General features: G+C 39.7%; 5 protein-coding genes and 1 long non-coding RNA gene across 11 annotated transcripts; 3 read left to right on the top strand and 3 right to left on the bottom strand.

Annotated features, from left to right (window-relative positions):
• Positions 1-1,546: 1,546 nt before the first annotated feature.
• Positions 1,547-9,669, bottom strand: LOC131223051 (uncharacterized). The gene is made up of 3 exons (XM_058218333.1): positions 9,306-9,669; positions 2,860-3,247; positions 1,547-2,546 (listed from the first exon to the last, which is right to left on the bottom strand). The coding sequence occupies exons 1-3, from the start codon at positions 9,613-9,615 to the stop codon at positions 1,886-1,888; spliced, it is 1,359 nt and encodes a 452-aa protein (XP_058074316.1). The 5' UTR covers positions 9,616-9,669; the 3' UTR covers positions 1,547-1,885.
• A 1,553-nt stretch (positions 9,670-11,222) lies between these two features.
• LOC131223050 (probable plastidic glucose transporter 2) lies at positions 11,223-26,173 on the top strand. Of its 6 annotated transcripts, none has more exons than XR_009160274.1 (15): positions 11,226-11,415; positions 11,895-12,006; positions 12,103-12,170; positions 12,277-12,409; positions 15,682-15,781; positions 15,886-15,998; positions 16,134-16,227; positions 17,107-17,260; positions 17,363-17,506; positions 17,722-17,795; positions 17,904-17,992; positions 19,770-19,884; positions 20,781-20,965; positions 25,294-25,425; positions 25,715-26,173. XR_009160274.1 is itself a non-coding variant. In XM_058218330.1 (14 exons), the coding sequence occupies exons 1-13, from the start codon at positions 11,319-11,321 to the stop codon at positions 20,961-20,963; spliced, it is 1,476 nt and encodes a 491-aa protein (XP_058074313.1). In that variant the 5' UTR covers positions 11,226-11,318; the 3' UTR covers positions 20,964-20,965; positions 25,294-25,631. The 6 variants fall into 6 exon arrangements, 3 of the variants coding, with proteins under 3 accessions (XP_058074315.1, XP_058074313.1, XP_058074314.1); XR_009160272.1 differs by having other exon boundaries at positions 25,691-26,173; XR_009160273.1 differs by having other exon boundaries at positions 25,642-26,173.
• A 4,034-nt stretch (positions 26,174-30,207) lies between these two features.
• LOC131223048 (DEAD-box ATP-dependent RNA helicase 35-like) lies at positions 30,208-33,893 on the top strand. Its single transcript, XM_058218329.1, has 2 exons — positions 30,208-31,204; positions 33,007-33,893. Exons 1-2 carry the CDS (start codon positions 30,216-30,218, stop codon positions 33,869-33,871), a joined length of 1,854 nt encoding a protein of 617 aa, XP_058074312.1. The 5' UTR covers positions 30,208-30,215; the 3' UTR covers positions 33,872-33,893.
• Positions 33,894-35,300: 1,407 nt separating this feature from the next.
• LOC131224052 (uncharacterized) lies at positions 35,301-35,957 on the top strand. The gene is made up of 2 exons (XR_009160809.1): positions 35,301-35,542; positions 35,668-35,957. It is a non-coding gene; the product is annotated as an uncharacterized LOC131224052 (long non-coding RNA).
• A 2,931-nt stretch (positions 35,958-38,888) lies between these two features.
• LOC131223047 (cyclin-dependent kinase F-1-like) lies at positions 38,889-45,579 on the bottom strand. Its single transcript, XM_058218328.1, has 2 exons — positions 45,033-45,579; positions 38,889-39,888 (listed from the first exon to the last, which is right to left on the bottom strand). The coding sequence occupies exons 1-2, from the start codon at positions 45,531-45,533 to the stop codon at positions 38,935-38,937; spliced, it is 1,455 nt and encodes a 484-aa protein (XP_058074311.1). The 5' UTR covers positions 45,534-45,579; the 3' UTR covers positions 38,889-38,934.
• A 9,675-nt stretch (positions 45,580-55,254) lies between these two features.
• Positions 55,255-68,217, bottom strand: LOC131223046 (rac-like GTP-binding protein ARAC7). The gene is made up of 8 exons (XM_058218327.1): positions 67,896-68,217; positions 67,467-67,554; positions 67,238-67,347; positions 66,371-66,434; positions 66,162-66,226; positions 66,008-66,073; positions 65,784-65,890; positions 55,255-55,633 (listed from the first exon to the last, which is right to left on the bottom strand). Exons 1-8 carry the CDS (start codon positions 67,992-67,994, stop codon positions 55,600-55,602), a joined length of 633 nt encoding a protein of 210 aa, XP_058074310.1. The 5' UTR covers positions 67,995-68,217; the 3' UTR covers positions 55,255-55,599.
• Positions 68,218-71,397: the final 3,180 nt, after the last annotated feature.

Here is a 71,397-nt window from a genome sequence, read left to right as displayed (position 1 = left end):
TGAGGGTTGCCTGCAACCCTTGCATGGTCAACCGACTTTGCCAATGGAAAGCTTCCATTCTTTTCGAAAGATAAGGAATCCTTGGATCGCCGTCTATAGGATTTTTGTTCATACCTTCGTTGTTTGTCATCGGCCCGAGGGGAGTCCTCACTCTGATACCAATTGACGCAAGGTTGAACGTGATAAGGTCGACCACCGTCTTCCTTAAGGATAACTACTCCGAATCCACAGAGCTTCTCTAAACTCCTCACAGAGACTTCTCGAATCCATAAGGAAAAGAAATAAAAATAATTTTAAGATATATGAAAGAAATTTCTTAAATGATTGATAGATGAAATAAACGAGTCTACAACTCTTTAAATAGGGATACCAAGACTAGGAAGAAGTTTAAGAATTAAACTATAACTAAAACTCCCTAAAATTCGTAACTTACTATAAATAGTAAATTTTTTATTTATAGTAAGTATTCTACGTGGATTAACCACATTATTCTCCTTTTCTAAACACTTTTCATGTTGGTGCAACTCCTAAAGTGCAACGGATGAAGAGTTATAATTAAACTAAAACTTGCTAAAAATAGTAAAAACGAAAATAAACATGGAATTGGACAGTCGATATGATGGAATCTCACAAATTTGGTGTGGGCAACCTGGCTATGCCGGGTTGGCTGGCTAAAGTAGCTCGTCCTACTCCAAAATCATATATAGTACGTCAAGTAACTCATTCTGGTTTGCCAGATATGCCTATTTTAAGGTGCCTATTTTAAGGTTGTAACGGTTCCTGGTCCATCTTGGACATGAAAGTGTCTGCGACCAGCTCTACATCACAATCATCCACAACCAATAAAGGGTCCTATGATGCCTGTATTGGGCTGATTGGGCCAATATGGTCATACCATTCATGAAGGATACCGATATTTATCGCTGCCAGCATCTGTCGATACGTCAAACCTTGAACAGAACAGACCCAAATTCATAGAAAATCCGAAAGAGAAAATGAGGGGCTAGGAGCATTGAAATGCATCTGGCCAAAACATTTGCTTCTCCAAAAAGGTAGTTTCATTGCATTTCTATTTCCAAAAAAACAAAGATGGCGCTTGCATTTCCACGAAAAAACTAGGGCCTGTTTGGCTTCCATCCTTTAATTAATCATAATCGTGTATTAGAGATCATGATTGCTGGTTATCAAGACTATTTATTCCTTATAAAAAAGAAATCCCTCATAAAAAACACACACACACAAAAATTAACTAAGGGTGCATTTGGTTGCGCCAAATATTGCAATTTTTCCTAATCAATCAGTCTAATTTGCTGCAACATCTCATGATATTTCATGAAATTTAGAGCAACCAAACACACCCTAAATAAAATAAAATAAAATAAAATGATATGAACTCATATTTAAGTGGCACCCAACAGCCAGTGTTATGAGAGCTATCTCATCAAATTTTACAGATTTCTAGAAACCTTGAAAACATAACAGAGCTTTGATGTTAAGAAAATCATAACGACATCAGATTTTACAAGGAAATGGAAAAGCTCAGCCATTACAGATAACTAAAAAGTACTCCATATAAAGGGCCCAAGATGAATATTCTTGGCAAATTATCAAAATAAGCAAATTCTTCCAAACGAAAAAGGAAAGGAAATGAAAAGAGAAGAAAGGTAGAATTCTATTTCTAGTACATGTTCTTGTTTCCCCCAAAACACTCAAAAGACACTGATGTGCTAAAGTATACTACAAATATTCTGCCAAAAGATTCATCTCTATTAAGCAAACGCAACAAAGAACTCATTTGAATAGAAAGATAAGACGGATCTGCCAAACACACGGGCACTCAACCATCCATTGCTCTTGCAGGCACCACCATTCACCCATTTCTTTCTCAGTACCCACCGTGGATCCTCCTCCCTCGCCCCATGCCCCGTCGATAATCTCGTCCTCTGCCCATGTAAGAATCCCGATGGTAATCCCTCAGCCCACATCTCATTGGGGACCGGCTCCTCTCCCTCCTGTCATGTCCCCATGGGCCCCGTTGAGGTGGAGACAATGGCAATGGTGGCGAAGGCGTCTGCTGGTCATTCGCAGCATACCCTCTCCTCTCGTGGAAGAACTTGCCCCTCCCGCGGCCTCGGTGGCCCCACTGAGGCGGCATTGGCATTTCAAACTTACCTCGTCCCTTGTACCCATCTTCGTCATGATAATCTGGCCTCTCCCTTGGTAGATGGTGATCTGGAAATCTTTCCACATGCCGAAGAGACGGTGGGCCCATTCTGAATTCTCTGGGACTGTCTCTGCCCCAACCACGAGGAGATTCTCTGGCGCCACCTCTTCCCCAACCGTGAGGAGATCCATAACCATTCACACCCCTTCCTCGGCCACGTTCCATGGGTGGGGCAGGGAAGCGTGGTGACAGTCCATGTGGTGATGGTGGGCGCAGATAGCTCCTTCGAGGGCTACCGCCAGGTCCACCACTCCGAGGCTCGAACCGAAGCTTGTTGCAGTTGTTGCAGTAGGCTCGCCGTGCAAAGTTCAAATTCCCACATCTGAAACATAGAATGCACGAGGATTTGAGAAAGAAAACCACCACCATCTAAAGGAATAAACTCAATTTTCAAAAAAATCACCACTTGAAGAAAGAACAGAGCGGACAAGTTTTAGCGATGCTGAAAGCACTGATCCAAGATCCCAACCTTTTTTCCAAAATCACTGAGCTATTATCAACTCAATCAAGTCAAACTCAAACAACATGAAGGATTTCCAGGTGTATTCCACATGCTTAAACATTACTGACAACAGAATGTTGGGAGTAAAAGAGTTCATGCTGTGACCCCATGTAAAATAAAAGCAACGCCTTACGATGGCTCTGAGCAAATCCAGTCTCCTTCTCTTGGAGAAACATTTGGATTGTTTCTACCCATGAATTCATCTTTGAATGGAGAAGGATGGAGTCCAGGCACTTCAAAGGATTCAAAATCTCTCCCAAATGATCTATCACCCCTGCCTCGCCCACAAGGGCGTGAAAATTCACGGAATCTACCACGACCCCTCCCACCTGTATATCCAGGACCATGACGTGGGCCACCTGGATGATTGAAATCAGAACCATAGCGATGATCTGCTTTCCTCTGGCGCAATGGCGAAACAGAACCTGCACGCGCCCTCTGGCGCAGAGGTGAAACAGAGCCTGCACACATCCTCTGGTTCAGAGGCGAAATAGATCCTGCACACATCCCATTCCCATATCCTGAAAATGACAGTAAGACTTCAAGAATAAGAAATGACCATTCCAGCATAAAGAAAAAGCCAAAAGACAATGGTTATGAAAGCATATGGTTCTTGACCTTGCTAGCACACTGAATGCCAGTGGCCAAATAAGTTTGAAACAAGGGGCTACCTGCATTAATGGTCTCTCTTCCATGGGCGCATGTGTGTCACAAATTCAAGAATGTTAATGGAGGACTAATAAGCTCACAACAAGCCTGCTGTAGTCATTGATCTCACAAGCCGCAGATCAAAGTTATGAGCTACTTTACCAGACTTGCAGCTATGAGCTGATAACCATGATCAAATAACAACCCCAGTCATCTGCAGTATGCAAAGGATTGCACTAGTCCAATGGCTTACATATTGAAATTAAATCCATCTATGTCATAGATACAGCATTAAGCCCTAGGCTTCGGCTAATATAAACCAAACTGATGATCCAAAGCAAGAAACAATCAGATGCTTCACCGGATTCCTCAGGATTGTGCTAATTCAAATTGGCATTTCATCTGTATCTGTCACTAAACAGATAAACAGGAAAACAAGAAAAGATAGATTTTCACAGGCTTCCTAATAGCGAAGAAGAACCCAATGCCAAAACCATGATCCCAGCTGTAATCCATGTGAAGGTCTTGATTCAGCAGACCATCCAACTATCAATGGCATCAAGAGCAAAAACCCAGATGAGAGCACCCCATCAGAGCAAGAGGAATCACTACAAAATCAATAACTGACAGCCTATGTTACAGCACAGCCACTTGTTTCAGATACCACACGATGAATAAGCTCAATTCAGCAACGAAAATATTGGCTCTCCCATAAAAGCAATTAAAAAAAATTCCACCCAAGACCTACCATAAGTTCATATGCCAGAGACATTTCCAGAAGAGCTGGCAAGAACCATAGATCTGCACCAATCCCAAATAGTAAGTGTTTACTTGTGCATGCCCTTACAACCATTTAAAGGGGGAAGCAAACTGCATCTCTAATGACAAAACTTACCAAGATTTTTCATAGGCTTCCTAAATGTCACTAAATAATGCTTAACAACATGCATGATCCTCTGCAAGACTGACTACCAGGGGCACCTACAGTATGAACCCAATGGGAACACTCCACAAGCAGGAGGAATCACTACATCACTAATATGACCCAATTCAACCATGACAAAACATGTTCTGTCTGGTGTTTCTCCTTGAAGGTCAAAGAATCTTGTTTGAAGTAGCTCAATACAATAACTTGAAAGTTTATTCCCCAATAAAAGCTGTTGAGAGAATCCCCATCCCATACTAGAATCATTTCCAGAATCACCGGAATCATTTCCACCCACTTTATCAAGCCCAAAACAATAGTTGTCTGCCTCTTTGTCAAGTTCGATTTACCTCTGTGTCAACTTCCATTATCAAGCCAAACCTCATCTTTTACGATGTTGAAAAGAATATGGCAAACCACCAAGAGTCCGTGAAATCAAAATTTATAGCCCTAATGATAAACCAAAATCGGCACAAAATCAAATCTGCTAAATTACAAGACAGAAGACCATCTTCACAAACAAAAGACCTTCATTTGGCATGGATCCCGCCTTCTGAGATTAAGCCCTTTCAGTTGAACAGTTGAACTACCATGATACCACACAACAACAAACTCCAAATAAATGAATCCTACTGTTAGTAACACTCAAAAGCAACATAGGAAAAAAAAAATAGAAAGCTCTCTCATTAATCATTCAACGAAGACATGATAGTTTTCCTTCCTAAATCTAGTCCTTTGAACGCCTCTAAATTCCTGAGCATGTGCCACATCCATCAGACAGAGCCAATTAGTACTCCAGCTTCAGATTGAAACCCAGCGACTGCCACTTTAACTGCATCATTCTAAACCAAAAAGAACCCACCAATGATTCAACCAACCGACTGAAACAGGTTCACCTACTGCACCCCTTGAGTTCTTATGTGAAATGCAGATATCCATCTTCCGACTTTACAAACCATCACACACATTCTGGGTCATACTGCAATTCGGAAACAATTCTCAGTCAAGCATGAGAACAAATAACCCTTGCCCAATACCAACAGTCTTGCACCCGCACCAAGCAACTTCAAAAGCTGTAACAATCAACAGCAAAGTTCATTCTCAATTGACAATTCTGTAGCGAGCCAACATACCCAACATACAGTACAATCCATAGAGCATAGGTGTTCCACACAAAACGGTAGCAGGTGATATAAGCAGCATAAATTCATCAAAAGGGATATGTTATGCCCTAATTTTTTATACAACTTCTCATCATGGAAAGTTGTTCCATACAAAGCAAGATTTTCTTTAAAGAACATTTTCTTAGGTAGGAGCTACAAATGATATAATATTTAGCAAAGAAAATTATCAAAAATTGAGGTGCCTGATACCAATTTTCTATTGTATCAAATAAGGAGTTTATCCCAGATAGGCAAAATGTAATAGGCAAACATCCAAGTGGGGAACTCCAACCCATTCGTGTTTATCTTTTTAGTACACAACACAAAGTATACTATAGCTGACATGCATGTTGTGCTTCTAAAAACAGTATAATAGAAAACTAATCCCACCCAAGTCTAGGATATTTTTTCAGCTGCTGGCTAGGCCCACAAAGGGGTCCCTGTCAGAAACCATGGTCTCAAATATCATCAAATAATGAGTTGCCACCAACGCGAATCAACCCCAAGAACTTATGCTTTCTGTGGAAAGAGATCAACCTATCTACGCCATTTCTTTTTAATGCCTAGTTTTAACATATGATGTTTATAAAGTGCGTGGAATTAAAAGAAAATAAGATCAAGGGCACTTCCTAATGCAACATTTTCACACCGGGCTCAAGTGGGGTGGCCTGTGGGATGTAGGGGCACACTCGGGGTGGGTGGCCTGTGTGAGGCGGGTGACTCATGTGAAGCGAAACCCATGTGAAGTGGGGCCCACGAGGGGGGTTTGGCCGAGGTCCCAACCCATGAGATGTGGAGCCTGGGCTATGAGATAAAGGGATTGATTCACAATGTTCTATCAGTTCGAGCTTTTAGAGCAAGTGGTTAATTGTCCCACATCAAAGTGGTATTAAAGCGGGAGGTATCGTGTTCGAGACTTCTCACCGGGGGTGATTAATGTAGGGACATTTTCACACCCGGCTCGAGTGGGGTGACCTATGGGATGCAGAGGCACACTTGGGATGGGTGGCTCGTGTGAAGTGAGGCCCACGAGGGAGGTTCGGCTAAGGTCTTAACACATGAGATATGGGGCCTGGGCTATGGGATGAAGGAATTGATTCACCATGCTCTATCATTTCAAGCTTTTAGAGCAAGTGGTTTTTTGTCCGGCATCACTTCCGATATCCAGATTTTGGCAAGAACATGCAAAGACAAACCTAGCATTTATTATAATCAAATCACTTCTCACCACATCCATCCTTCACATCAAATATTTGCAAAATAAAGAAAAGGTAACGACATAATTTTGTAGTGGATCCTCTTTAGCACTGTGGGGCTGTAGCAGATGAAATGACGCATCACTACAAATGAAATGGCGAGAGGGTCACAAATAGTCACTGTCCCTGTATTCTGCTTTCTTTTGCCATCATTCAGCGAGTGGGGGGAAGAGATAACGGATGAAATGGCAAGAGGATCACTCATGGATTCTGTCCCTGTATTCTGTTGTCTTTTCTTATCATTCAGAGGTTGAGAAAAAGATGACATGACAAGCCTTGCATTTTAAGGGTGTGTTTGGACGCACTATTCAACATGGTTTTAAAAAAATAACCCAATAAGACATGAGTTCGTCTGTGTTGTACCGGTTTCAGTCTGAAACAAAATGGGTCACCAGACCAAAACGGGACTTAAACAGACCAAAACAGAACTGTATGGATTGATACGGACCGATATGGGGCAAGTCATATTGATTTCAGTCCCCAAGTGGGTCACACTCTTAAATCTAACTGCCTTTTAATAAAATTCATTACTTATCCAAAAAAAAAAAACTCTAAAACCACCACTTAAATCCATACTATCCAAGATAGCATGCAGTTGTTAGCATAATAAGGCAGCAACAACCAATTTGCAATTTCCTTCATTTTTTTTAAGGATAAAAAAATGGAAAAAGAAAAAGGAATGTGACAGCATTTTGAAGACTGCTTCCTCATTATGAGTAAGGGTGCCAAGTGTCAACGGGTGGGGCTCGAGTTGGGTACAAGGGGACCGATTAGGCAATACTCATACCCGTTGATGGGCAATGTAGCTGTACCCATGTCAGGCTTGAAATGGGATCCATACCCACTAATGGGTAATGTACCCATGTCGGGCTTGAAATGGGACCCATACCCACTAATGGGTAATGTACCCATGTTGGGCTTGAAATACCTATGCACACACCCACAAATGAGTAATGTAACCATACCCATACCCATGTCAGGCCTGAAATGGGACCCATACCCACTAATGGATAATGTACCCATGTTGGGCTTAAAATACCCATGCACACACACCCACTGACGAGTAATGTACCCATACCCATACCCATTGGGGTGCTAGGTACCCATTTACAATTTTGAAATTTTTCAAAAAGAGAAAGAAAAGAAAATCCCAGCATTAACTTAAAAGATTAGATTTTATAGCATAAAAACTATAGTTTTAAGGATCTAACCACAGTTAGGTTTCTAACTAGGATTAGAAACCTAACCAAACTCAAGTAGATTGTGAGGATTTTCTTGGCCCAAATGTATTTCCACATGTGGCCACGCATGCTAACTTGCACAGTTTGTGAGATGTCCAACAGTTCATCATGCCAATTCCATGTTTTGAAAAAGCAAGCTCTGCAAACTCATATTTAGGCAGAAAATTTGTGAAAACAGTTGGTTTAGAAAAGTTCCAATGGCTTAATCTCAACATACGCATGAGCTGCCCAAGAAGTCATTGATCACCACTAACTGATTGATAAGGATTACTGATTATGTTCTCTTTTTTATGCATGCTCATGTGTTTCTTGACTGAGAGTACGAGTGGAGCACATAGTAGTTTGATCCAGACCACTGATGATTCGGTTGCCCCAAAAATCCCCCATGATGAGAATTGTCATATATACATAGTCGTCTTCGTGCATGGGCAGGGATATACCCATGCACAGCATGGTTTATTAATCATAATTGAAAAAAATACCAAACCAACCATACCCACTCACCTACACCCATACCAGGTTCATTTCGGGCCAGGCTCAGGTACCCAGCCCAGCAACACCACTAATCACAAATACCAGTAAATATCATTTTCTACTTTTTTTTGCCTTTATATATTTTCTTATTGATTAAACTGAATCATCCCAAATTTCAACACAACCTAATAACCAGACCATTCCCTTTTCTTTTCCATCTTTTTTCATATATAAGAGAGAGAAATCCAATGAACCATCCCCATCGTGGAAATTGCCCCCAAAAACATCAATCCTCAAACCCTAAAGTAAAGAATAGGGCTGTCAATGGGCCAAGCTTGGGCCGGGCAAAAGCAAAATTTCCAATAGGCCCAGGCCCAACAGTTTAAAATCCAGGCCGAACAGTGCTAAAGAGCAAACCATTCACGATAAATAATTTTTTTAAAAGATAACATGACTGTTTTCCGGACTGTAAAAAACTAAAATAGATTTCAAGTGATATTAGCAAAACAACCCAAACTGAAAGAAGAAAATGATTTTTTTCTAGGGTTTTGCCAGACAAGCAGACAAACCACTTCTGTTCGATTCTAATCTGGCAGCAATGATCGAAAATGACCAAAATGCAACTGAAAAAGAACCACTCTAATCTCTGCATCTGATTTTCACAAACGTAAAAGAAAAATAAATAAAAAGAACATTAAAAAAAAAAAAAAAAAAAAGAATGTCAGATTAGAAGATAAACCCTATCTTCTCAAACCCTAACTTCCAAAATCTAAACCCTAATCTTGTATACACGAACCGAATCGTATAGGGTAATTTGCCTACTTAATTTCTAGGGTTTGTGTTTTGTGATTTAGAAAGAGGAAAAAACGAACCTTGGAATTTGTCTTGGAATTTGTCAGGGAATCGAAGGGAACGAGAATGGCGAGGTGAACGAGAGTAAAGAGGTTGGCGATCGTTGTGGTTGTTATTGCGGTTGTTGTGGTTGTTGTTGAGGTTGCCATTGCGGTTGTTGTGGTTGTGGTTGATGTTGCTGTGGTTGTTTTTTTCTCGCCGGACCTCGCCGGGCTCGTAATCGCTTCCTCCACCGCCTCCTTCGCTCTCTGATGGCCGTACGATGAGGCTGCCGAGATTGTTCCCGATCGTCACATGGCGCGTCTGCTGCTCACGCTCTCCAGAAACCATCTCTCTCTCTCTCTCTCTCTCTCTCTCTCACGGACGAAGAGAAAATACCTAGCCTTATGATTATCGGCGATTACAATTATTATATGGAGGTGCAGTCAGATACCGGTACCTCCAGAGCTGGCGGTGGACCGGTCTTTTATTGTGTCCACTTCAACATTTAGTTCGATCCGAACCGTCCATCCTGTTTTATCCTCTTATCATCACCGTAAAAACTAAATTTTAGGTTGATAAAAATTTATATGGGTAAGATTACGAGAAACAATATAAAATCATTCTAAGACCTTTGAATTCACGTGGTGTGCCCCACATGAGCCGAATTATTTTAGGTATGTCCCTTATTAATATTTCATAATGTCTTATTAATGGATTAGATGGAATGTATAAAACACGGTGGGCCCTAAAAACAGTGTGGAAGTTTTTATTGGTTGATCGTCCCTCCAACTCCTCCCTGTAGTGTGGTCCCCCAGAGATTTATTTTGGATTTATTTTTGTCTCGATGCCTTTAAATCAAATAGTCCGTATAATGGACAGAATAGATCAAATTTGTATTTTATGTGGGGCCCACAGTACCATATAAGCGCACCTCGCTTATATGGTACCAGTACTACCACAACTTGAGTTATTGGATAGTCTGGAAGCATATGATGTGCAGGCACCCAGTTTTTGTACACGTGGCATACATTCACTTCAAACATGCAGTTGGTAAGTGATCTTTATTAATAAGTGACTGCGTACCATCCATCACATCTACCAGAGTATCAAAGATTTTTTAAATATACGACACGTGGTCTGTATCATTGTAAAGTGTACGCGCCTTTTAGATTTGGCATGTGGAGCCAATAATTCAGTAATCCAGACTATTGATCTATTGTAATCCACCGTGAACACATTATTCCCCATAAAAATTAACAAATAAAATTTTAAAATTCATGATTATGATGGCGTAAACATTGACGGTCAAGATCAGAAACATAACAACGGTTCAAACTTCACTGAAAAAGCTGCTAGCTTCAATCTTGAATACAATTAGTAGCATTCAAGGTGGTATTCAACAGAACAATGGCCTGGATTAGCGAATAAATCATTTCTACATGTTGGAATTGAAACTCGTGTGTACCGTACGAAGTTGCGGACCATGTATTATATAACTAACTCCTTGATTTGAGGTGCATTGACTCGGAGTCTTCTTTCGTCACGTGTGGCGCGTCACCAACAGAAGATCTCATCCGCTACTCGGCGAACGTGGTAGTAAACCTGGCCATCCGCTATGCATGCACTCTTGAGAGATCTGTAATCTTTCTCCTTTTTCATTTCAGAAATTTCAACAGAAAACTGACGAATTGGTTTTCAATTCTCGTGCTTCTGTGATTTTAGATCACTGAATTTCATTTATAACTGCATAATCTGTAAAGGGATGGGATTTCAGTCATTGATTTGCGAAAAAGCTTCTGTTTTTAGCTCCAATTCTTAGGGAGAATTTCATTCGGGCAGTTGAATTTGCCAATTTCGAGACCTTGTATGAAATTCAATTCCTCAATGTGTCCTTTTTTTTGTTTTTTGTTTTTTTTTTGTAATTGGCGGTGATTAGCTTATAGAATTGATGCTATGGTGGTTGCAGTCGGAATTATCTTTTATCTGTAATTCGATTCTCTAACTCTGGGTTTTTTTTTTTTGGTTAGTGGAAAGGCTAATATTGTTAGGGCATGTGGGGACGCCCAATTCTGCGTGATTCTTCTTCCATGCACAAACGGTTGTCATCGAGGGAGGGCATGGATCTACTAGACAGAGAAGGTAATTCAGGCGGTTGGATGATCTTAACCCCTTCTCGAAAATAGATTTTTTTCTTCATGTTTTAGGATATTTATTAATTATTATTTTTAATCATTGATTGATTATTTGATTTTTGTAATGTTGCGTTTGGAGTGGTAATTATTGAATTATATTTTCATGTCATTTGACTGACCCGTTTTATTGGGATAAAGATCAAACACCCTGCATTATCAAGTAATGGGCTCAATAAAGCTGTGGAACCAATGTATTTCCGTCTCTTGTCGTGATTGGAAACGTTTCTTATCCAAGCAGAAACTTTTTATGTCACGGTAATGGCAGGATTCTGCCTTATTGATATGCATCCAAACACTACCTTGGGATAAGAGTTTTTATTGTATTTGGGGTGTACCCATTTTTGGATTCATGTTTGAAACTGATCTTAGTTTTTATAAGAATCAAACTAAACAGCTTCTGGTTGTTTTCTAATTAAATCCTCTTGTGGGTTTCAGAACGTTCACAGAATGGTATGGGGCAAGAAGGTACACAACCTTCTTCGAGACTCTCTTTGCCGCATGTCTGTGTAGCTACCATTTCTTCATTCTTATTTGGTTACCACACTGGGTATGTATCTTTGAAACTCATCATCTTGTTACGAGATGTATCTCCAGAGCATATATAACATGGAAACAGAAAATTGATTTGTGGTCTTTGATGCAGAGTTGTTAACGAACCACTTGAAAGCATTGCTTTAGATCTTGGGTTTGGTGGGAATACTTTGGCTGAAGGTACTTGTTTTTTATTATGGGATTTTCTGTCACATCTATTTATTAATTTGTATCTTGCATTTGGGTTGCTGTTTTTATAGAGCTGTATATCTTATGGTGGACATAGGTCTTGTTGTTAGTATTTGTTTGGGTGGTGCCTTTGTTGGATGTCTTCTTAGTGGTTGGATTTCTGATGGGATTGGACGTCGTAGGGCTTTCCAGTTGAGTGCTTTGCCAATGATTATTGGGGCTTCTCTCAGGTAACGTAACTAAACTTACTCCTGGCTTTTATAGTGATGTTTTATGTTGGTACTATATCTAGTTTGGTTGGTACCCTTCAAAATATGCACATTTTCATAGTGGAAAGTTGCTCTCATGTGTGCTTTTTCACCTAGAAGGCTTTGTTTCTTGATAATACCAATCATCCTTGCTGTTTTTAACCGTTTTGTTGAATGCAAGTTTGCAATATGCTGCATACCCTTCAAAGAAAAAACAAAATGATAATGAAAAATGCCATTAAGCAATATTTTGTCTTCACTGGTAATTGGAGCTGGAATCTGATCATCTTATTGGTTAGTGTCACCTCAGAATCCGATGCCTCCCATTTGTATGGAGCCTAGGTTCATGTGTTTAGTCATTCAAGGGAGAAATCACGTGGCAGCTTTTTCTTGTTAAGAATGTAAATATAAACAAACCACATCTAGGCTGCATTGCAGAAAATTATGTTAACTCCATGTTCTAGAGATTCAGTTCTAATCTGTTTTCAGGAATTATGTGTCAGTTCTGTATTAGGTGGCACATGATTTGGCATCTGTTTTGATTTGATGGTTATCGTTTTTTTTTTGTTATTTATTTATTTATTTTATTTTAATAAAATTTTTATATTGTTTTTTGAAAGGTGATGCTTTATTGAAAAGGAAGAGCTGAAGCAAAACAGAAAAGTAAACAAAAAACCAAACCAGAAGAGAAGAAAAAACCTAGGACTAAAAAGGACCTAAGAGCACCAAAAAAGAAAGAAGCCTAAGAATACTAAAATACAAGAACAAAACCAGTGCCACCAGTGGGAGTCCCCTCTAACATCACGGAGCCCCATCTCGCAGGAATCGGGTAATCCTAAAAAAAACCCCAGCCTCAGAACTTCTTCTGTTGAGGAAACAACAGTTGTTCCTTTCAACCCAAATTGTCCACTGCACCCCTAGAAGAGCCATATGCCATTTCCTCCTCCTAAGACTTACTTCCTTCCTCAGCGTGCCGAGTGATTACGAGATCCCTGATGACCCCTGGCATGACCCAGCTAACCGACACAAGAGAGAGAATCTGATTCCAAATTCCTGACGAGAAAGGGCAATGGAGGAGGTGGTGGTCAACTGTCTCTGCTTGATTGAAACACAAAAGGCAGATATTTGGGAGGATCATGCCACGTCTTTGGAGATTGTCTATAGTGAGGATTCTGCTCCTCCTTGCTAGCCAACCAAAAGCTGCTAGTTTAGGGGGAGCACCATATTTCCATATCTCCGACGTGGGAGCAATGAGAGTGTGGTCTCCCACCTTCACGAGATCAGCATATAGAGAGCGAACTGAGAAAACTCCTGAGGCTGCCTTCTTCCAACGCATAGTGTCTTGCAATTACTTATCAATCTTGGTTTCCTGCAAGAGAGAAAGAAGAGAGATTAGGGACTGTCTCTCAAATTCCCTCAAATCGCTCCTCAAAGGAGGAAACCGGGTTTTCATTCTTGTTACAATCAAATCTCCCTAAAAGATGAGTCATGCATTTTTCGATTTCAATAGAATCTCGATCTTATGAATAGCAAAGAGTGGAGAATTAAGTGGGGAAGGGCGACTTAGTTCTCTTGGAAAAATGTAAGACTTTGGTACGAGAGAAGATAACTCATAACCTTCAATTTGTCTTTGCGCAAAGGAGCAAAGGTTGTGAGAGGAACAGTGATCTGAAATGTCTTGACTGATCGTAATCTCAGTTACAAGCAGGTGGGAGCTTTCAGTAGGCTTATGGGAATTCTCTACAATTCTAAGATTTGTCCTCTTGAAGAAGATTAGGGACGTAGATTTGGTAGAACGATGGCAAATCCTCATCTAAATCTCTTTACCATTGGCCATGGTGTGGAAGTCTTTCATCCCTCCGAGAGTGCAAACCTTTGCATGGATTGCCATGGCTAACAAGATTCTTACAATTGATGAACTTAATAGGAGGAATATCCTGATTCCGAACAGGCATGCTATGCGTGTTTGGGCAGAAGATTCCCTCAACCATCTCTTCTTGCATTGCGATAATGCTAGAAATGTTTGGAATCATTTCTTCAACCTATTTGATGCTCAACAATTCCATTCCAGCCTTGCTAGTCGGGTGGGGGCAGGGGCCCTTTTCCTTCTGAAGGGAAGATTCTCCGGAAAATGCTTCCTTATGCTATATTATGCGGCATTTCGAAAGAGATATATGGGGATTTTTGAAGACAAAATTACCCCTTTGTTCCTTCTCACTAGCCATGGTTTTGGAATGGGCAGCGTTGAGGGGAGAGCTTTCAGCTGGGTCTTTCTTCTTGGGAGTCTTTTGTGTCTGTGGGGATTTCTGTTATTTAGGGCTGCCTCATTTTGTTTTTTGGGAGGCCTTTTGTTTTGGTTTGAGATGATTTCTCCTCATCTCCATGGTCTTCTTGTTCATCTTTTGATCCTTTTGCAATAATATTTTCAGTTGCCATTAAAAAAAGTATCTCATCATCTCCATGGTCTGTTTTATGTTTCATTTCTTTTGCAATAATATTTTCAGTTGCCGTTCGAAATAAAAAAAAAAAAAAAACAAAAAAACAAAACAAAAAAAAGTATGTCATGACCCTCTTTTCTGCCTTAAGATTTATTTGTTTCCACTTTTGCCCCAGTAAGTAGCTTATCTTTTTAAGGGAAAATGCTTGTAAAAAGGGATGCAGGTGAAGTTAACCTACCACTGGTTGTCGTGATCAGTCAGTCCTCACGAAAGAGAACTAATGAACTAAAAAATTGGAATGACTATAGAGAAAATAATGATGTCCAAAATAGTTTGAAATACTGTAGTGCCAATCATTTGCACGTCCATATTTACTTTTGTTGCTTTTGGCAGCTACGTTACAACTTGAAATTTACAAAGTAAAACCTGTGGTTCATCGTCTTTCCCTACCTGACTGTACTCTCAAGTGGTAAAAGGTGCTACCAAACCTTAAACCAAGTTAATTAACTGGAATTAACTTGTTTTCTGAAATAGTATGCAAACAATGTTAGTTTTGATTTTTGATTTTTAAAAATTTGTTCCCATCCTCTTTTTATCTTGTTAGAATTTAATTATGGCCCAAACAATTAACTGTCGTCTTTCTTAGGACCTCCTTTTGCTTCACACCTTCTTCAATAGATCAGATTTCTTGTTTATTATTCTTTTGGTGCTGTTAACAATTTCACATGAGGCTTTCTTCAATAGATAAAATCTGTTGTTTTTTGTTTTAATGCTGTTACCATATGAGCCTTACTAAGAGAAAACATGCATCTACAGTGCAACAACAAAAAATTTGGAAGGTATGCTACTTGGGAGGTTGTTTGTTGGAATAGGAATGGGCCTTGGACCACCTGTTGCATCTCTTTATGTGACAGAGGTATAAAAAAGATAGTTGTTTTATTTCTTCTATGATTCTTGAGTTTTATCTCTTGGTTCTATGTTTGGTACTTATTCACAAGCTTCCCTTTTGTTGACAAGCAGGTTTCACCTTCTTTCGTGAGGGGTACTTATGGAAGCTTTATTCAAATTGCAACATGTCTGGGAATTATAGGGGCTCTTTTTATTGGAATCCTGACAAAGGAGATTTTGGGTTGGTAGGAAATATGCAGAGCATACTATAGTTAATTGAATTTGAATGATCATGTGTGCATTTCTTTTCTTTCAGTGCTTGGAGCTAATTATTGTTAATTGTTAGCCTCCAAATATCTCTTAACCCAATATTCTAACAGGTGGCGTGTGTGTTTCTGGGTTTCTGCCATTCCTGCTGCAATACTTGCTGTTGGCATGGAGTTCTGCGCAGAGAGTCCTCACTGGCTTTATAAGGTCATTTCCTTTCACGCCTAAGTTTCTTCTGATAAGGAGATTCATTTATTTTGTTGACATTTGTTTTTGCATCTCTCTCTCTCTCTCTCTCTCTCTCTCTCTCCACACCACACCCGTGCATGCACACGACACACTTCCTTTTTTTGGAGGATTCATTTAGCCGACCCCAATTAATTGGGATAAGGCTTAGGTGGTGGTGTTGATTATTATGATAGTATCTATCGATCTTTATCATGTGCCAATGCCAACTGATGACTTAAAGAGAACGAACCCCACCCGAAACCAAAAAAGAAGAAGATAAAAGATTATAGGTAGTTCTGTTTAGATCATGGCTCAGGCGCACTAGTATTGCTAAGAAGGGAAAAGAGTATGTTCTACCACTTTCTTGGAGAAGAGCAGTCTTACCGTCGAAAGACACTTCCAGGTTCCAATAAGTCACATTCTTCACATTAGGAGAGGATGTAGACATGGCAAATATCACCATTTGGTGATCTTAGGTTCAGTTTATAATGGCAATTAGTAGGCCCTTTTCATGTTATGAATTGACTAGTTGTGGTAGTGTTTATTGGGTCATTCATCCAGCAAAGATGCTGCAATATGTTAATTTTTTTTGGTTGTCAATTCAAGGTTTAGTCTAATCCTTTTTCCTAGTGCATTTTGTATTTTTAGCAAACTTTTACTGTGTGAGAAGTTTTTGGACCCTTAGTTTTTGTTTTTATTTTGTTTTACTTAATGTAACTATAAAGATGAGGTCCCTTGATGCTTGGACATTCATGTTCATGTGTGACACTGTTGGAAGCAGCAACACATGCTGTATCAACTAGTGCTTGAATACCTAAAATAACAGACTGTTTATTATCTGTTATTGTCATCTAACAGCAAGGAAAATGCGTTGAAGCTGAAGCTGAATTTGAGAGGCTCTTGGGAGGATCACATGTCAAATCTGCGATGGCGGAGCTATATCGGTCAGACAGAGGGGATGACATGGAAAGTGTACGGTTTTCAGATCTAATTTATGGTCGCAATTTCAGAGGTACCTATTCTGCTTCTTTATGCATTTTTAAAAAAACTTTTACACACTCTTCCATTTTCCCCAAAAAAGTGCCGCTCCATAATTCACTGTTCCATTTTGCAGTTGTTTTTATTGGATCAACACTATTTGCTTTACAGCAGTTATCTGGTATAAATGCTGTATTCTATTTCTCTTCGGCCGTCTTTAAAAGTGCCGGAGTACCTCCAGATGTGGCAAACATGTGTGTAGGATTTGCAAATTTATTGGGTATGGATACTTGCTTCTTACATAATTTGCATGAATGGTTTAAAAGTAAAACTTCAACTTGCAATTTGCTCAAGCTTTTCTTCTACTGGTTTGGTTTGTTTTTGACTACTCAGTTGACTTTTTTGTATGTTTTCCTTACTTCGGACTCACTCAAACTGTTCTGTAAGCTTGCTTTAAGTTGGATTTTTTATTCTCATTTTCCACTTTGTTTTCAGGATCATTTGTTGCGATGCTTTTGATGGATAAACTAGGAAGGAGGGTACTTCTTCTGGGGAGCTTCATGGGCATGGTAAATTTTACTGAAAGTAATTACTTGATTTTCAGAGATTAGCTGTTTTCATATTCTATAATGTGCTAGATGATCTAACTTTTGGTTTCATGTATCTGACTTATGCAGGCGGTATCAATGGGCCTGCAGGTCACTGCAGCAACTCTTCATAATCAAGCCTCTGAAGCTTTGTATCTGTCTGTTGGTGGAATGTTATTGTGAGTATTAAACACCTTGGCTGGGGTATTTGATAACTGTAAGAGCTGAGAACTACAATCATCTACCAGAAAGACAGACGCTGGCATCTAATTGTTGAATCAAAGACCAGAAGCTCCTGATATCCACAGAAGACTGTTAAAATCCTCCATTGTCTTTTGTAGAACAACTAAAGTTCCCTTCCAACTCCTGAAAATTACTGAAGACCTTATAAAGCCAAATGCAAAGTTGACCACCTTTCCTTCCATATTTTGTTACTAGTTGAATGAGCATCTTTATTAATATTCGGAAACTTGGACTGCTTGAAATATTTCTTTGAATTTCCAAGTTAACTTGACCATGTCACTGAAAACCCCTCTGGTTGTATAGAACCTGGAGTTTGGGCTTGGTAACCAGAGCCTAAGTATGAGTCAACTTGGCTGAGTCTCAAGTCGATCAGAAAGCTTTTAATTTATTATTATTATTATTATTTTTAAATGGGAAAAGTTGTGCCACTTTTTGTCAGAACTTGGGGTTCAAGACAGTTTGAATTTGATGCTGTTACTTATTATACTGAAGTCTCCTTGTAGGAAAATGTCCTATGCCACTCCGAGCCTTGAAATGGATAGACGGTCTTAATAGATGATAGGCTTTGAAGATATATATATATATATATATATATATATATATATATATATATATATATATATATATATATATATATATATATATATATATATATATATATATTGGCTTTGAAGGATTTCACTTATGTGCCTCTGCCTTGCTACTGATAATTTATTATTTTGAAGGAAAATTTTTATTCCTAAAACTCATTTTGATTTTGGGTGGCAAGTTTTAATTTTTAGGGCATGCTCAGGTGCCACTTGAAAAATATTTTCATCTCATTTTAGTTAATATTAATTTTGTATCAGAGGACACACACACACCTTGGTTATATTTTAGGCCCTGTTTGGTAGGCGCCTGAAAAAGAGTTCATCTCATTTTAGTTAACAGTAATTATGCATCTTGATCTCTAATGTGTAATAACTGTAAAAATGAACTCATTACTATCTCAGAGATCAAGTTCTCTGATGCATAATTACCATTAAGCAAAATGAGATTAACTGATTTTTAGGCGTCTACCGAACAGGGCCTCAATCTCTACCAAAAAATTGATTGCTAACACAAGCTTACATTTAAATAAAAAGAGACGAAATCATTTTTAAGTGGCACCGAAATGGGTCCTTACAATTCACTTTAGTTCATCAACTTCAAATAGTCATGTCTGACACTTTTTTTTTTTTGGTTGTTGTTGTTGAAATGAAGTCCCATTGGTACTATCAATTGTAGTAGACGCAAATGATTATATTCTCTTAGATAGCGGAACTCAAAAATCATAACCAGATTTGTTATGATATTTCATGAAAATCATTGTTCATACGCTGGGATTTGATTGGGAAAATGATCTTTGGGTTCTGCAAGTTCAAGTCATCATATGTTGAAAAAAAATCTACTTCTTGGCTGAGTGGATGAAAACTCCGTGAAAAATGAGATCTCAAGCAGTAGTTATCAGTTCAAGGATGTATATTTTTCACATGGAGCCGTGGACACTTTGTCAGGGTTTGGCCGTCAAAACTGTTCGATAGAGTTTATCAATTTTTTCTTCATTTGCAGATATTTTACTGTACTTTGTGGGAGCGAAAATAGAATACTGCTTTAGAATCTTCTCTATGTGACTCTGTTTGGGATCCTGTTGTCCCTTTGTTAGGGAGGCTAAATATGAACTTCTTTATGCAGGTTTGTCCTGACATTTGCACTGGGAGCTGGTCCAGTCCCTGGCCTTCTCTTACCAGAAATTTTTCCCAGCCGGATTCGAGCGAAAGCTATGGCAATCTGCATGTGCGTGCATTGGGTAATATTCTTCTACCTGCTTTTCATTTTTAATAGCGGAACTGTGGAAAGGGACAAACTCTTATCTTTTTGGATTTGCTTGATCCTTGGCCCAAGGATCTGTGTAGGATCTCTGAGACCTTGAGTTTGTACAGGTTGTGCCCATGTTCATTAATTCAGAAAGATGATCTGATGAGGCCCATTGGATGGATCATGCCCAGAACATTCCTGGTGAGACCCTTCACTTGGTTGGAAAAAGATGGTTAAGAAAAAAAAAAAAGAAAAGAAAAGAAAAGAAAGAAAAATACTGCAATGATCTACCCATGCTCGTTGGGTGAGAAATTGGATGGCTAGGTTCTCTAGCATGGGAGTCTTTTTTGTAGACCATCAATGGACTGGTTCACTGAGCAATGGCTCTCATTTATACAAACACAGGGCCTGGGGATAATATCCATTTTCGTGGGCGAGGTATCGTTTACTTCTCCCTTCTAGAATGATAAATTGGGAATTGAACCCAAATTCTATGTTTGTGAAACATTGCTCCAAGTTTGATTATGGCTGGCAGCCTTTGAAAAAAAAAACAGATAAATAATAAACAATAGTAGAAAAAGAAGTATTGACTTGGAGAAAAGGATGAATAAGTAAACAATAATACGAGAAAAGAATTATTGATGCCCAATACAATGTTCAGGAGACCATATTTATGTATTTCAAAATCATTGAATTTTCATTCCTGGGAGCCGATTACAATCATTTTTCCGTTGTTCTGGTTGTTGTTCTTTTGTTTTCTGTTTCTGAAAGATTATACAAATACCGTCATCTAAGCAGGTGCTTCTTGTAGTTTCCATTATATTCATGAAGAACTTAAGATGCCTTCTTTCTTATCAACCATTGGATCTGTTTACTTGTGACCTTCAGGTGGTGAATTTCTTTGTTGGTTTGCTGTTCTTGCGCTTGCTGGAACAACTCGGACCGCAGATCTTGTACTCGATATTTTCTTCCTTTTGCTTGATGGCAGTGTTCTTTGTGAAAAGGAACATTGTTGAAACCAAAGGAAAGTCTCTCCAGGAAATTGAGATTGCACTTCTACCGTCAGAATAGAGGTAACCTTGTGTTCTTTCCATTCTCGTGATCATATTTCTGTTCTTAATAGAGCAATCTTCCTCTTTGAAAAGCAACATAAAAGGTTCAAAAGTTTCAGCTGAAATCTCATTTTATTTCAGATTAGAAAATCCATTCAATGCTTCACAAGATGGATGAAATTTCAAATTACTATTGTTATTATTTTTTGAAATTTCATATGAAAATTTGATCAGGAAACATGATTTTATCTGAAAAATTCTGATGAGTATTTTAATAAAGTTCCAGTTATTGCTCAAAAAAAAAAAAAGAAGCAAAAAGACAAAAAAGAAAAGGAAAAAAAAAGAAGCGTATGGATCCCTTGTGTGGCAATGGATTGATTGTGTATAGGAGGGAATTTTAATGTCCCCAGATTTTCTTTTGAGAAATCCTTGGGTGGGGGAATAACGGTGAGTGTGGCTGGTTTCTCAAAGAAGGGAAATCGATTGTTTGTGAGGCCATTGTGTCCTTTTATATGGATTTACTCTCTAATCCTAATATATCTCGACCTCAGATAATTTGTGGTTCGAGGTTTTATGCGTAGAACAGGCCGCGTCATTGGAAAGGGGTTATTTCGGAGGAGGTGAAGAAAGCTATTTAGGAATTGGGGAGAGACAAAGTACCAGGTCCGGATGAGTTTCTGATTCTTTCAGATTTTTGGGATATGCTTAAAAAAGATGTTATGGGTTTCATTGTTGACTTTTCAAAAATAGCAACTAGCATCGGTGATGGGTGCAACATTCATAGCTTTGTTTTCAAAAAGGGAAGGTGCTTATTGTCTAAAAGATTTCCTCCCAATCAGTCTCAAAAGTGCTCCGTACAAGATCCTGGCCAAGGTTCTTTCTTCTAGGTTCCCCGCCATTCTGGGTTGTATTATTTCTAAGGTGCAGGGGGCCAATGTGGAAGGCTGGCAAATTTTGGATAGTTCGTTGATTGTAAATGAGATATCAATTTGCACCACATAGAGAGGGGAAAAGGGGAGTGGTTCGCAAGCTGTATTTGGAGAAAGCTTATTATTATTATTTTTATTTGAAAGATGAAACCTTTATTGAAAGGAATAAGAAAAACAAGGCAAGGAAACAAAAAAACAAAGAGAAACAAAATGCAAGAGAAAAACAAAAATACGAAAGCTGGGGGGGGGGGGGGGGTGGTGTTGGAAACCCAAGTAAAGAGTAGGGAGAAGACATGCCTTGCAACCAAAGGATTACAAACCTCATAATCTAAGTTGATACCAAAGAACTTAGTCTTGGATAAATTGATTTTCATACCTGAAAAAAGCTTGAAACCAACAAAATGTCATACTCAAAAGAGCAACCTTAGATTCATCAACTTCGAAAAAAAAGAAGCAAAGCGTCGTCTGCAAACTGCAACTGACTGATTGGGAGGTGAAAATTCTCCACACAGAAGCCTTTAAATCCATAACCAACACAAAGAGAAAAGGAGACAAGGGATCTCTCCGATGATGACCCCTTGTAGCCCTAAACACTTCGAACGGAGAGCTGTTAAGAATAGAAAATTTAGGAGACATTATGCACGATTTGGAGAAAGCTTATGACCATATTGATTGGGGGTTCCTGGATTATATGTTATGTCGAATGGGATATGAGGTTAAACGGAGAAGCAGGAACTCAGAATTCATTGGCTCAGCTAGATTTTCAGTCCTAGTCAATGGATCTTCCAGAGGTTTCTTCAAGTCGGCTAGGGGTCCTAGGCAAGGGGATCCCCTCTCACCGTTCTTGTTTGTTGTTGTGGCGGAAGTTGGGTTTAATATTATCCAAAGGGGTTAGTGAGGTTTATTTGCAGGCTTCAAGGTGGATGGAGGGGATTTCCAAGTGTCCCATCTTCAGTTTGCGGACGAAACCGTCCTCTTCTATGATCCAAAGGTCTCTCACATTGATAATCTTTGGATAACTATTGCTTGGTTTGAAGTGGTGTTGAGCTTATCGGTAAATTTCCACTTGATTTTGGGTATATGGTAGTCTAAAGAGGAAGTGGGGAGAATGTTTGGATGTAGGGAGGGGTCCTTTCCTACAACCTATGTAGGCCTTCGGGAAAGTGAAGAAGTAGATTTGGGATTTGGTCATCGAAAATTCAAAAGTTATTAGTTTGGAAAAGTAGGCTCTTATCCTTGGGAGGTAGAATTATGCTCATAAATGCAACACTTTTGAACCCCCCTCTATATTTTGTCTTTTTTCAAACGTTCGAAGGGGGTGCTCAAGAAGTTGTAGAAACATAGAGGGGATTTTCTATGGCAAGGTGGGGAGGCGAAAAATAAATTCCATCTGATGAAGTGGGTCGATGTTTGTATACCAAAAGAGGAAGGGGGTGTGGGGATTCACAATTTGGCCTTAATGAATGAGGCCCTTTTGAGGATATGGATTTGGAGTGTGGGGTGGAGTGGGAAGGTTGGTGGCCCAAAAAGGTCTCTCCGCGCAGTAGTTCAGGAATGTAGAGGTCTATTATGGTCTTAAAAGATGTGGTTGTAAGAGGGATGGGTTTTTGGGTGGGTGATGGTTCTAGGGTAAGGTTTTTTAAGGATGTGTGGCTTGGTGATCACAAGCTTCAAGATCTTTTCCTGGGGCTTGCTTAAGTGGCTGTGGACCCTAATATTTCAGTTAATCATTGTTTCTCATCCCATACGGATCGAGGGTTTGGACTCCCTTATGTAAAAGGGACCTCTGGAGTCTGAATTTGAAGAGTTTGTGGCCTGCTTAAATCAGCTATCAGGGGTTTCTCTTTTGGAAGGGGTTGATGTGGTGCTGTGGTTAGAGGCGAAGTCGGAGAAGTTTTCAGTCAAATCTCTTTTCTCTATGCTATCTGATTCAATGGCTCTTGTATAGGTGATAAAGCACATGTTTTTTCTTTGGTCCTATGGTCCCCCACTAAGGTGGAGGCGTTTGCTTGGCTAGTTGGATGGAATAGGGTGTTGACAATTGATAATCAAGGAAGAGGGGCCTCGTCATAACCCGCCCTTTGTGTTGGCAAGACGAGGAGTCAGTGAGTCATTTTTTTCTGCATTGTCCGTTCTTTAGGGAGGTGTGGGATGGTTTCTTCGGACTCTTTGCTGTTTCTTGGGTTATGCCAAGGTTGATCAAAGGCTTCTTCATATGGTGGCATGTAGGCGGTCATGGTAATTTGGTTTTGTGGTTTGTAGGCGGTCATGGTAAATTTGGTTTTGTGGTTTGTAGGCTCTCTCGCCTAGACGGGCTTTGGGCTGTTTGGAAAGAGTGGAACAATGGATGCTTTCGGGACGTGATAATCCAAGAGGAGTTTTTCTTTGAGCAAAATCAAGTGTTTTTGAATGGTCGCCGGCTTTGTTGAGAGTTGAGGCCTCTAGTTTGAGTGGGTTGTAGCGCGTGTTGTGAGTTTCAGGTCTTTTTGTTTTGTTTTCTTTTTTCCTTGTATTCTTTCTGCTTTGCCGTCTTGTTAAATAAATTGACATCTTTTAAAAAAAGTGTTATGTTTTAACTGTTTATTTTGAGCCTCTAGTGAGAGACGAAGGTTGATGTCGAGTGGGCAACTGATTGTGGAACTTTTGTCCTTCTACCATTTAAAATTTGACCCAAATTGCTGGGAGGAAGTCTAAGATGATGATGATGATTATCATCCAAGTCTTATCAAAATTAATTGGGGTCAGCTACATGAATCCTATTCCGCCATTCTACTCTATCAAGGTCCAGACCTTCATTTAGACCATAGGTCAAGTCTTTTCTTACCATCTCCAGCCACATTCTTTTGGGCCTTCCCCCTTGCCCATTTAGAGCCTTCAAATTGTACCAAATCACTCCTAATTGGTGTGGTTCGTGGTCTCTGTTGCACATGACCAAGCCATCCAAGTCTACTTCCCTTCATCCAAGTTCCCACTCTTTTAGTTCCCTAATGCAATCATTTTTAATCCTGCCCTGCATCTTGCTACTCATCAATCTTAACATCCTCATGTCAGCTACACTCATCTTATGAACATGTTGTTCTTTAACAGAAAGGTTAAGATGATGATTATGATGGCAGTGATAATGTTGATAATGTTGTTGATAGTAGTGGTGGTGTTGATGATGGTGGTAGTGTTGGTGCCTGTAAATACTAATCTCGAAAGGTGGTATATAAATGTTTGTGTCTGAAATTGTTATCTGCAGTTACCCTGGTTCATAAATACACCCCCTTTTTCTGTTTTTGGTACTAAACTATTCTACAACTTCATATATTTGTGTCAACAGAGAAGAAACAGTGGGGTTTATCCATCCATCATAAATGGTTGTGTTTACCATCTCCTATCTACTAAATAACTGACCCATTGTTTCCATGCATGTTTCAGTTTTTTACCCCCCTCATGGACAGCTTCAAGTGTTCAGGTTATATGCAGCATCTGGGGATTCTACGGAACTACAGATCATCTGTCCATCTGTCTGGAGCTGATGGGGCCAAACTAAATATCTTGCCTGTTGTAGTAAGCATCTCTCTCCTATGCCTCCTTTGGCGTGGATGAGTTGAGTAGGTAATTCAAGTACTAAATTAGAGTAATATACGAGTGGCATGTGTCGTTGCTTCCGCCTTGTTCAAAATAAAAGTGAGAAGGGGGAGGGGAGGTAGATGGCAAAATGGAAACACTTGTGTTTGCCCGTTGTGTACCCATATGGGAGATATTCCACTTTAGTGTTTTTAGTGTGAGAATTGAAGTGTTATGTTGATTAGGCATTTGTTATCTGATGCAGCCCACTTGCATCCTTTTCCATCAGACTATCCTTTCACACCAGACTCGGGGTGCAGCTTGGGCGGATTGGGTCGGGTTGAAGGTTGACCCAAGCTCAACCTAACCACAAGAGGAAGGAATAATGACTTCTCAACCCAAACAAAATTCTGGTTGGGGTGGGTTAATGCATAAAATTAAACATCTAACCATCAAAAACACCATTAAAATAGCACTTGCAACCAAGACCATAATGACCCCCACCCCCCACCATTACTTGTATTAGAAGGGCTGTAATGGCCGTTACGTTCTCTTTTCTTTATTGAAAAAAATCTGAAAAATCTGTATTGGCCTTGTAATGGACCATTATGGCTGCTACAACAGTGTAATGTGTAATGGTTGCCACCCTTACCTTTATGTAAGGGCGTTTATGGCCTGTAACTGCTGTTACAGCACACTCTACCTGTAACAACCTATCGTAAATCTATTTTTCCATTCTGATTGTGAACCCTGCATTGCAAGACCACGGCGAGCAGGATTCCCATTTAACCTGATTTTCCGTGCAAGGCATGGTGTTTCACCTGTCTCATGCATTTTAATGCGGCTCATATGCACTTCAATTAAGGTCAGATTTGGGTTCGGTCAGGTTGCCAGAATCCTGAAACCAAGCCCAACATTATCTGGGGCCTGGTCCAGGATTTTCAGTGGGAGGCCAGCCCAACTTCAACCCGGCCAAACCCACTAGCTACCAAAAGTTTGGGTTGGGCCAGTTGGGTTCGGGTTGAGCCCAAACCTTGTTCTACCCCTACATCAATTGGAACTTCCAACTTGTGCTTGGCTTCTGTTTTACTGAACCCGGTGAGTGGGACCACCCAGGGCCAGGGGGCCATGCCCCGCCAGATCTATGCTGTTCAGCAGTCAGGGCCGAACTGCGCAATGAAGTGATGGATGGTTATAAAGGCAAATGACCCGTATTCAGTGCGTATATGGGGCCCCGCCCGATGGTTAGACATCTAGACGGGGCAGAGTTTTGGGCCAGAGCATTGTGGGTTGACATGTGGTGTACTTGGAAGTCCCTCTTGTTTTGCAGGAAAATTTTCTTTTTGGAGATAATTCAAGATTTGTACTATTCTCCGAGGGGGGGCTTCAGCTGACCTCTGGTGATCGCTCCCCACCATTATTTTAAGTGTATTTGGGACCCATCCTAAACGTGGTACATGAAACCCAGATTGCGAGCCCACTGTAGATGGAGGAAATGCTAAAATGGCACTGATTGGACAACACTGGACATATGATTTTCATTTTGCACGTTGAATTTGTATAAGTGGCTATGAATCTGTGGCCAACATCACTACCACCAGGCAGGTTGTCTGATCTTTGTGATTTTTGGGCTTCACCCAACATCAGTTCTGGCATATGGGTCACATCGCTTCTGTTCCAGGCGGTTTTAGGCTGATCCTGCTGTATCGGTCATGGATGATATCGGGCAATATGTACAACCTATATGTCATCCTCCTAACTCTACTTAAATCAATCAAACTAAACTTAGATGAATAAGTAATTGATTTCTTGGAGTCTTGTGGTGCGATTCATTTTTGAGACTATGCTGTGAAATGATTAAAAAGAAACAAATGAATGACATAGATATACAATCCATATATCTAGGTGGGTCTCACGGTCAGGGTCCACCACATTGCCGGTTCTAGCACCGGACTGGGTGCTGCCCTCACCAGCACCTAGCTAGAGACCGATGGTTATTTTCAGGGGTATGTGGGGCTCACGGTGATATATATGTTTTATGCACTCCTCCAACTTATTTTTGAAAGATGGGACCTTACTCTTGCTCCGGTGGTAGACTCTTAAGAGTTTCAACACCTGGTAAAGGGTTTTGAGTACCCATAGGCGGGGAAATCCCACGGCCTGAGTGTGTGAAAAAAAAAGATTTTTTTTTTTTTTTTTCTCGAAAGATCATTTTATGGTATAACCTAAAAAGGTAGCCACATCAAAGGCTCAAGTGGACCACCAGTTGGGGATTGAGTTCCTACCATCCAACCTCTTCATAAGGTTACATAAACCTGCATGGAAGGAAAACATAAATATCAGGTCTATCTAAAACTTTTGTAGACTCCAAGAAATTTTCAGCAGCAAGCAATTAATCCCCACTGTTTCCTATGGTGCAGTTCACTTGAGCATTCAATGTCACCTTTTTGAGACCGTGCCCTAAAATAATAATTCAAAATGGATGGACAATGTGGATAATACACATGCATCTTGGTAGGCTATACAAAGCCCCTAACAGGCCGTTCCATCTCTAACCAGAATGGGTGCATTGTAAGGGCCATGTATCTGTTTATTCACATGATTCATCCCATTTCCCCGTATCATTTTAAGTTATGATCCCAAAATGAGGTTGGTATAAGGTTGGAGCAGATCACACCAAATAATAATAGTAATCTCGGGTTGCATTGAAATGATATGAGAAACATGATGGGTGGCATGGATAAATAGATACATGTAGGATGCAATCTGGTTGGCTATTGATGCTAGTAGGCCTATAATGTTGTATGTGTTTTATCCACTAATTTCAAATCATTTTAGTACGTGATATTAAAAATGAGGCATATCCAAATCTCAAGTGACAAGAAAATAGTAGTAACTACTAACTAAGCACTCATCATTTAAAACTTCCAAATGCTTATTGGAATGTTTATTTGTCATATTTTTGTGGCTCGTGTTTTTTTATTTTTTTTTAAAGAGATTTTAAATGATGTGATGTGGTCTACATGAGATTCGGACTTGCCTCATTGTTTTGAGTCATGGTAAATTGAAAAAAAAAAAAACAAAAGGCCTATTTGGGACCATGGATTTGAAATCCCCTGGATTGGGAACCCCTGGATTTGAAATCCCCTCTCCTTTGGTTGTGTTTGGCATCAAAAGTAGTTATTTATAGTATATTTGCAGGAGTTTGAATTTAATTGCTAAATTAACTTTAATATCTTTAATTAGTGAACTTATGTAAATTTTGATACAATATTTGTAATAAGCCCGTTAAAATATATACTTTGCTAAAAAATGATGAAATATCAAGTCTTAGATGGGCTACAAGTACAAAATCACGTCCGAGTGATTAACCAATAATTTTTAACCATTGATTTACATGAACAATGTTTGGACGATGCTAATTATTAAAGTAAAGTAATTATGGTGGTGCAATTGATAATTTAATTATTTTAGAATATTATTAATGCGCCATGTGTCTAAAGGATTAATAGTCTAGTGATGCACATGTTACATGTACAACAAATGACAATGATTTTAAATGTAATCCAACGTGTCACCTTGGATTTCAAACCCCGAAGGGATTTGAAACGGACGGGGAGTTCCTGCGAAAGCATCTCGCGGGAAATTCCTGCTTCCTGCGCTGGGATACTGGGTGGGGCCCACCTTGATGTTTGTCATAAATCTGCTCCATTCATCTGTTTTCTGAGATCATTTTAGACATTCTAGAGAAAATTAGATGGATAGAAAACTCGAGTGGGCCGCACAAGAGGAAACAGGTGATTCAGTCACCACCGTTGAAACATTTTTAAGGCCATAAAAGTTTCTTATCATGCTAATTTTTTCATGTTTTCACTTCATCCCAGTGGGAATGACCTTATAAATCGTTTGGATGGCATATAAAAATCAAGGTGGAGCCCAGGAAGGTTTCAACGGTAGAAAACTCTTTCCCCAGTTATCCTTCTCGTATGGCCCACTTGAGTTTTGAATCCATATAATTTTATGTAGGATAACGGATGGACGGAATGGATTTATCACAAACATCACCGTGGACCCCACCCAGCATCCCATGCCAAAGGCTTTCGCAGGAAATCCGCGTCCTTTGAAACTCCACGAAACGGATTGGCTATTCCCCTGCCACCAGCCAATGGCTGTGGTTGGTGCTCTGTGGGCCCCGCCATGATGTATGTGTTTCATCCATGCCATCCATCTATTTTTTCAGATCATTTTATGGATTGAGAAAAAAAATTAGGTAAATCTCAATCTAAGGTGGACAACACTAAGGGAAACAGTGGTGAATGAGAGTTGACCATTAAAAACTTTTTGGGGGACATTAAAGTTTAGGATCAAGTTGATCATTGTTTTTTCCCTGAATATGGGCCTGTATGACCTAATCAACAGATTGGATGTCAAATAAACAGTACAATAGGCCTTAGGAGGATTTTAATGGTGGATATCCAATCACTATTATTTTCCAGTCCCTCTGAAACACATACATCATGGTGGGGCCCACAAAGCACCGACCATCAGCCACGTGGCCGGTGGCAGGGGAGTAGCCAATCCGTTTCCAGATTTGAAACCCCAATTACTTTAGGCAGGGACATTCGGGATTTAAAATCCCCTCACATCATGGTGCCAAACGACCCCTAATGAAAGTTTGAAATGTCCATTTTATAACTCCTCTCTGTCAAATAATTCCCTTCTATAGCTCCGGGCGGTGAACTATCTTCGTCTCTCTCTCATACCAGAAACTCCAAACCCTAACCCTAGTCATGGAAACCCTAAATCCATCCAAACCCTCGAACATCGGCATCGAAGGGGAAGATGACGATGGCTACGTTGAATACGTCCCCGTCAAGAAACGCCGTGCCATGGAAGTCCAGAAGATTCTCCATCGCAAGGGCGTCAAGTCCTCCAACCCCACTTCGGTCGACCCTACCACCTCCTCCGATCCCACTGCCGATCTCTCCTCCGATCCTGACCGTCCCAAGCCCCCCGAATCCAAGCCCAGTCTCCTCATCAAGGCCTCCCAGCTCAAGCGCGACCTCCCCGAGATCACCCCCACCGAGCAGCTCGTCCAGCAGGAGATTGAGATGATCGAGCACCTCTCCGACCGCAAGACCCTGATGTCCGTGCGCGAGCTAGCCAAGGGCATCACCTACACCGAACCCCTCGCCACGGGCTGGAAACCCCCCTCCGCCATACGCCACATGTCCCCCAAGGAGGCCGATACTGTTCGTCGCCAGTGGCATATCCTTGTTGAGGGCGACGACGTGCCGCCGCCCATCAAGAACTTCAAGGACATGCGCTTGCCAGAGCCCATCTTGAAGAAGCTCAAGGAGAAGGGAATCGTGCAGCCGACACCGATCCAGGTCCAAGGCCTGCCTGTCATCCTGTCGGGCGACATGATCGGGATTGCCTTCACTGGGTCTGGTAAGACACTGGTTTTCGTGCTGCCGCTGATCATGGTGGCACTACAGGAGGAGGTGATGATGCCGATCATGCCCGGGGAGGGGCCATTTGGGCTCGTGGTCTGCCCATCCAGGGAGTTGGCGAGGCAGACGTATGAGGTGGTCGAGCAGTTCTTGGTCCCGTTGAAGGAGAATGGGTACCCGGAGCTGAGACCGTTGCTCTGCATTGGCGGGGTGGATATGCGGTCGCAGCTGGAGGTCGTGAAGAAGGGAGTGCATATTGTGGTGGCAACACCGGGTAGGTTGAAGGATTTATTGGCAAAGAAGAAGATGAGTCTTGATAATTGCAGGTATGGAAAGATGAAATCCATGATACATAGTGACTTGAATCTTTGCATGCTTAGTCCATGATACATGGTGACTTAAATCTTTGCATGCTTAGCTGCATTTTAGTTGTCTGCTTTTGTTCAAAGAGGAGACAGACCATGTTCGATCAAGCAGTTCAGCCCAACTCACAAAATGCACACACGGGTTCTACCATTTGCTGAATTACACTATTTACATGGTGGGCCACCCCTTGTGAATGTGGGATGCCCCAGCAATATTGTCTACTATCAGATGTCCTACTTGTCTAATTGGGCTGTAAATGGGCACAGCCCGACCTGTTCCATGCAAAATCAAAATTTTGAATAGGCTGACACAAACAGCCTGGCTTAATCAGTTCAATCTGGGTCTTAACAAACCCCAGGCCTGTTGACAGCCCTAATTGAATGTGGGCTTTTGGATATAATTGTCCATTTGCAAGCCACCAATTGGATAATCTGATAGGTGAGTTATTAGTGCATGTCCCACCATTTGTTGGCTACCTAGATAAAATGTCTTAGATATCCAAAAAGGTGGGCCCTACCTGTACTGTTGATGGGTCAGGTAAAATCCCTTATTATTTCAATCAAGCATCGCATATTAACAAGGCACTCAGCTGTATGATTAATCTTTTTGAACAGCAATGAAAATAAGTTTTATTTAAGAAGCAAAAATGAAACATAGAATGAATTTACACTCATTACATTCTAAAAGGTAGAATCACCCCAAAAAATGAATGCGCACGTTTATAAAATGGGGACTGTTCAATACTTTGGGTCAGCATGGAATGGAACCATGACCTTGTGTTGAGAAATATGTATATGGTGTGCTTCAAGAGTATATATGATGATAGGGTTCTAATAGCATGGAACCTTTGAAGAAACTGACATTTGGATGATATTGGATATCTTGCACTGAAATATTGACCTACTTTGATATCTATAGTTACATGTGGAGCTCATAATCTTATATGTTTGCAGGTTTGAATGCATAGAAACCTTCACCTAAGGGTGTCCATTGATAGTAAAGGTTTCCATCATTGGAGGCCTTAAGCATGGTGGAAAAGGGCTTCCACTGGTCAGCTAAAGGGACTCCATGAAAGTTGAATTTCTAGGATTCCAGCCCAAAAGCGGGAATGTTGTCCATGGGAGAAGGAACCCTAAAAAATTGCGCCGTACTCGTATCCCTATGCAATCCTTCCCCATCGAATGTAATCCAATCAGACAGCCCTGATTTCATGAGAGTGTGTGTTTACATTTTAGGACCGACTCGGTACATGGACTGTGTCTTCCGCTCGTGACCTCATGTGCTATAGAGTCACTTCAATTATGCTCCTGCAGTACACTTTTGAATTGTCAATCATGATCATGATTTCTAGCTGTCATCTGTACACAAAATCTCAACAGCCATGGAATTCTGGATGTCGGCATTCAAACAAAACGTTAACATCCATTGAGCCCCTTAACCTGGAGACCCGGACATGGACATCCCCTTGAGAAGCTTGTTCCTCATGTCTAAAATACCCTCTACAATCCTTCTCTTTTGTGCCCATCCTCTACGGGTCATAATTAGAAGCTCCTTCAAACAGGCACATGCAGTCAATGTTGTCCTGTTGCTGCACTTCATCCAGCTCTCGAGTGTGCATCAGTGTTAAATTCATGTTTACTTCTGAAGTTTTTAATCATGTAGGTTTGAGGCTGCTATGCTATTTCCAGTCTATTTCTTCGAAACAAAGCCGACCTTTAGAGGGTTGATTTTATTCCTGATCTGACAACGGTTTCTGTTGCAGGTACTTGACATTGGATGAGGCGGATAGGTTGGTTGACTTGGGATTTGAGGATGATATCAGGGAAGTCTTTGATCACTTCAAAGCCCAAAGGCAAACTCTTCTTTTCTCTGCCACCATGCCTAAAAAGATCCAAAACTTTGCAAGAAGTGCTTTGGTGAAGGCCGTGACTGTCAATGTGGGAAGAGCAGGAGCAGCCAATCTCGATGTTATCCAAGAAGTTGAGTATGTGAAGCAAGAAGCGAAGATCGTCTATCTTCTTGAATGCCTGCAAAAGACACCCCCTCCTGTCCTGATATTTTGTGAGAACAAAGCCGATGTGGACGACATCCATGAATATCTGCTGCTGAAAGGTGTTGAGGCAGTAGCTATACATGGAGGTAAGGATCAAGAGGAGAGAGAATATGCCATTTCCTCCTTCAAAGCTGGGAAGAAGGACGTCTTGGTTGCGACTGATGTTGCTTCAAAAGGCCTGGATTTTCCTGATATTCAGCATGTTATCAACTATGACATGCCTGCTGAGATTGAGAACTACGTGCACAGGATTGGTCGAACCGGAAGGTGCGGGAAGACTGGCATAGCAACAACATTTATAAACAAGAACCAAAGCGAGACAACATTACTAGATCTAAAGCACCTCCTGCAAGAAGCAAAGCAAAGAATCCCACCTGTGCTAGGGGAACTCAACGATCCAATGGAAGATGTGGATGCCATTACCAATGCCAGTGGAGTAAAGGGTTGTGCTTATTGTGGTGGGCTTGGTCACCGTATCCGCGACTGCCCCAAGTTGGAACATCAGAAGAGCATGGCGATTGCTGGTTCAAGAAGGGATTATTTTGGATCTGGAGGCTATCGAGGGGAGATATGAACTCTCTCTTGTTTATGTAACCAAATCTTTCATGTACAGTATGAATGGTGTTTGCTTTCAGAGATTGGGCATTTTGCCATTCTGACTTGTAGCTACATTTTACCATCTGTAAGCTTTGTTTCCCTTTTTTTTTCCTTTTTATACAAACAAAACTATTAAAATGAGGTCCGTGATCCGGTGGACATTATCATTTTTTATGGATGAAATTAGGGATTTAGGTTCTAATCTCAATGTTGTGATTGTATTTATCATGTTTCAAGGAAACAGGCATACTTGTACGGGGAGGGTCCTAGGCCCCTGCTCTTGGTATCAGAAACTTAATACACTATATTGATGAACGATTGTTCTTTGTTTCTTTCTTTTCTTTCTTTTTTTTTTTAAAAAAAAATTTGAAAAAGAAGAACATCTTGCACAAGCAATTCATGGTCATGTGAGATGGGTGAAAAATGTGTGCTCGTGGAGCATGAAAGTGGGACTTTTAAACCAGTATTTTTTTTTCCCTGTTACTTGCAGGAGGAAAGCACAGGAAAAAGAGACATGCTTCTGCGTCCGTGGCTGTGCATGATGCCACTAGTATCTGTAACAGGCTATCAACTTTTATTTATATAATTGTGATAATGAGCTGTTTATGATTGGTCATTGGCACATTACAGTGATGACTAATGAAGAAAAGTTTAAACCGGATCTTAAAGGCTCTTGGATAACACAAAAATATATAGTTTTTGGTGTTAGCTTAAAGAGGGAAGCATGGTGTCCCCTTTGTAGAAGGAGCCTATCAGACTCGGGAGTGTGAAAACTGCGTTAGATTATTACACTGCCTTCGGCATTTCTATCTCAGTCCAGATCTGAGAGACTTGTTAGTGTGGTCTGCATCCCCCTCTGGTTCCTTCATGGCTAGATCTTTTTATAACATGATCTGACATCATGGTGCCTCCTTTGAAACCACCTTCTTTTGCATTGTCCTATCGCATATCAGCTATGGAACCACATTGTCAATCTCTTCAAGGTGAATTGGATTATGCACAATCAGTTCCGCAGATGCTTGGGGCTAGGCAAGGAGTCCCCATGGCGAAAGGCAGGTTATCTGTTTGGCGGAAACTTCTTTTGGCTGGCCTCTGGAACCTTTGGAAGGAATGTGATTCTCGGTGTTTCAATAACAAACGCTCATCTATGGAGCAAATCGTGAGGAGGGTGAAAAGGGATGTAGTTGAATAGGCTACTGGGCGCCTTTTAGTAGACTTGAATGTAGTCTGTTCTTTTTTGGGAATTGTAGTCTACCTATAGCTGTATTTTTTGTCTTGGCTTCTTGTCAAGCTGTTTTTAATAAAGATTATTCATAACCTTAAAAAAAAAAAAAAACAAAATGAAACGAAACAAAACAAAACAAATATATATAGTTTTCAACATCTGGTCCATGATCACCATTTAAGAGGTATGTATGCTGATGATTCATGTATGGACTTGCTATGGTTATCTTTACTTTTAAATGCTTCAATGGATTTCCTCAGAGGTGCCATTTTATTGGTTTTTTCTTTTTCCTTTTCTTTTTGCAGTTGTTTTCATTGGACCTTTACAACGTTTAGCTTTTATGAATGCTGTTTCCTATATCTTTCCGTCTGCCTTTAAAGGCATGGGAGATTGGTGAAGATGGGAGTATTCAAAACCATTGAGGTCTCTGTACACCTAATGTCTTCTGGTTGACGTGAAGTTCATGACACTTTATTCCTCTAGTTTCATGTATTGGTTAGGTCTTCATCGTTACTGGATTCTGCCACCGATTACAGCAATTTTTGCAGAGGCTTACTGGTGGGAAGTGATGCCTTCTCCTAAAGCTCATGGGAAGTGAAGACACAAAGCAGTCTTGCCTACACAGATGAAATGACTCCAGACCACATGGTTCCGATTCTCTAGTTGGGATTCAGGTAAAAATCATGGATCAGTTTCAGTCTGTTGTGCAAAGAAAAGGCTGGCATCTGCTTCAGATTGTATATTACAACCTGAGCAATCTTGGAGGTGGTGCATCGCGTAGGCAATGTGAACTTGTGATCAGCGATGATGGTGAAATGGACCCTTTGTTTGTCAAATAGCATCAGGACCGAGAGCTGTATGCTGTTCACAGAAATGGAGCTGAAATTAGAATAACCGAAAGCAGGAATGTGTATATTGTGTCTGGAGGTCTAAAACATATATAGATGCATTTCCCATGGACGGGCATATTATGCGCACCTCATCTATGGCGGATGGTGAAGCTCACTGCTATGAGGGGATTGCTGAACTCTTTTTTAATTTTGAGGGTTAAACATGGATCAAGAAATGATGGGCCATCATTTGCAGGAGTCTTCAATGAGGTTTCTCAAACTCATTTGAAATGAAGTAATCTTATATGCGGTATATGTTTGTTGGAGATGCCATACCTACAGGTGAAATGCAAGCTGGACGTTGAACCAGGTAATTCTCATGTGGGTTGTTGTGCATTTTGCAGGAATGCTCTCTATGTTCTCCATGGGCAACTAGGCGTGCAAGGAGAGGGGAGGGTGTGTGTTAGCATGACTATAGGATCCTCCAGCCAGGGGTATGTCTCAGTAGTATCTTTGGCCTTCAGGTTGGACTTGAGGACTCAGCTTGGTGATCTAGATGGCTGAATCTTATGGGATCCAACAAGGATAAATCATGCCCAAAAATCTCCCAAGTGGAAGCTTGAATTCATTCAGTCGTTGATCCTGCGATATGAACCTTTGTAGTCTGTCTGTCCATAGCCGGATCCCTGGATCCATCAAATCTGGATCACCGACCTAAGGGATCTCATTTGATGCTTTGCACTTGAGGGTTTTAAAATTGGTTTTCTAGAGGGATTTTGGTGGTCATGGAATTTTGGGGTGAAATGGATACAATTTTGGTTTTTGAAGACACGATTACAATGGAGATTTGGTGCAGGAGACTGCAAGTTCTGATTTGGGTTTGACAGTGCTAGTAGCAAGGGTTCTCATTTTGCTGGTATGGGGAGGATTCTTCTTGATGGTTGGGTAGACTGTAGCAGCCTTCTCAGGTCCTTTTAAGGTGGATAGCGCGGTTTGGGGAGCGGCTGCTCTCAGAGAGAGAGAGAGAGAGAGAGAGAGAGAGAGAGAGAGAGAGAGAGAGAGAGAGAGAGAGAGAGAGAGAGAGAGGCTAATTTGAATCCACTTCCACAGGATCCTTGCTCTTGCTCAGGTGGTAGACTCTCGGGAGTTTCAACGCCTGGTCAAGGGTTGGAGTATCCATAGGTGGTGAAAGCCCACTACGGCGTGAGTGTGTAGGGGTGTGTGTGCGTGTGTTAAAATTTCAAAAAAGAAAAGAAAAAAGAATCCACTTCCACAGTAAAGAAATTGTGGTGGAAGTGGCGAATCCTTGAGTGTTTTAACTGGATAGTGGGAGAGGAACTTGTTCCTTTTGGTTGGTTTGGCCCTTTTTCAGGAGACTAGATCTTTGTCAACATGTATAAGCGTTTCATTTTCCTTGCCTGATGAGGCTGCTGCTGCTGCTGCTGCTGTGTTGAGGAATGTTGTGTCGGTTTCTTTGTTGAGGTGAAACCAAGTGCGGCAGTAGCAGGGGTGCCCACCATCCGGTAATCTAGGCCGTTGGCTTGCTGCATCCCGCTGTCTATGGTGCAAAGCTAAAAAGTTGCCTTGATGGAGCATTCTTGACTTTTCAATTTGTGGTCTACAGATTGACGGTTAGAATTTAGAAGGACATCATGTCCAAGGGTTACATTTTTTTTTTTTTTCCACGATGGAGGTAATTTTTGTTGTGTTTGCCAATACATCCTAACATGGACAATTCAATAGGTAAAATAAGATAATTACCGTTGTTATCAGATCTGCTATTATACTTCACCCATGATAGGATCAGTGGTTTGGACAGTCGGATGGGCTGTTGAACTTTGCTGTTTATGGTGGATGAATCACCACCACCAGAAAATGGGAGTGGGCTGTTGAACTTTGCTGTTTATGGTGGATGAATCACCACCATCAGAAAATGGGAGTGGAGCTATCAAAGGTGCCTAGCCTTGTATCGTATAGCACTTGAAGAGTATAAGAGCTCCAACACAAATGGTGCGGGAGCCATATTTCACCCTCCGCATGCTGCTTTATCCACGAGCCCGTTGATTTTCAATCTTCGTGCCAACAATCTTCAATCTTCTGGCTGTTTGTCATCTGTGCTACACCGTGGTTTGAAAATAAGGCCGGTAAGGCATGCAACATCAGATGCTGTCAATCATTTCAACATCCTACCCCTGCCGGGACAGTACGTCCATTTTAACAAATCGTTTTAAGGCATGGGCTCATAAAGGAGGCACACCCAAGGCCCAAGTGGGCCACACCACAGCAAGCAGTGGTGATAATGATGCCACCATTGAAACCTTCCTAAGGCCCACCATAATGTTTATTTGCCATCCAACCTGTTCATAAGGTCACATAGACCTGGATGAAAGGAAAACTCAAACATAAGCTTGATCAGAAATTTCTGTGGCCCCCAAGAAGTTTTCAATGGTAAGCATTCAACCCCCACTGATTGCTGTGGTGTGGTATACTTGAGCTTTGGATCTGCATTATTTTTGGTCTCATTTCCTAAAATAATCTAGCAAAATGGATGGACAGGGTGGATAGAACACATACATTACGGTGGGTCCCACAGAGCTCCTGCAGGTACTGAGTCCATCCTGGCAGGGGTAGGATGGAATCTGTGTCCCCATTTCTCATACATGACTTGCATGCCAATCAGATTGGCCTCACTTTTTAGGCGCCACGAAAGCACCCATGATGTGGTGTACGATGAATGGCCTGGTCTAGCACAAGGGACACAGTCACCAGAGGTTACCAGACTACTAAAAACTGATCTCATGAACAAAATCTCTTTCAGAGACAAAATTGCAGTTTTAATGTTTTATACAACACACCATCAAAGGTTTCTGTGTAATTTGCATCGAATACTTACCAAATTGGTAATCCAACTACGTAGGATTCATCTGATCACTAAAAGAATGTAATGAAATAATTTTCCACAATACCTTTTTTCATTCCTTCATTTCAAGAGAATCGAATAGAGAAGCCCTTATCGGTGGTTGAGACATCGACGCTGCCAAACTCAGGATCAGAATCCGAATCAAAATCCTTGTAGTCACACCACTCTCCTTGGGAGCTCTCATCCTGGCTGTCGCTTCTAGAAGGCACTCTGAGCTCACTTGTAGGAACTGGCACAGGCTCCTCATTCAAATACCTGTCATGAAGTAGTTCCATTGCAGTAGCTCTATTCATCGGGTCGTAGCAAATGAGTCTCTTCACAAGATTGATTTCGGTGCCAGACCAGTTTGGTAGACATGCTTCCAAACCGAGTGGATTTTCAACCCTGTTAAAGAAAATCTTTCCATAGTCGGGAAGTTTTGAACAGCCCGGCCAAGTTTCTTCATTTAAGTTGCCCACGACATTGATGATCCTACTAAGCTGATCGATGTCTGATGTTCCAGGGAACAGGGGCTCTAGGCTGAGAAGCTCCGCGAAAATGCAACCCAACGACCACAGGTCGATCTCAAGTCCATAGTTGGTAGATCCATAGAGTAGTTCTGGAGCCCTAAACCATCGAGTGCCGACGCAGGAAGTGAAGGCCCCGGATTCATCCTCTCCCCCCTCATCTGCCTCATAAGAATAAGAGTTCTTGAAAGGATCATCGTCCATGTCGCTCGTAGTGCAGGTAGCGAGGCAAGATACATCACTGTCAGGAAGCTTTGCCTCCACGTCAGTTTCATCCACAGGATCTTTGGACTTGAGGCCATCTAGCCCTTGCAAAGAACCTTCTCCATGTAAAGGCCTGGGCTCTTGGAGTACAGTTGATGGGTTCCTGGAACCTTCTGGCCATGAACTTTCTGCTTCTGGATTTGGAATAACTTCAGGCTGTTGGAGATTCCATTCCTGGGTTTGAGGATCTTGCCCATGTGGGTTATCGTCTATGGGCACAAATCTTGGCTCTGGGATAAGTATTCTCGACTGGAAAACCAACGCCACCAAATTTCACATTTCCAAGTCATACACTTAAAAATGTCTCCCACTGCTATTGGATATATATTAACATTTACAAAAGCACATGAATTGCAGCATAAGATATGCATGAGGAAATATCAGTGACCACCTATATGAGGATGAAATGTAAAGGGCATGGTAGTCTAACATGGCAGTCAACAAAGAGTCCAACTCTAAAATGGGATGCCTGAGCATACTTAGTCTCTGGTTTTAAGTATCTTGCCCATTTATGTGATATAATTTGCAGAACAAATCTATGCTCCTGAAATTTCCTCAACTGGCAAACCAACACCAGACAATTTTCTCATAAGCTTAGAGGCTGCAAAACTTTCATATACCTGAAAGATGATGCTAGATAGGTATACCAACATTAGCAGAAATACACAAATCACCACCAAGATGATGCACGAGAAAAATGGTAATTGCCTTTGGGAAAAGGCCAGTGATGACGGTGTAAATAACAGAATTGCAAAAAGCAGCAGCAACAACAGTTACCAACTTCTCTTGTTTTCCGTATTTGTTTCATGCTTCTTGCTAAAATACAATTGCTATCATTGTAAAGTGCGATGTTTCACGTAACGGTTTCTCGCGTGGCTACATCCATTTCTTGCATTGTTTCTAACAACTATTTCTACTTCCGGCAGCAAACCCAAAGGTTAAAATGGGCTGCCAAATTCCCAACACATTTAATTCTATAGCTCCTGAAGCATAAATTGAGATGGTAAATTACTGAACCTCTACCAAGTTCAAGTTGCCAGCCTTGTTTTACTGATCATTAAATATTCTCATTATCATGGATCCAACACTCAAAACCTGTTTTTTCGGCAACTCGTTTCTCTGGAAATACATCTGTTATCTAATCATATAAATAAATAAAAACTGGTCTAACCCTTGGAATCCGGAGACCACACTTAAAGATATCTGGCTACAACTACTCTCACAAAGAAGACTCGGATATAGACTGACAATGAGGTCAGTGATTCAAACTTCATGTTACACATTTATATCATCACCATCAAAACCTTCTCCATGCTAAATGGGTGTAGATTCATGCTACAGCTTACATATCATATGAAGAACATAAATATAGTGTGGAAGCAGATTGCTAGTTACAGTCATTTTAACCTTGTTCTTTTGTTCCAATTAAACCAATCCAAATCAAATGGAAACAATTTTCTTATGAAGCTCCTTTGAGAGGGGTGGTAGTGACGATGATGGTTTACTGCCCCTTTTCTAGGGATCCCAAATATGAATTCTTTTTTGGTTTTGGACATGTATTTGATGGTGTAACAGGCCATTCTTTGGTAAGAATGCTATTTTCCGGGTAGCATCAGCTTGACCAGCTGAAAGCCTACCAAATAGGCCCTAATCAAACGCAAACCAAGCATGATTTAGGGCCTGTTACAAATAAATACAATAAAAAGATGGAAAAATTTAAAACAAAGAGTGATGGTTTACTCCATTCAATATTTCCCAAAATGATCCACTTTGCTTTGATTCATCAAATCCGACTCAAAAATATTTTTTGAAAGGTGAATCCCACTCAAATTATGTGTTTTGATCCTCAAAATAGGCCTAAATCGAGTTTAAATTAGTTTTCAAGCTTCTTCATGGTTAGAATGAATAAAGAAGTGAAAAGAGAGAGAGAGAGAGAGAGAGAGAGAGAGAGAGAGAGAGAGAGAGAGAGAGAAAATAAAAAATTTCATAATGTACCACTCAAATTGAAAGGGAAATTTTATAGGGATAGCTATAAGACCATCCCATGCTTTATGAGAAAATGGTAGGTAGTTAAGGAACAATATGTTCTTAGGATGAGTGTAGCTGAAATGAGGATGTTAAGATGGATGAGCGGCAAGATGACTTCTTTTTTTTTCATCTCAACTCCTTTCTCCTAAAGGTAGTTTTTGACGATTATCCTTTGGTAAATGCAGTTGAGGGAATTTAGAAGTTGCACCAATGAGTAATAATATGAGGGGAAGTAGACAGATGTTTTAGTCACATGCAACAGAGACCAAAAACCACACCAGCTAGAAGGAGTGAGTTAGCATTTGAAGGCTTTAAAAGGGCAAGGGATAGGTCCAAAAAGGATGTGGATGGAAGTAGAAAGAAAAGATTTGCTGACCTATGGTTTACCTGAAGGTATGGCCCTTGTTAGAGTGGAATGGTAGAATAGGATTCATGTAGCTGAACCCCCAACTTTTTTTTTTTTTTTGGAAAGGTGATGAAAATTTTATTAAAAGAGTGCCAAAGGAGCACAAAACTACAAAAACTCCAAAGGAGCCTAAAAGAGACCATCTACATCAATCATGGTGTGTCGAAAAGGCCGTTATGTAAAGGTAACGGTAGCAACCGTTACATGTTACGGGGTTGTAACAGTTGTAATAGCTGTTATGGAAAAAAATGACCCATAACCGCCGTTAATGGCCCGTTACATCCCCTATAAAGGCCATAACAGCCCCGTAATGGCCTGTTACAGAGCATGCACAAGTTTTTTAGACTTTTTTTTTTTCAACATTACGGAATAGACATAGGTTTTTTTTTAAAATTATTTATAAATAATAATAAAAAAGAGACCATAACGGCCGTTACGGGGGCCGTAACAACCGTTACGACCTATATCGTAAAGGTAACGGTGGTGGCCGTTACGACCACCATTACCGTTATGGAATACCTTGACATCAATATTCAATGAAAATGCCTAGGCTTCTACATTCACTTTAGCTTGCTCAATCATCCTTGACGCCAACTTGCACTTGGCTTTGAAGCAGCGGTTGTCCTTTCATCCCATCTAGACCAAAGACCCATTAATAGAGACAATATCCACAAAAGCTTTCGTTCCTTACTATGACCACCCTCATGCCAAGCTTGCAACAACCCATTCACTTGATGCATGCATTACTCACGGGATTTCGAAACCCTCCCAACAAACTTTCGAAATTGACCTTGTGGGTAGACAATGAATAAACAAGTGGTTTACTGATTTTGCATCACTAAGACACGTGGGACACGTTGGGATAATCATCGCTTTTTATGGAGGTTGTCTATGATGAGCACTCTACTTCTACCCGTTAGACAAGCAAAGGCTGCCACCATAGGAGAGGCGCCGCACTGTCATACCTAAGCTGCCAAAATTAAACCCGAATTTGACCCCTTGTGTTGTGATTGATCAAGCTATAGAAGGGCCTTACTGAAAACTTGCCCGACTTCGACGCTCCCCAACTCAGGGTGTCTCTTACCCTGGCGAAAGGCTAAGGGCCTGGAGCATAGTTGAAGCCCTAGCAATCTCATCAATCTCCTTGTCTGATAGATTTCTTCCACAGTCTACCCACCTTCTTTTCCTGAATAAGAGAAACATTTTACAATTGTAATATTGCTTTTTGTTGCAAACTTGGCCGGCCTAGGAAATTCATATTAGAGGGGTCTTTCCCTATCTAGGCATCTTCCCAAAACCACACGCTCTCACCATCCTTGACTTTGAATTAGATGCCTACCCTGACTTAGCTACTACACTTTCATTTGCTTTCCAAATCCAGGAAGCTCTATACAATGAGGACCCTTTTACCCACCTCCAATTTGTTGAGGCTCCATACTTTCCAACCAACACCTAGCGCCACAAACAGCTATCCTCTGACCCAAATCTTCACAACCACTTCCCTACCAATGCTTCATTAATAGCTTCTAGTGGCTTCACCACCGCCCGACCTCCCTATTCGGCTTACACACTTCGTCCCACTTCAATAAGTGAAAATTCTGAGTCTTTGTTGAGCCTTGCCATAAAAATTTGTGCCTCAACTTTTTCAAACGGTTCAATACCAACTTCAGACATTTGAAAAGGGATGTAAAATATAATGGCACGCTTGTCATTACCGCTTTTATCAGAGTAAATCTTCCCCCTAAAGATAAGTGTCTACTCTTCTATTTTGCCAATCTTCCTTCCTCTTTCTCTGTGACCTTGTCCCAGAGATGCTTCGGCAGCTTGCCCATATAGAGAGGAAAACGTAGATACACATATAGCCGATCTAATTAATTGTGATGAGGCTTAGATGATGATGATGATGAAGACATTTATGGCTATATTGGCCTATAAATGTGCCCATAATGGACGTATTGGCCTATGTCAATTGACATGGCCCATTTTTTAGAAGAGACAATTCACCGCTGTATCACGAAATGGTGATTGTTTCCTTTATGTAACGGTCAATATGACTATAACATAACCATTGTTTACTACCATGACACCGACATGAACAACAAATTAGCATATACCCTATACTTAAAGAGCAACAATTAATACCAAGACTTCGAGTAGGTTCTTGATAGGTGGCTAGATCATCCACTTCACATTATTTTTTGTCATGTGGCACCAAAAAGGCTCTAATACCACCTGCAGTGTGTTGCATGATGCAAACTTGATTCAGACCATTCCAAGTACACAACCATACAAGGCATCAAGGGTGACGATTACATACAAGATATTGGAAACTGGTGGCATAACTAACCCACAGAGAAGGGATAAGATCACCAAGTGGAACCACTGCAACTATAAAGTCGAAAATGAGTTACAATAGAGCAGTTACTAGCCCAAGCACAATCCCAAATTGCATAATCTGATATCTAGACATAGGTGAACTGGGTGCTAATTTAGTCCATTTCCTACTAATTCCAGCTACAATCAGATTCATCTCTCAAATGTAAGGTGTAAACTCAAACAATTCATGCAATTCAATTACCAATATATGAACTTGACAATTCCATAAGCATTAGAATACTGAGCTGAACAACGGAGGAATCGTACCATTTTCTGGCAGAGCAAGGTAGGTCACAGACACAATCATGTGGACTACATTCCCACCAATCAAGAAAATCCACATAATGGGCCCCAATGTTATTGACGCATGGTCCAAAAATCACTCAGACTGAACAATCCTAACCATTGAATTTTGCCAGATTCCCTTTTTCACCGTCCACTTGATGGCAGCCCAATCGGATGGATGGGATAATCTGATCAATACAATTCTTCAGCCCTACCCCTTCCTATAGTAGGGCCCATTGTCTCAACAGCCTAAATCGACAGAATGCAAATGATTATACACATAGCATGTAGTAATTACCTGACCGAAGTCTGCCAATTTGAGAACACCGTCAGCGGAGATGAGAAGATTCGACGGCTTGAGATCACGATGGACCACCAAATTCCGGTGGCACGCGTCAACCCCTTGGAGGATCTGAACCATCCATCTCTTAATCTCGCCAACGGACATCCCATCCGAGCAGTTCCGTTTGGCGTGGTGGATGACGGAGGCGAGATCGGAAGGGAGGAATTCAAGGACAAGGACAGCATCTTCATCATCATCCTCGTGCCAGAAGTAGTCAAGGAGGGAGACGACGTTGGGGGAGTTTTGTAGAGTTTGGAGGGCCTCAATCTCTCGGAAGGAGCTCTGGTAGTCGTGGATCTCCTTGAGCGCTACGATGAGGTTGTCCGACACGCGACGGGCGCGGTAGACGTCGGAGTACGTGCCGGATCCGATACGGTCGAGGATTTCGTAACGGGCGGTGATTTCGGTGCGGGTGTGGATGCTCCAGCTCTTCCGAGAGGGACGAGAAGCTTCCATGGAAGGAAGAGGAATTGCACAGGATTGGGAAAGAATCTAGGTTTTGGATATGAGAGAGAGAGAGAGAGAGAGAGAGAGAGAGAGAGAGAGGCGGGACACGGTTCTGGCACGTTGTACACGTGTTTTCATTTCTGGTATATTGGACCCATGGATTGGATATCTGGACCGTTGGTCTGTTGAGTCCCATCGTTGATGGATAATTTACGAAAAATTTCACTGTTTAGGGAGACGCCGATGTTACGGACCTTTACAGATGAATCTGGACGGTTGTCGTATGCCAATTCGTAACCGTCTATCCATAGGCCACGAATAGAAAGCTCTAAGACTCTTTGATGTATGGCCCATCCAGAGTGGGACATAAAAAAACCAATGGTATGGATTATGATTTACGGAGTCCTTGTTAGAGTTGGAAACTCGTGTGTACTGTGCATAAGTGCTGGACTACGCGAATTTCCTACGACAGTTGGTGCAGGAGCCATTGCAACAAGAAGATCTATGGCCCCCACCGTAATGTTTGTGTAGAATCCACTCTGTCCATCATTTTCTTTAGATCATTATAGCACAGGGATCCAAAAATGAGGTCGATCCAATGGTTAAATGAGCCACACCACAGGTAAAAGTGGGAATCGGTATGCCTGCTATTTAGACTTTTTTGGGCCCAACTAAGCTTTGGATCAGATTGATAATTGAATTTTCCATTCATCCTGCAGTGGATCCCTTTTTGGAACGGGTTGGATTGCATATGAACATCACGGTGGACACCAAGTTTGAATGGTGGGCATTCACATTTCCACTATTCCCTGTGGTGTGGTCCACTTGAATTTTGGATTAGTCTGTTTTTTTCTTTTTCCCTTTTTTAAAATTATCATAAGCAACATGGGGTGGATCAAATGATGGATGGAATGGATTTCAGATTCAAGCATGGGTGTGTCCCCCAGCTGGTATGGATGGCCATTGTTCATCATCCGTTCCGTGATGTACCGAGTAAATGAAGGTGAATGTTATTTGGAGAATATTTGGGCTGGCAAGTTGATTTTGGAAGTAAATGGGTGAAGTGGGTTTTTGAGTTACTTAGAAAGTGGGACGAGTAAATAAATTATAAAAATACTGCTATATACATGTCCATCATACACCTCTCATACTAATACCATTTCATTAAAATTACATTCATAAAATGATCCAAACCATTTAAATTGATGGTTAAAAACACCGAAAAATTACTTGCTTGTAATCCTTATAAATGTGGTTTACCCGAGTTATAAAATTTCATCTTTTTTACTAAAGTATATATTTTAATGGGCTTATTATAATTATTATATTAAATATTACATATGTACACTTTTCTAAGATATTAAAGTGGATTTTTCTTTGTACTCTTCTCCAAACAGAATATTTTACTTTCAAATATATTCCATTTACTCATATTTAAATCCAATTGGGTAAGCTCCAAATTCATATACCTCCATCTATAAGCTTTCCATCAGGTTTTTTTATATATATATAAAACTCGCCTCCTCAGTAAAAAATAAATAAATTCAATCATTAGGATTTAAGCCCACTGTTAAAAAAAAAGACACAAGAATGCTCCACATGTAAAGTATAAGTCATTGTTACAGCCAGATGACACCTTACATTAGATGAGGACTTCTCAAAAAATGACCACGTCTCTTGTATTCTGAATTCTTTTAAATTTAAAAATGCAAACTTTGAATTTAAATTCTGAATTCTATAAGAATTTGTATTTTAAATTCTTTTAAATTCAAATATAAATGTCTACTGTGACTAAAATTTGAATTAGATTTTCAAACACTTTCTGATTTAAGTATACTTAAATGACTCTATATATTAAAAGATCTCTTCTAATTGAATTTACCTTTTAAATATCTTGTAGTTAAAAGCCTGCATTGTGTCATTCCTTGACTGAACGAGGATGTAGTAACTCACCTTGCTATCTCATGGTGAGTAAACTTTGTGGGGCCCACTGTAATGTATGTGTCATCATCTGTGCCATCCATCCATTTTTTTCAGATACATTTTTTAAGAAGTTTTTTTAATATGTTTTTCATGACCCACATCCAGTCCAATCCTCAGAAGAAATATAACAGATCTTACTACAGATGGGAAATGTTTCAGATAAACTAACTAGAAGGAACCTTTAAAAAGGACATATTGGGGAAAAACATGCACTCGCTACTCTTCATCCACACCTCTGAGGAACTCGGCTCGTCTACCGTCATTCGATGTCATGAACACCAGCCAAATGGTAGGACTTACAGAAGTCTCATGCCTTGTATAAATCCTCTTCTTGGTACATAATCTCTGCTGAATTTTCCAAATTTCGCCTTCTTTTTCTTTATTCTTTTTATTTGGATTAGATTCATATTTTAAATAATGATAAAAAAAACAGAAAAAAAGATGTGTGAATATAAGGCCTTCTTTGGTTGCTCCTTAGGGGTCGCTTGGATGCCTGTAAATGATTTACAAGCAAATGATAAAAGCTGATTTTTTTGGCTTTAAGCTGCAAGTGATTTAAAGGTAAATGATTGTTTGTCTTTGGATAACTTATAAATTATTTGGGTCCTATAAATAGAGAGTCAATTTTTCCATTTATAGCCGTTAGGCGATTAATGGAGAGCCTGTAAATGAAATTTGAACCTTTTACCTGTAAATTAGACGGGTAAATGCTTTAAATCATTTGCAGGCTGTAAATGTCATCGAAAAATAGAATTAAATCATTTACAACTTGGTTCATTTACCGGCATCCAAACAACTTTTTAGAAATGAGTTCATCTTATTTTAGTTAACAATAATTATATATTAGAAATTATCTTAAAATGCAATACAGATTTTAGCAATGCTTAAATTAAACTTGATAAACTATAATTTATATAAACTTTGATCTCTAAATACATAATTACCATTAACTAAAATTAGAGAGCATGGGTGTAGCTATGGACAAAGAAAGAGGGTACAGGAAGAGAGCATGGGCAGAGGCTTTATGTCAATTGAAAGAGGTGAGAAAGGGTGAGATATTAGGCCTACCAGCATAAAAATGTTAAATAAAAACACCATGACCGTCATGCACGCCCGGACCTCATGTTGGGTCGGAGGCACAACCAGGATTTATTACGCAACAAATCTAGACATCTGGACTATCGCATCCAACCATGGCATGTGCAAGACATGTAGAGGGCAGACTCCTAACCATGTGCACTAGTACCATTATTTCTGTATTGTTTTCAAAGCAAATGTAAAATTATAAACTTTGCACACACGGTGTATGACACTTAAAAATGTATAGTGAAATATGTAGCAAATGCAGGAAGATAGCACATTTGGCGCATGAAGCTTGACAATATAGGGGGCCACACAATCCATTGTTTTTCTTCACGGGGCATCTAATGAAGTTTGAATAGAGCATATTTGCAATGCTAAAAGATTAACAATGGCACTTAAGATGTATTGAAGGCATCCAATGAAGTTTGAATATAGCATATTTGCAATGCTAGAAGATAGACGGACCTCAGTGTTGAAACGAGGTATCTTTCACTCAGTCTACCACTTGAGCTATGGATATTGACATGTGCAGTAAAAAATTAAGGCCCCGTTTGTTAAATCTGAAATCTAAATTGGCTGAATTATGGCTGAAGTTTGAAAATTAAGTATTGAATTTGAAACAAACTATTCGTTAACAAACATTTGAAATGTCTGCCCTATCTCCTATTTGAAAATGTTTTACATTATAAAGAAATTATTTTTTGTTAAATGAAAATAAAATTATTCTATTTAATTCAAATAAACTAAAGTACTTAAACAAAATTAAAATATCATTATTCATAAAAAATAGATAAATTATTATTATTAATAAAAAAACAAATAAATTCATTATGTTGATTGTTGTCCCACAAATATTTCGAATAAGGACATTCAATCCTCACGTTTTGGGCCCACTTGATTATTGGATCCACTTTTGGTCCTATGTCTTAAAATAAACTCAAAAAATTGATGGGCAGGGTGGATTTCTCACAAACATGAAGGTGGGCCCCACCTACGTTTCTAGCGTAGGGAATTCTACAAGAGACTTTAGCAGTAAATCCGACATATGGACGGACGTGGATTTCCTAATGAAAGTCTTTCGCATGAAGTTCCAACGCAAGAATTTTGGGTGGAGCCCACTGTGATGTTTGTGAGAAATCTAACGCGTCCATCCGTTTTTCGAGCTCATTTTAGGACATTTGACCAAAATGAGTAGTATCCAAAACTCAAGTGGGCCATACAAAATGAACCAGTGGGGAAAGGAATGCGTACTGTTGAGACCTTCCTAGACTCCACCTAGATGTTTATATTCCATCCAAACTGTTTATAAGGTCATTTTGGCTGAGATGAAGTGAAAACACCGTGAACTTAAACCAATACAAAACTTTTGTGGCCTAAGTGTTTCAGTGGTGGTCACAAAATCCCAACTATTTCCTATCGTGTGGCCCATTTAAACTTTGGATGCATCTTATTTTTGGTCATAGGCTTTCACTGTAACAACTCTAAATTTTGGTGTATTAAAAAAAATTAAAATAAATATTTAAAGATTTTTTTAATAAAAAATAAAAAGAAGTCAATAGTTAAGTTGGTAAATATATTCTTAATTGAGAGAAAGTTTTAGGGATCGATTCTTGAAAAAAAAAATAGGAAGCTTTGAAGAATAAGGGAAAGGAGGTTCTAAGAAGGCTCGATCAGGTAAGTTATAATCGTTAGTTCTTTTTAATTTTTTATTATGTTGTTAATTTCTTCTTGATCTATATAATGGATGTTTTGGATCTGTTCAGTATTATTTTAGTAATAAATTAAATAGATGCAATATGATCAAATTAGATTAGATCTGTATGGATCATATAATCCCTAAGGCCAAAATATACAAGGGCCCTAATTTTCAGATCAATCTGACCATCAAATGAGCCACATTAGTTAGATCTAAAAGTGTTTAATAAGAGAATCTTAGATTTTTTTGCAAGTGTTGGTATTACTTAGTGTAGAAGGTCGAGATGAGCCATTAGTGTATGTGTGGTTAAATCTACACTATTCATCTAATGTGTAGAAGCAAAACATGACAAGACCTCAAGAATCTGAATGATCTAATCATCCGATAGGCCACCCCGATCAAATAATTTTCGATCAATTTTATGATCTTAAAAAGGAAATAAAAAATAGAAATATAAAATAAAAATTTTAATTATTTAATCATTTTGGATTTGGCCACCTAGGATGTTAATCAAAGGTGGGTCCCACCATTTAATAAAAATATATGAATAATAATATCGTTGATATAATTGATAGGACCTTGGAATTCAAACCAACCTAATTACCCTACAAAGTCTATACTACCAGACTCAAGTGAGTAACTCAACTTGTCTCATAATTCATTAAAATAAAAATAAATTGTTTGTGATTGTTTGATTGATTGATATATTGGTTTGAGTATTTTGTTATGATAATTGTACGCTAAATTTATATGCAAATATTTTGATCAAGACAACTATGCTAAATATGAAAAATATACATTTACATATCATCCATCATTCATTACATTTACATAATTCCTGGTCGATCCTAAGGGCCCTCCGTAGAAGAAATGTCGATTCTGGTAGGGCGTTACCAGATGCGGGCTATGCTCAAGCCTATCGAAATGTGGAAGCCCACCCAACGGCTAGATGCGGGTTGACGACTTCCAACACAAGCAGATGGACGATTACCCCATCTGATGCATTTATACACCATTTGCATCAATATCATTGTGCATAGGTTCTATGTTATTTTAATTGCTATGATTATGAACCATGCTAGGTTATTCTACTAAGCCTGGTCAGCTTATCGTTTTATTGATAAAAAAACCATACAGATGAGCTGTTAGTAGACGATGTAACGCAAGAACTGGAATGATCTACTATACCTGAACACGACCCATATAAAATGTGACCATACTTATCTGAAGATGAAGTGACGGCATTAAACAATTTCTGATTATGTGATTTATTTGTTAGCATAGTTTGATTAACGTATAATGCATATTTGTATTGATTTTGATATTTTTATGAATTATTTAGATTTATTTTATTGAAATAATGTTAGAATAGAATAAACATCATTATAGTATGATGATATAATAAATGAATGATTTTTAAGGTTTATTTTATTTTAAGGGTCGTCAAAATTTATATATGCCTGATTGATTGGTGTTAAGTGTAATGTATGTGTGATTAGAGTTGTGGTGGAACTTAGACTGAATGTAATTATCACCTCTAATTAAACTGATTAAGGAATTAAGTTAATACACTTTGTGTACAAGTTACGAACTAGGGTCCTGAGGGCGCACACTCTGTACTTGAATTTCGGGGCGTGACATTCAGGAGATGGATTAGATACTAACAGGTTAAGTAGCGAGACTTGACATTACTAAGTTCTGTGAGACCCACCATGATGTATGTGTTGTATCCACACCATCCATCCATTTGGAAATATCATTTTAGGGCATGAGACAAATAATGAGTCAGATCCAAATCTAGAGTGGACCCCACCATAGAAAACAATGGGAAGAGTGACGCCCACCGTTGAAACCTTCCTAAGGTCTACCATCATGTTTATCCGAGATCCAACGTGTTCATGAGTTAAGACAGATATGAAAGAAGGTAAAACAGAAATTTCAGCTTGATCAAAAACTTTTGTGGCCCTTATAAATTTTTAATGGTGGATGGCACTTTCTCCATTGTTTTCTGTTATGGGGTCCAGTCAAGCTTTGGATCTGACTCGTTATTTGGCTAATACCCTAAATTTATATCACCAAATGGATGGACAGTGTGGATACAACACATACATCATGGTGGGTCCCACATTACTTGGTGACGTCACTTCAGTAGCTATTCTGGCTAATCAACCTGCCAGCAGCTATTCCGCGTCCGATCTGAACAGAAGCGGATTGGTTGGACGTCAACAAGTTCTGTGGGTCACATAATGAGGTATGTGTCATATCCAAACCGTCTATCTATTTTTAAGCTCGTTTTGAGGCTTGAGCTTAAAAATAGGGCAGATCCAAAGATCAACTGTACCACACTGCAAAAAGCAGTAGGGATTGAACGTCTATCATTGAAATCCTTTCGGGGGTCACAGAAGTTTCAGATCAATATGAAATTTGTTTTTCCTCTTCATCAAGATATTTTTGACCTTATGAACAGATTGGATGGAAAACAAACATTATGGTGGGCCTACGAATTTTTTAACGCGAAAATCCTTGTCCCTGCTGCTATTTTTGGTGCGGTACATTTGAGCTCTGGATATGATTATTTTTTGGATAATGCTCTAAAATGATCTCGATAAATGGATGAACGGTGTGGATATAATAAATACATCAATGTGGGCGCATGTGACTTTGATCTCCTTTGAACCGTTTGCACAACTCTGACCGCGTAGGCGCTCGTCTTCTCACGGGACGTATCTACTCCCCCTGCCACCAACCCCGTGGCTGGTAGTCGGTGCTGTGGGCCCCATCATGATGTATGTGTTTCATCCACTCGGTTCATACATTTTTACTGATCATTTTATGTCTTCACACCAAAAATGAGAGGGATATAAATCTCAGGTGGACCACACCACAAGAAAATAATTGTGATTGGATATCTACCATTAAAATTCTCCTAAGGCCCACTGTACTATTTATTTGACATCCAATCTATTGATTAGGTTCATACAAGCCAGATGAAGGGAAAAAACAAATTGATCCAAAACTTTTATGCCCCCAAAAGGTTTTTTAATGGTCGACTTGAGTTTTATTCAATTTCCATTGGTTTTTATGGTGTGGCCCACTTGAATTTTACATGTACCTCATTTTTGGGCTCATGCTCTAGAATGATATGAAAAAGTTGATGGATAGGGTGGATCAAGCACATAAATCATGGTAGGGCATGAATAAGTTTCCCATGTTAAAAGTTAGTTTTCTATTATGCAAACAATTTAAAAGAGAAAAAATTTCCCCTTGGAGCATTTTCTTAATTCCGCATTATGTATTATTTTTCAGAGTTAACAAACAGGCCCTAAGTTGATTTTTAACTTTTTTTTTATTTAAATTAAATTTTTTTATTGGTAAAGGATTGAACTTTTGCATCTATCAAATAACCCATGACAGTCCAGTATATAATCAACAAAAAAACTATCGTCCATTATCTTATCCTCTATAATCAAATGGATAAGATCATCCACTTAAAGATACTAGGACAGTGGATAATCAGCACTAGACTCCAGTACCTACTAGGACAGTGGATAATCAGCACTAGACTCCAGTACCAGATGTACCATTTGGGATTGGATTTTCATTTTTCAATGTCTTCTGCCCTAATTGCTACCTTTCCCAAGAGCTTAGGGAGTTCAAAAATAGAGGGATGGCTCATCTATCGGTTATCTTGTTCTTCGTATGTGGGGTGACACATATGTGCCTAAATACACACGTACATTTGTACTTGCTAATTGCTTCACACTTCACAGTCATACCAAGAAAAGGCTAACATTCCCTGGCTATATGATATTAATGGATGGGCCATCCGTGCTGAAACCCAGAATACAAATGGTATGGATTGCTTAATCATGAAACCCACTTGCACAAACTACAAATTCATAAGAACTATCCACCCATGTATGAAATCCATGTTCTCAGGTGAAAGTCATTCGGCTTTTTATTGCAGTATCTATTTTTCCTGACAAAATATATTATTAGTTCCATTCACATGTTACAAAATCTAGTTACAATGGGCTCGGTCCCACACTCATTAGTAGTGTACGATCCAGGCCGTTCATCAGATGGGTCCCTTTTAAATTGAATATAAGGCTTTTGTACACCTTCAATTTGTCTTTTTTCTTTTTCTTTTTTTTTGTAAATATTTCTAGTATGCTTTATGTTGTTCGAATGGGTTTGGTTTCATAATCACATGAGGAGCGCTCCAGTGGCAGTTGCACCGGGCAGAAGTGGGACCCATTTGATGTAAGCAGGCCATCCTATCCATCCATCAGATACATCACTAATGTCTTTTATTAAAGAGTGCCAAAAGGCAAAATATTTACTATTGTCTTTTAATATTGTTGAAAAATGTTTTATTAAAGTATGCCATCATATAGTTTCCCAATTCATGTCACTAGCTTTCTAGCATTTTCATGTCCACCACCATTTTCACTCATTTTCCTCACATGGCACTATGGGAGCAGATTAGGTGTGTGGTCCTTATTGTGGGGCCCACCTTGGTGTATGTATTCTGTATCCATGCCGTCCATCCGATTTTCCAAATCATTTTAGGGCATTATCCCAAAAATGAAGCAGACCCAATAATCATGTGGACCATACCATAGGAAACAGTGGTGATTGACCATTAATGGACCGCGTGGATAAAGAATACATACATCAAAGGTGGGCCCCACATAAGGGGCTGAACGTCTTGGGTGGCTCCAGATTCACCACAATGGGTACTCGAACCCACGACGGACGTGTTGAAACTCTTGTAAGTCTACCACTGAGGCATGATTAAGGACCCTGACAATCTAGTTAAAATGGTCCCTAATCCCACACACATGCATAAGAATCCTATCTTTTTCGTATCCTATTAAAACAGTTCCTATGCACATACATGTATTCCATATAAATTTATGGCTGATTTATCTCACTAAAACATTTTTAGTCCCACATTTTCAACACTAATACGAACGCATGATTTCTCTACATTGAGATCAACAAATACTAAGAAAGATTAGTGAGAAACATACAATAATCAAAATACGTGAGGAACAAGAGTTCTAGAAACCTACAGCAACATTGAAAACAAGAATTCTTGAACCAGATCCAGAGAGAACGAAAAATTCCCTCTGCCCTGCAAAAAATTTCTAGGTACTTGTGATGGAAGAAATGAAACAACAACAAGACGGTTTGCAACGGTAACACTACACACATATAACGATTGAGAAAGGTATTGGCCGTCCCAACACTTACAAACATAGCACACAGGCAATGCTCGAGAGCATCCGTGGAAGATGGCTGAACATCCTAAGCCACACATGTGCTTCCGCACACGATATTCCTGCAGATGAATTAATATACCACATGATTAATAGAAAAGCAAGCATATAGCGATAGAAATGTCAAGAGTCAAAAGAAAGATCAATGAGATATATTAAGAAATGTCTCGAGTGCAACAAAGCATCATGGCTGACTCCAATATCATAAACAAGAGAACCCAAACCACTGGTCGATCGGATATTTTAGCTAAAAGCATCCCACCAAACCAAGTTTCTTAGGACATCAACCTGAAATTTGGAGTGGGAGATGTGGAAATAATTAAGAATGTCCTACAGATAGGGTCGAGGGACGATACTTAGTTGCTATCTTTAGGGTGATATTCACCCCCTACTGATATAGAATAGTGGTTTTTTGGTTTTGCAAGAAGAGAGTGATAGCAAATCTGGCTCAAGGTTGCAACAAGCCAGCCTCTCCAACCTGAAAATATGCATCCTTCGACTTGCAAGATCAAAGCCACACAGCCCAAAATACTGTTGGCAAGCAAACACGCCATGATTTTTTTTACACAGCAATTTCTGCAGAATTGCTGAACACCAAGACAAAAGGACTTGTTTTAAGAAAACTGGTAGAAAAGAGAATAAAAAGAGAGATTAGAGAGAAGTTATAATGCCTATGGAATGACCCAAGGCTGTCAACTCATTTACAACTTTACCACAGCCTATTTGAATTCAAAACGTGTCTCTAACTGGCTACATGCTGATGGTCCATATCATACCTGCGTGTAGGTCAGACCCTCTTGACGCACCCGATTAGCCTGGTGGAGCACTTTAGCAATCAAATCGACTCGAACACCTAACCAACACCTGGGAAAAGATTAATGCACCTCAAGCTCCCTGCAAGAATGCATCCGTGCACCTTGAGCACCCAGGCCCTTGCCTGCTCCGTGTGTGAGTGTGGACTGTACTTTGCACAGTCCTCATGTGACTCAGACCAGACAAAATGTAGTCTTATCCTTCCCTCTCTAGCCACTCTCTCTGTTTTATTCCTTTTCCCAAAAAAAAAACAACTCAAAATAAAAGCTAGTTTTTGGGTTGACCTGGATAAACAGCCTTTGAAGGGACTAAAAAGGATTTCATAACACCCATTATGATGGGAATGATCATTCCATGTTTTGTTATGTAATGAAAAACAGCTGTTTCAAAATAATGTTGTTTTCTCAATAAGGGGCAAGCGGATTTATTTTAATATACCAATGAACATAATGAATTATGATATGAACATTATGAATTATGACGTTCTTTATGGAAAATTGTTTTTAAAAATATATATATATACTGTAATGCCATTGCTGTTATAAAACAGTAATGCTGATAAGCTCTTATGGCATCACAACAGTTTTTAAAACTTTGGAAAAAGTACACTTTGACATCAGGACTTAGTACACGTTGTGACCATGTCTTGATTATCCAAACCATTGTTCTAATGGAGGAAATGGGCTCCATTGATCGAATGGTCTACAAACAGGGCCTCTTTCTTAAAAGTTTGATCACATACCCGACAAGTTTAGATTCAAAAATCAACTACTGAACCAACATGGACTCAATCACTCTTTGGATCCAAGGTTGTACCTCAGGCTCTTACTGGGGCTTAGGCTAGAATCCACAAATCCATGGACTCAACAAAAGAAGAACTGTTATTCAATTAGTCATGATCCAATCTCACTCATAATTGCATAAGCATGAAGCAAAGCACAACAGATTCAGCTGTAGGAGTGAGGAAGTGTCTATTTCAAAATGTCAACATGTGTAAACGACTATGAAGCAGGAGCTCAAGTTCAAAGCGTGATTTGAAGCATCGACAACACCTTGTTAAAAGGACCCTGCAACTAAATTCTCACTACATAGCACACAAGAAGGGTTGAGGCGATACTATTCACTCAAGAAGGTCATCTATTTCTTCACAGAAGGCTATCTAATAACATGAAGGAAATTTGGGTGTACATTTACTAGTGTTCTACTTATGTCTGGCAACCAGCTAGACCAGGCCTGGGCATTGTCACCCATAGTTTTTCTAGGTTCACGTAAGTATGGTTAATGAAGTGCGTTATTTGATTGATTCAGATACATATCGGAGAGGAGACCCTTCCGTTCGATGATGGAACCCTTTTTTCCAGCTCAAATTGCCCAACTACTTCACACCCAACCGTGTGAGCTTTGCAGAAGTCATATTCAGTAATTGTGCAATGATCTATATATGCAGATGGTTGTTTCCTAACAAATAGAAGGTCCAGGTGGATATCATCATTACCATAACAATAGAAAAAATGCATGCTAATGACAAATATGAACATTGTCTAATTACCATTTTAAGCCTCATAAATGACATAATTTTCAGTTACATATTCATACATTGCACACGGTTGGTTAAAAACACCAAATGCTCTACATTGCACAACTGGTAAAAGACATCAAATGCTCTACATTGCAAAACTGGTAAAAGACATCAAATGCTCTACATCATTAGACGCAGCTCCATCTCGATCAATCCCACTAAATCAACAACCATCAGCAAGCATAAACATTCTTTGTGGATCGCCATTAGAAAAAGCATTTTTTATAAGTTCTAATGTGTCCTAAACTCTTGTTCTAGTCGTACATGCAAGTACATCATTGTTACCAAAGTTTACATGGTATGTGCCTTGCAGTTTGTGGCTTTGTGTAGATTGGGGGGCAAAACACAACAAGCCCATTTTATCTTCCCCATCCCTACATTTTTATATATCATCGTTGCTTAAAAAATGTTGAAGATTCTATTCAGCATCTCCTCAAATGTGTCGACAAGCCAATGGTGTGCTTGGGTGCTACCTAAAAATGAGCATTCATGCATTTTCTCAGCACCTCTTGAAATTCCAATATTTAAGGGTAACACACCCACACTAGCAATTCTTGGGAATGTGAGTTCAATTAATGGTTCGGATTTCGAGAGGTCTAGCTAGCATGTTTCTTTTAAAAACAGGAAGGAGCAGCTTTCCTAATAAGTGCAACATTGCCTTGTAGGTTTAATGGAAAATGGAAAATAGGTAGCACCCAAGCGAGCCCTAAGTTTTGTTCTACAACAGAATCTGAAGAGACTGGTGGCTTTCAGATTTGTAAATTTCCAAATCCTCCTCTTATAGGGTAACTTTTACACCAAGGAAACCCGGAAAGGAAGTTTCCAAGTTAGAAATATAATAGTGATCTCACATGCTAAGAGAGAGATTAGAAAGAGAATTAGATATAGGAAAGGGGAGAGAGAGAGAGGAGGGAGGTGCCTCTCCCACATCCATACGATGAACAGTACATACGGCCCATGGCCAGGACCCTTTGATGTCCATCTTCCTCGCTTCAAATTCTTTGGTCTGTTCATGTTCTCCCTCTCACAATCTCTTCATAAGATGTCCTTGGATCTCCATTGATGGTGTACATTAAAAAACCCAAATCTATCAATTTACATCAAGATCTAGGCTAATCCGGGCCATCTAAAATGCTATATATATATATATATATATATAGCCCAATGCTTAGTTGCGCACCAGTTCTCGAGAGTTCTCGTGAGAACTTTTTGAGAACTCATCACACGTGATGTGAGCCCAAATTCAGAACGGTCCACATGACGCAACACCCTATGAAACCCCCAAGGCCTAACTTTTGCCCTAATCCAAAACTTTGGTGGGCCATGGCAAAAGAAAACAATTTCCTCCCTTGATTTGCATCTCTCTTTGCTATGCCCACCAGAGTTTTGGATTAGGGCGAAAATTGGTCCCCAGGGGGGTTTCATGGGGTGCTGCATCACATGGACCGGTTGGACTTTGGGCCCATGACACGTGTGCAAAGGTGAACATGCCTCTCTCTGTGTTATATATATATATATATATAAAAGCAAAAATTATATAAACTTTGAATAAGAAATAACAATTGATCTTTACTACTCATTAATAACCATAATAAATCAGTAGCTTTCAATGTCGACTATCAAACCTTTCAAGCCCATGAAACATCACTACATCACATACCATAATATTTGTAAAAAAACCTATATAAAACAACTCCTTACGTATTCTAACTAATCATGGATTCAATGTTGACCATTAGCAATATGTTAACTTAAAATCGACTGGATCTACCAATCCCTGCATTCTTTTGCGCTCAATTTCACATAGACAAACCCTTACAAAGGTTTCTATGATTCGATTGGTCAGAGTGCAAAACAAACAAACCCATCAGTGCGATAAAAAATAGAAACCAATGATTATTGGTAAACCAAACCGCTCTGATATCACTTTTGTAAGAGTTTTTGGAAATGCGACGAAAAAATAAATTTTGAAAACCTCAAATTTATATGATTAACTCTATGAATCCTCATTTCGATAACCTCAAGTTTCTACAAACAAAATATACATTCGATAGTAGATTTTCCCTCTTAGAAGCCCAATCAACAAACTAGATTTGTCGTTGCCGATCTTCCAATCCAGAAAGTCTCTTCCACATACATCCCAAATGAAGGAGAGATGAGAACCGATTATGTCAGCCCGAGAGTAAGGGCGGGCTGAATACATGCTATCCATGCAGGTGGACCTCACACATGTGATAGAGGGAGGTGAGAGGGTGATCACACTCTCTCAACTTCTCTCTTTTCTTTGCAAAGTATCTCTCTATCTTTTTTCTTTTTTCTTCCTTTGAGATAAGATCTATTTATAAGGAGGGGGCTACGGTTTCAGGGAAACGCCAGTTATTGTACTCTACCACCCTACAGTTTTCCAAATGCCTTACTTCATTGGAATCCTATGATCCTGCTTGATCCCATGCACATATATTGATGTAGGACAATTAACCACTTGCTTTAAAAGCTCGAACTGTTAGAATATGACGAATTAAACTCTTTATCTCATTGCCCAGGTCCCACGTCTCATGGGTTAGGCCCTCGGTTGAACCCCCCTCATGGGTACCGCCTCATGCGAGCCACCCGAGTCACACGGGTGGGGCCTGCATCTCGCGAGCCACTCGAGTCACACGGGTGGGGCCTGCATCTCACGAGCCACCTGCCTCACACAGGCCGCCCACCCCGAGTGTGCCCCTGCATCTCACAGGCCACCCCACTCGAGCTTGGTGTCAAAATGCCCCTGCATTAATCACCCCCGGTGAGGAGTCTCGAACACGATACCTCTCGCTCTGATACTAATTTGATGTAGGACAATTAACCACTTGCTCTAAAAGCTCGAACTGTTAAAGTATGACGAATTAATCCTTTTATCTCATTGCCTAGGCCCGACGTCTTATGGGTTAGGCCCTCGATCGAACCCCCCTCGTGGGCCCCAAATCACGTGGGTACTGCCTCACACGAGCCACCCAAGTCACACGAGTGGGGCCCGCATCTCACGAGCCACCTATCTCACACAGGCCTCCCACCCCGAGTGTGCCCCTGCATTGGCGAATTAATCCTTTTATCTCATTGCCCAGGCTCCACGTCTCATGGGTTAGGCCCTCGGTCGAACCCCCCTCGTGGGCCCCAAATCACATGGGTACCGCCTTAACCGAGCCACCCGAGTCACATGGGTGGGGCTCGCATCTCACGAGCCACCTACCTCACACAGGCCGCCCACCCCCGAGTGTGCCCCTGCATCTCACAGGCCACCCAACTCGAGCCCGGTGTGAAAATGCCCCCGCATTATATATCCAATCTAATTTCATTGTTATGGTCATGCACCAAAGACCCAATGCCTATGCAAAATAAGTAATAGATCTTTAAATCTAGACCATTATATTATCATCAGGTGTGATAAAAACCGCTTTAATGGATAAACAAATGTTTAATAGATGCAAACATTTGTAAAACCTCTTGAGTGTAGGTCATGCACCAGAGACCCAATGCCTATGTAAAACAAGTAGTAGATCTTTAAATCTAGACCACTATATTATCACCAAGTGTGATAAAAGCCTCTTTAAAGGATAAACAAATGTTTAACAGAAGAAAACATTTGTAAAACCTCTTGAGGGTTGGGCTCAACAGAAAAACCACTTGATGAAAATCTAATCTCCTAGATCTAGGCCATAAGTGAGTTCCTAGCAAACCAATGGATCCCTTATTTGCCCATTTGAGACATCCATGTATGCGTCTGGATGCACTCACTTATATTGGTCACATGATGACCTTTTAAAGTGGGCTAAAGCACATATAATCAAGACCTTTAAACTTCACACATCCTAAGGTCTAAGGATTAATCAAATCCAATGCATCCTCAAATTTATCATAGTTCGGGCATGATGGGCCTGCCAATCTAAAGACTCAACTTTAATCCACCAATGCAAGTGCTCAAGAGGTGTGGGATACTCACACTCCAACGTGGGATAGGACAAACGCACACCGACTCGTCGTTGTGCCCAATGATGAAGACCTTCCATCTTGACCCATCATCAATCCCTCACATAGGATGATCACATCCATCATTATAATAATGACAATAACCACGGTAATGGATGGCCATGACAGTGGAAGGATCGAATTAAATATAAATGCATGGGGGCGGAATCCTATGATTCGAATGTACTAGAGGACATAAAAAACTATAGGGTGGTAGAGTACCATAACTGGTGTCTTTCTGAAACCTTAGCATTTTCCTTATAAATAAATCATATCCCAAAGGAAGAGAGAGAGAGTTCCTATGTTGGAAGATTGGTAATGACATACTCAAAATTGATCAAGTGGGTTTCAATCCAGTAAATCCTACCCATTAAATTCATATTTTTTTCTTTATGAAAACTTGAGGTTATCAAATTATGGATCCATAAGAGTTAATCACTTAATCTGAGGTTTAAAATTTTTTAAATTAGACTGCGTTTTTAAAAACTCCAAAAGTGGTATAAGAGTGGCCTCGTTTTTCAATAATTGTCAATTTTTATTTTTTAAGGCGTCGATAGGTATGTCCGTTTCGCACTTTGATCAATTAAATCATAAAATCCTTTGTAAAAATCATCCATGGAAAATTTGAGCGCAAATGGACACATTCATTGGGAGATCCAATCGATTTAAGTTAACTTGTTGTCAATGATCAATGTCGAATCCATGATTGACTATGGACACAATGCGATCATCTTACATGTCTTTCTTTTGTGAATATTGTGACATGTGATGTTGTGATGTTTCATGGGTTTGGATAGTTTCATGGTTGAATTAAAAGTTACATGTTTGTACAGTTTTTGAGGGGCGGTTAAGATCGACTGTTGTTTATTTTTCAAAGTCATGTAATTTTCACTTTTCTTATAAATTCAGTCACGTATAACATCATAGATGGCTTGGATTAAATAGTTCTCAATGTAATTTGATAGATCTAGGTATTTCAATTCGCATTGTTGATCAAGAACCAAAAACACTTAATAAAGAGTTCACAAGAGGGAGAACATGGATAGACTAAGGAACATGAGGTACGGAAGATGGACGAAATGGAATTTCCAAGGGGGTGTCAACAATATCCGTATAGATGTGGGACAGGAGGCACAAACCCCACAAAGTTCTTGGAAATCGGCTTAGTATAGGTTAAGTAGGCCTAAGTTAATGCAAGTGGGCCTAGTCGATAGAAATGGGCCTATGATAACATGAGGGTTGTCAACAAGTCAAGCTTGGGGGCTATCTTTGGCTCCATTCAAAATTTTGATTTTGCTTGGCTTGGTCCCAACTCATTGACGATCCTAGACGTCAATAGGAATTGCTTATTTAACAAAAGTGATCAACCATGCAATTTAAGTGAAAAAATTATCAAGAAGATAAAACTTCAAGATCATTGAAGATGGATGTCAAATTTGGATGCCTACAAGGATGTATTGTTTGTTTGCTAATGGAGGTTCAAAAGGACAAACTCCAAATTGGATATGAACCGAGAAGGACATCACTTTGGAAATCAAACAATTCCTAATCTAATAGAAGTTTACGTCACCTCATCATGCTGCGATGATTCTTTACACTGTAAGATGGTCTCTATGTAGATTTTTTACAAGTCAAAATGCTGCATTACCAACATACAAAGGAGAGAGAAGTCAAATTCCGTATCTTAGACTTTCTAAGAGCACGGATGGTCATAAGGAAAATATTGACAAGGGCAATCAGAAGCACGGTATGGAAAAACAGTTAACGACCATTATATAACTGTTACGCATTATGGGGCCAAAACGCCCCTTGTAGAAAAAATGACCCACAACAGCCCCACAGCCCACAATAGTTTTTTTAGGGCCATAATGGCCATTACTGTCTATATCGTAATGGTATATAAAAAATAAAAAAATAAAAAATAAAAAAAGGTCATAATGGCCATTACGATCTATATCGTAACAATAACAGCAATGGCGGCCATTGTTACCGTTATGGAACATCTTGATCAGAAGGAAATCTTCTTTGGTCAGACCATCCTTGCACGTGGGATTTTATTTCGGGCAAAAGGATTTAAGAAGACTTGGAAGTTTTTGCTTATGGAACTCCAAAAAGGACATGGACTCCAAACTAGATATTAACTTAGAAGGACATCAATTTGACAATCAAATAGTTCAAAATCTAACGGAATTTATATCCTACAACTACTCCACATAGAGATGATTCTTTACATCTAGAGGTGGTCTCTATATAGATTTTCTTGCAAGTCAAAATGCAACTTACCAACATACAAGGGAGAAGCCAAGTTCCATATTAAAAAAAATATATTTAAAAATTTAAAAAATTTTAAAAAATCAAAAAAATAAAATAAAATCAAGGATGGTCTCAAAGAAAATATTGATAGGGGCAACTTTCCTCCTTTTGGATTATTATTTCACTTTCGAATTAAAAATTTTAAAATTGAAAGAGTAATGGTCTAATAGATATAAGAGAGAGATTGGATAAGATAGGAATAAGCAGTAGTACCTCATTCAAACACACCCCATATCTCTTGATCCTTCCCTTATAAAAAGGGGCATTTCCTCGTAAAATGCATACCATGAACAAGAATCCCCAGATAGAAAATATGGAGGTTTTTTTTTATCCTTTTGTCCATCTGGCCTACCTCTAGATGATCCAAGCCATTGATCGAATTCAGGGACCATCTTAATCGCAGAATTGGAGGGGTGAGAAGATCATTTAGGGCTTGTTTGATTAACTATAAATACATGTAAAGCAGTGGTAAATAAGTAATGATGGTTTACTTTTGTATTTATTGATGTTGACAGGGAAAAGAGGGTTGATCGTGTTAGTAACCTCTGTGGAGCCCACCATGGTGTATATGTTTCATCCACATCGTCCATTCATTTTGTCACATCATTTTTGGATTTGAGATTTTTTTTTTTAAAAAAATGAGGCAGATCTAACACTTTGCAGCCCCTAAGAAGAAGTTTTCAATGGTAGGAGTTCAATCCACACTTTTTTGTGGTGTGGTCCAATTGAGTTTGGATTTGCCTCTTCTTTGGGGTTTTGCCCTAAAATGATTTGACAAAATGAATGGACAGCGTGGATGAAACACATAGGTTACTGACACAATCAACTCTCTTTTCAAGAATCATACCTGTCAACATCGGTGAATACAAAAAGTAAACATCATTACTCATTTACCACTGCTTTACCTGCATTTACAGTTAACCAAACAGGCCCTTATGCTCTCATAGTGGTTAGGCAGACCACTGGACATAGACTGTCCATCTATCTTTGGCTTTGTATGTAGATTCTCATAATGTGTTTGACCGTCAAATCCTGCAGGCCCACCCATCCTAGCTGTCTATCAATTTTTTTTTTCTCTCCTTTCTTTTGCCTTGGATTCCACATATCCAAACATGCCTGAAAGGAAAGAATGAATGTAACTACAATTTGAGAGCTACTTCCTCATCATGAATACGGCAAAATTTCATGGCAATTTGCACAATTCAATTCAATAATAGTCTCTTCTTTTCTTTTCTTTTTCAGAAGTAACCATTTCATTCAAAGGAAGCAGTAATTACATCAGAGTAAATGAACCAAAGTTGCAATACAAGTAGTCCTTCCAAATGAGCCTTACTAATCACATCAAACAAACCCATTCAAAAGTAGCTTTGTAAGGGCCTTCTTGAGAAAGTTAAAACTCAAATACAAAAACCAACACAAACCAAAGAATGCTATACATACTATCTCTTTATTAAAGATGCATTATTTTTAAGCCATGAAGTATAGATCAGTCTATTACTTACATTATTGAGCAACCAGACCGTCTACGTCTCTTCTTCTTCACCATCTCCTTCCTTCTCGGAGGTTGGAGCACAACCTTGATTGCAGTATCAAAAACAGCTTTGACATTCTACCCACGCACATAAAAGGGGGAAAAAAAAATTCAAAACTCGAGAAATTAATTGCATTAGAAGATGGACAGCATGAAAAATGAAAGAGATCCAACAGTTGAAATTCAAAAATCTACCTGTTGAGTTTTAGAACTGCATTCAATATACGCTGCAGCACCTATTTGTTTCCTAAGCTCCTCTCCCTGGAACATGCCAACTCAGATTAGTTCAATTCCAATGGAGATATAAAGAAAAAAATGGCAGAGTGAAAGATAGATAATCGATGCTAACTTGAGCAGATGTTATTGCCGCACTGCCTAGATGATCAGCCAGATAACCTTTGTCTTCGCGGAGATCTGAAATGTAAAAAATAAAAAATCATCGAAATTAATAGAACTGTACAAAGCAAAACCTGTATAGAACAGCAGCAGATTTCTATTGCTCCAAATTTTATGATCCCACAATCAGATAATGAAAAAAATATCAATTTGTTTACACACCTAATTTCGTCCCAACAAGAACAATGGGAACATTGGGTGCGAATCGACGAAGCTCAGGCATCCACTGATTGACAAGTAAACCAAAAAGAAAAGGAAAAAAATAATTAATTAAAATACTAAATCACATAAATCGCAAACAGAAACACAAAGACAAATGAGGATTAAGCCTTCTATAATTAACATGAGAAACAAAAATTTCTTCAAACACAGCCATAAGGCCCATGACCAAGATGAGTAACAGCTAAGGAGAAAGAAAAACACTTAGTTGCCAGGCACCTTCTTTTAAGGGGACGTATAGATATTCGCCTTAAGTGGTGTTTGGTTGGACGCAGCTGCTTAGATTATCAGACTTCTCGAAGTAACATTTCGGGTGGTGCCACTATTTTCGAAGTTAATCAAAAATAGATGCAAACCTGTACTACATCTCAACTAGCAAAGTTTCTGGTATTCACTGCCAACTTGGGCAGAAGTGCATCTTCTCGGCTCATATTAATAGATCTACCCAAACAGGCCTTAAATCAAGTAAAGCACAAACCAAACAGCCAAATACCATGAGATTTTAGGCTTTGATTTCAAATGACAATAACCTATTTGTTCAAACATAACCCAAACATGGGCACAACAAAAATGAAAGCCTAAGGAGAATTCACAAAAACAAAAACAGTAATCCGGACAGTGCCTTCTTAAAATACTAATCCAAGTAAAACATAAAACTGATAGACATCCAAAAAGATTGAAAATTTAGGCTTTATCTTTTGAAATGAAATGACCCATTTGTTCAAAGATGCTCCAACCAAAGCCACATTCCAGAAGAACCAAAAAAAGAAAAGAAAAAAGAAAAAGGAGAGAGAACATCTGGGCAGATACCTTTTTTAGAACATTCTCATAGCTTGCTTTGCTGAGCAAAGAGAAAGCTAAAACAAACACATCTGCTCCTCTATAACTCAATGGCCTTAATCTACTGTAATCTTCTTGGCCTGTCATTTAAACATAGAGAAAACAGATTGATAAAAGACAGATATCAGAAAAAAAAAAAAAAAGGAACAAAAGAAAAAGAAAATGTAGACCCCAGAAATAAAAGAAACAGACCAAATACCTGCAGTATCCCACAGACCCAAGTTGACAATGCTCCCATCCACAGCCACATTTGCACTGAAGTTGTCAAAAACAGTTGGTATATAATCCTGCCAATAAAACCCAAAAATTAAAAATAAATTAGAAAATTTACTGATTCATGCATACAAATACTCAAAATAAAACAACTAAAAAAAGCAGTCTCAGTTCAGATAATACACATATAAAAGCCAAGATAAATACTACATTATCCAAGCTGAAAATAAAAAACCCAAGTACAAAAAACAAAAAGAAAATTCCAAACTGTAAATTTTTTTTATGAGATGACCCAAATACAGGAAACAGAAAAACCCAACAACAGAATCCAGGAAAAAAAAAAGGACATTTTGGAAAATGGGTGAGTTAATGGAGGCATTTTGGGAAATGGGTGAGTTAAAGGAAGAACATATACAGTAGGGAACTTGTTGCTGGTGTAGCAGATGAGCATGCATGTCTTCCCAACTGCCCCATCCCCAACTGTCACACATTTTATGAACTTTGAAGCACTCATTTCTTCTCTCTCTCTCTCTCTCTATAACAACAGATAAGAAGCTTTCAACAGAAGAAGAAGAAGAAGAAACAGTCTCAAAACTAGGGAGGCTTTTGGGTTTTCAAGAGAAAAGAGAAAGAAAAACAAAGAGGAAGCAGCTCTTAAGATAGAAGAAAGTCTTTTGGGTTTTCAAGAGATAATAGATAGAAGAAAGAAGAAGAAGAAGCTCTGGAGTTAGATAATATCAGTGCAGAAGACAGGTAAGAATAATATAAGGACGTAGGTGTTTTGTCTTGGAGTCGAAGCCAGGGTTAAAAAGCAGAGGGAGGGAGGGAGGGAGGGAGCTGTTACACCCATTTTCTGTCAGTGGGGTCATGGTTCGTTGATCCGTATCGTTGATATCCAGGGCTGTCGCACCCATTTCCTGAAAGTGGGATCATGGTTCGTTGATATCCTGACGGGATGATTTTAACAATCACTGACCTTTTTTCTAGGCGTCTGCAGTATTTCTATTAATAGGGCCAGTCATCCAAGGGTTAGGATCTTCTAATCAAGATTTTTTGGGCAAGAACGCATCCCTAGAAGGTCACATAAGATGAACGGTGTGGATCACCAAAATGTGGGTCCCATCACAGACTGGTGCATCAGGATAATTCTCACCTGTGGGGGAGAGATGCAGTCAACGGAGGTTTGGTGGGGTCTGTCTTACACTGCAACTTGCATCCCTCTCAATAAATTTCAAATCCAACAGAAGATTTTTTGAAATGCAGAAAGCGGAAGAGTGGGGCCCACTCCTCTCAAACGGCTCTGTCTTCTTTTGCCTGTTGGGATCCACCCAACCCGGTCTCTCTTTTAAAGTCGATGACACGTGTTTCAATACTCTGTACTCTTGTGGATGATACACGGCCACTTATGTAGGACCCAGTAGTGATCACGATTTTTTAATCAAATCTGATTTTAGGACCGTGTTTGGGTGGGCGACCGTGGTTTCCCCAGATTCGTCCATTTTTACTTGATTAGACCCGAGCGCAATTCGTCGGCGCCTAAGTATCAAGCATCACGCTCTGCCAGAGTATCAAATAACCTGCCTTACGTAAATCCCCTGGTCTGGAGATGAATTACTAAATCGACCTTGCTATTTGGGAGAAACCGGGAGGTTGCATTTTTGACCGTTGGATAATCTAATAATGAATGTCATTTGCAGGCTTCACAGCAAACGTGGCATGGTCCTTCTACTTGCTCTCTTAGGGCCCGTTTGGCCGGGTGGATTGGAAGGGTTTGAATGGTATTAAGGTGGATGGCATGGATTTCTAGGTAAAAATGGTGTTGTCGGTGGATTGTCTGGAGATCCATGGGATTGATATATCTCTGGATTGCTATATCCAGTCTGTTTGGCGCGCCCGGCCAATCCCGGTTTTAAACTTTCTCATCCCTTCTAATCCCTCCAACCAAACACGTCCCAGGCTAATTTGAAGGATTAGGGTGGATTTGATGGGATTTAAATGTAATGATGGTGATGTCAGCGGATTGTCTTGAGATACCTGGGATTGGGATCAGATTACCGACTCTGTTTGGCACGCCAGGCCAATCCCAGGATTTGACTTCCAATCCCTTCCAATACCATCCAATCCCTTCCAATCCGACCGGCCAAACGGGCCCTTAGGGCCTGATTGATTTGCAGTGACGGTGTAAATACCCGTTAAACGAGTAATTATTACGATTCATTTTATCCGTGTAAAAATCATTAAGGAAATTCGCCATATTTTTTACTTTGGAAATCAATTTAAAAGAATTAGTTTAAAATTTTAGACCCTAAGGTAATGTATATGATAAATCTACTTCGTTCAGTTGTTTTATCATGATATTTTAAGGCATGAGCCGAAAAATGAAGCAAATTGAACACTCAAAAGAAACAGTGGGCCTGAGAGGTTCTTAATGGTAAGTGTTTGATTCCCTTTTTCTAATAGCGTGGTATACTTGAGATTTCAATATGCCTTTTTTTTTTGCTTATGCCATAAATTTATCAGGCATGATAGATTAACAGTGTGGATAAGCGATACGCATCACGGTGGGATCCACAAGTATGTTGTGGCATTCTAATTTTTATGTCAAAAATATATGTTGTCAAATCAAACATCAGAAAAGGTGAGGTAAATACAGGAAAATATAATTATTACAAATTTTCACGGCATTTCTCAATGAATTAAAAATTCAAACAAGCTCTTAATGTCATTTATACACACTGACCATCTATTTTGACAAATCATCTTAGAGCTTGAGCTTACAAATTAGGCAGCCTCAAGGATCAAGGGATCATATCATAAGAAGCATTAGTAATAATGACCTGAGGTTGAAACTTTAATAGGGTCGATGATGATATTTATTTCCCATCTAACATCTTTTACCTGAATGAGAGTAAAACACATATATCAACTTCATCATCATAGGCATGGATGAAAGGAAAACAAAAATATTCATCATCAAAACTTAGAAGCCAAGTCCTTATACAGGGTCCTTACTCTTGCTCGGGTGGTAAACTCTTAGGACTTTCAACACCGGGTCAAGGGTTCGAGTACCCATAGGTGGTGAAATTCCACTAAGGCGTGCATGTGTAGGGTGTATGCATTCATTTAGGAAAAAAAAAGGTTGTGGGTTTGGGTAATCATTCTGGTGAGATCCCACTATGGCATGAGTTGATGAGTGCACAACGAATTGCATGGTGTGGCATACACTAGGACATAAGTAGCGTGTGAATACAATGAAGTTCTATGGATCCTACCATGATGCATGCGTTGCATACACGTTATTTAGTTATTTTGTGAGATCTTTCATTTTAGGATATGAGCCCAAAAAGTAAAGCAGATCTAAAGCTCAAGTGGACCCCACCAAAGAAAGTAGTTGGGACAATAATGCTTGCAGTTGAAACCTTCCTAGAGCTCACAATATCTAACCTTCTTATAAATAAGGTCATTAAATAGATGAAAAGAAAATAAAAATATCAGCTTAATCAAAAACTTCTATTACCTTGGAGAAGTTTTTTTTATGCTAGATGTTCAAGAGCTTTCCTTCTGTGGTTTACCTGTGCTTTGGATCTACTTATACTTATTTTTGAGCTCACACCGTAAAATGACATTGCATAATGGATGAACTTTGATCACGTTAACAACACATACACCATGACATGGTATGGCTACAGAACTTTGCTCGCGTCAACAACACACCCGACAATTTGCATTCGTACCTGGATTGAGTCGTCCTCGCATAAGTAGGACACAATCCACATCCACCAAATGCATCTGAAAATGGATTGGCTACTCCCCTGCCACCGGCCAATGGCTGGTGGTTGGTGCTGTGTGGGCCACACCATGATGTATGTGTTTCATCCATGCCGTCCATATATTGATCTAGATCATTTTATGGTATG

The sequence above is a fragment of the Magnolia sinica genome, chromosome 13 (assembly GCF_029962835.1).
Source record: "Magnolia sinica isolate HGM2019 chromosome 13, MsV1, whole genome shotgun sequence".
Classification (NCBI taxonomy): domain Eukaryota; kingdom Viridiplantae; phylum Streptophyta; class Magnoliopsida; order Magnoliales; family Magnoliaceae; genus Magnolia; species Magnolia sinica.
The sequence above is the reverse complement of the archived record's forward strand: the minus strand, read 5'-3'. Positions and strand labels throughout refer to the sequence as shown.

Bases quoted from the DNA above. Each gene is read 5' to 3' on its own strand.
- LOC131223051 (XM_058218333.1), bottom strand. From the start codon at position 9,615: ATGGTTTCTGGAGAGCGTGAGCAGCAGACGCGCCATGTGACGATCGGG. The intron at 3,248-9,305 runs GTTCGTTTTTTC...TGTCATTTTCAG, and splicing joins ATTCCAAGACAAATTCCAAG to GATATGGGAATGGGATGTGT. The intron at 2,547-2,859 runs GTAAGGCGTTGC...TCTATGTTTCAG, and splicing joins TGGATTTGCTCAGAGCCATC to ATGTGGGAATTTGAACTTTG.
- LOC131223046 (XM_058218327.1), bottom strand. From the start codon at position 67,994: ATGAGTGCTTCAAAGTTCATAAAATGTGTGACAGTTGGGGATGGGGCA. The intron at 67,555-67,895 runs GTATATGTTCTT...TTTTATTGGCAG, and splicing joins CCAGCAACAAGTTCCCTACT to GATTATATACCAACTGTTTT. The intron at 65,891-66,007 runs GTAGATTTTTGA...GTGCGTGGGTAG, and splicing joins GCAGTTCTAAAACTCAACAG to AATGTCAAAGCTGTTTTTGA.
- LOC131223048 (XM_058218329.1), top strand. From the start codon at position 30,216: ATGGAAACCCTAAATCCATCCAAACCCTCGAACATCGGCATCGAAGGG. The intron at 31,205-33,006 runs GTATGGAAAGAT...TTTCTGTTGCAG, and splicing joins ATGAGTCTTGATAATTGCAG to GTACTTGACATTGGATGAGG.
- LOC131223050 (XM_058218330.1), top strand. From the start codon at position 11,319: ATGTGGGGACGCCCAATTCTGCGTGATTCTTCTTCCATGCACAAACGG. The intron at 11,416-11,894 runs GCGGTTGGATGA...TGTGGGTTTCAG, and splicing joins AGACAGAGAAGGTAATTCAG to AACGTTCACAGAATGGTATG. The intron at 12,007-12,102 runs GTATGTATCTTT...TCTTTGATGCAG, and splicing joins TTATTTGGTTACCACACTGG to AGTTGTTAACGAACCACTTG.
- LOC131223047 (XM_058218328.1), bottom strand. From the start codon at position 45,533: ATGGAAGCTTCTCGTCCCTCTCGGAAGAGCTGGAGCATCCACACCCGC. The intron at 39,889-45,032 runs GTAATTACTACA...TTGGTTTTCCAG, and splicing joins AATTGGCAGACTTCGGTCAG to TCGAGAATACTTATCCCAGA.